Source organism: Abramis brama, assembly GCF_963993115.1.
Source record: "Abramis brama genome assembly, chromosome: 2".
NCBI lineage: Eukaryota > Metazoa > Chordata > Actinopteri > Cypriniformes > Leuciscidae > Abramis > Abramis brama.
The window spans coordinates 5135107-5206448 of record NC_139964.1 but is presented as its reverse complement, the minus strand read 5'-3'; the positions used below and the strand labels follow the sequence as shown (position 1 = coordinate 5206448).

General features: G+C 36.3%; 5 protein-coding genes across 5 annotated transcripts in view; 3 read left to right on the top strand and 2 right to left on the bottom strand.

Moving 5' to 3' along the window:
- Positions 1–5791, top strand: part of LOC311077549 (uncharacterized protein) — a 20107-nt gene extending 14316 nt beyond the window's left edge. The window contains exon 6 of the mRNA XM_084106081.1: positions 5479–5791. Coding sequence (XP_083962207.1) covers positions 5479–5510 — 32 coding nt within the window. The 3' untranslated portion in view covers positions 5511–5791. The remainder of the gene's footprint in view (positions 1–5478) is intronic.
- A 31597-nt stretch (positions 5792–37388) lies between these two features.
- Positions 37389–41115, bottom strand: LOC311077555 (GTPase IMAP family member 7-like). Its single transcript, XM_084106089.1, has 2 exons — positions 41050–41115; positions 37389–39431 (listed from the first exon to the last, which is right to left on the bottom strand). Exons 1-2 carry the CDS (start codon positions 41066–41068, stop codon positions 38293–38295), a joined length of 1158 nt encoding a protein of 385 aa, XP_083962215.1. The 5' UTR covers positions 41069–41115; the 3' UTR covers positions 37389–38292.
- A 3211-nt stretch (positions 41116–44326) lies between these two features.
- LOC311077422 (uncharacterized protein) lies at positions 44327–53733 on the top strand. Its single transcript, XM_084105879.1, has 4 exons — positions 44327–44348; positions 44881–45048; positions 45254–45641; positions 52014–53733. The coding sequence occupies exons 2-4, from the start codon at positions 44881–44883 to the stop codon at positions 53006–53008; spliced, it is 1551 nt and encodes a 516-aa protein (XP_083962005.1). The 5' UTR covers positions 44327–44348; the 3' UTR covers positions 53009–53733.
- Positions 53734–54467: 734 nt separating this feature from the next.
- On the top strand, positions 54468–55757 carry LOC311069798 (GTPase IMAP family member 2; the record flags this gene model as incomplete). The annotated part of the gene is made up of 2 exons (XM_084093264.1): positions 54468–54486; positions 55057–55757. 2 exons carry the CDS (start codon positions 54468–54470, stop codon positions 55755–55757), a joined length of 720 nt encoding a protein of 239 aa, XP_083949390.1.
- A 4115-nt stretch (positions 55758–59872) lies between these two features.
- Positions 59873–70830, bottom strand: LOC311069794 (GTPase IMAP family member 2; the record flags this gene model as incomplete). Its single annotated transcript, XM_084093235.1, has 2 exons — positions 59873–60648; positions 70761–70830. The coding sequence occupies 2 exons, from the start codon at positions 70828–70830 to the stop codon at positions 59873–59875; spliced, it is 846 nt and encodes a 281-aa protein (XP_083949361.1).
- Positions 70831–71342: the final 512 nt, after the last annotated feature.

The following is a 71342-nucleotide window of genomic DNA, read 5'->3' as shown; positions in this document are numbered from 1 at the left end:
AATGGCACCACCAATTACAGGTCAGTAAATCACCTGATTAATCTGATGCAGTTAATCAAGAAGAAAATTAATCTTATTCTGGACATTCTAACAAAATTTTATTTATTTCTAAACAAAGCTATTGAATTTCTAAAAATTAAAATAATGAAAAAAGACAAACAAAATGGTATATTGAATTGGAAAATCATTCGAGAAATTGATAAAACTGATACAGCTATACCAAATTTAAGAAGCAAATGAGATTTTAAAATCTCTGAGAATATGAAATATCAGAAAAATAAATGCAATAAAAAACCAAGTTAGAAAAAAGCACTGATGTAAAATTTAATAGAGGCGAGCAATCAGTTTATTACTTGACCTGATAAAGGAATAATTCATAAATTAATCTATTATGTTGTGTAAGCATGTGGAAAATAGTCAAAAGAGAGAAATCATGAAATCAATGAAAATAGTACTAAACATAACTAACGTTTTTTTCCCAGAGAGAGAATATACAGTTTGTACAGTATAAAAAACCATTACATCTATGGAGGTTCTCACAAGTATTTCTAAACAAACGTGTGTGTGTTATTTTGAAAACAATTCGTCTTTCTATCTTCAGGAGATCTGAGGATTGTTATGTTGGGTGTGACTGGAGCTGGAAAGAGTGCAACAGGAAACACAATCCTGGGCAGAGATGTGTTCTTAGTGGATTTAAATCCAGACTCGGTTACAAAATATTCTGAGAGAAAAATGACAAGAAAGGGTAAAAGGAGTATCTCAATAATCGACACTCCAGGCCTGCAAGATACATCGACAGAAAATTATAGTGAAAACAAAACTAGGGCAGAAATTAAGAAATGTATGGAAATGTCTGCTCCTGGCCCTCATGTGTTCCTGCTGGTCATCAGACTGGATGAGAGATTCACAGATGAAAAGAAGAACGCTGTGAAATGGATTCAGGAGAACTTTGGAGAAGAAGCTGCACGTCACACCATCATCCTGTTCACTCACGCTGATTCACTGCGTGAACCACTGAAAGAACGTATAGAAGACAGTCCTGATCTACGGCGGTTTGTTATGAGCTGTGGTGGCAGATATCATGCATTCAACAATGAAGACAGAAAGAATCAGGATCAAGTCAATGAGCTGCTGGAGAAGATGGATGAAATGGTGCTGAAAAATGGAGGAAAGCACTACACTAATGAGATGTTTAATGGTGTCCAGCGAAGGCTTAGCTGGGGGAAAACTGGAATTACTTTAGGAGTAGTCTGTGTGGTAGCAGTGGGAGTAGCAGTAGTAGCAGTGAAGAAAAGCAAAAAGTAAAGTGAAAATATGCGAAGATTAGTCTTGAAATAGAATGAAAAGCTGTTACAGGTTTTAAGTGTATTTCACTCATTGTCATTTTGGAACTTTGTTTTTTAAAGTCTTTTTATAAAAATGTTTAACAAACATTTATCAGCACAGCATTAAACCACTGCAAAATTAAAAAAGGCAAGGCAAGTTTATTTATATAGCACATTTAATACTCTATGGTAATTCAAAGTGCTTTACACATAAAGTAATTAAAATTCAAACAAAAAGTTGATTCGATGCCACAAAAGTATGTTTTTATTTTATAGAACTTAAAAACTGATTAAATAGGTATTCAAAACATGTATAAAGATATAAAGATACGATATAGATATAGATATAGATATAGATGCAAAAATAACATACATAAACATAAAGGGGTGGTTGTACTAGGGTTACAGCACAAAACTCTGAGAAGATTATGTCGGCTCCTGTTTGGACCAGGTTCTTATGAAGACTTCGGATGCTCAACACGTGAAGAGACGGCGCCAACTCCTGCGAAGACTTCAGATGATGCAAACTCTGAATCAACATGCACTAATGCTACAATTTTCTATTTATTGTAATCATGAGCTCCTTGTTTCTGCCTAAATGAATACATGATATTTTGAAATATGGACATTATTTGGACACAGTCACCTCTGATAACAGATCACTGTAAATTGTAATGTGGACTCATGCATTTTCTGTAAAACTGCTTTGAAATTATATGTATTGTGAAAAGCGCAGTACAAATAAACGTGAATTGAATTGAATTGAATTGAATAGATGAGATGAGATGATAAAACAAATCACTTCTGGGTAATAATTGATTTGCGACCAGGTTAATAGATGTTAAATTACTGCACTGGATCAACTTAATAAGATTATTTTGTTGTGTATATTTTATATTTATTTTTTAAAAATTGCTTAAATGTAAAATAAAACCTAGAAGTACACATTTACTTCTATTGGAGGCTAAAAGATTCAACAAAATGGGACAGTGTATAACCCAATGACAGTTGTGAGACTGATTAACAAACACACACACTGACTGTTGTATTTTTTAGCCCATGTTTTACGTATTTGTTAATATTTTTCAACTTGCTTACTGTTTTGAATAAAATGGGGGTTGGTATAAATACATTTTAAAGAAGTTCATGTAACAAAATAAATGGTAACTGGCTTTACTCTCTTGCACAATGGTGACCCACAAAATTCAACAATTTTTTTTTAATCCCAACAGATCATTACACACTAACAGATGTGTAAAACACATAAAATAACACTTCATTTCAACATTTACTCTCATGAGCAGTCATTGAGTTCACATAAATACATTCTCAGAAATTAACTTATTTTGTTTAGTAAATTTGACTTAGATTTTACAGTAAACAAATGACTTCAGACACAGCCTCAGATGAAATCAACTGAAGAGAAAAGAAGACATTAAATCTCTGAAGATCTCAGCAGAGGAGGATTAAACAACTCCACATATTAGTTATTTTAGTTTTTAAGTTTTAAATATGGATATTTTTCTTACACAAACGCATGGCTTTTAAATTTTGTCATGCTGCAATGTATGCTGGGAGCCATGAGTTTTATACTATGGTGACTCCCAGCCGTCACCATTGTTAAGATTCATATTCTGATTCTTGATCCCTTTAAGTTTCGTTTGGCTGCTGTACATGAGTTATAACAGCCAGATGAGCAAAAAGAAAAGGTGATCTGATGGTGTTGGTTGTGTTTTAACATAATCATTATTTCACAATCATTTGACCTGAATCACTGAACTCATATAGAGTCCAATTCATGAGTTAGGTGAACTATATTAATTATAGCAGCATTATATTTATAGTCTGTTCAATGAAATCCATAAATCAATTAAATAAAAAAATTATATATATATACACTTTTTATAGGCACACACACACACACATCAAGATTTTGCGTATGAATCTCATCAATGGTGACAAACAGATCACCTCTGATCATAAGCTCATTATTTATTCATGCAGCAATGCATGATGGGAGCCATGAATGAGTTTTGATTGGTGGCACCCAGAATGCACTGCAACATGCTTTATAAATGTCACCATTGTTGAGATTCACAGGCTGATTATTGATGTCTGTGTGTCTCTTTTTTGTAAAAGAGAAACTTTTTGGAATTTATTTTTGTTTACATTGTAAAAGTTACAAATATTCTCCCGTACAAGGACAGTGCTGCTATAATTAATATAACTAAATTGGACTCTATATGAGAAATAATGATTATGTTAAAACACAACCAACACCATCAGATCACCTTTTCTATTTGTTCATCTGGCTGTTATAACTCAGGTACAGCAGTCAAACGAAACTTAAAGTTAATAATTTAAGGGTCAAGAGCCCAACTAAAACACACACTTATCTCCACAATGGTGACTTTAATTATGGTTTTCTCCTTCAGTGATTCTGCTTGTTAACACCAGGTGTCTTCAATGTTGGCAATAAAAGATATTTTGTAAATTTTACTCATTTTAAATGGTTAACTTTTAAGGAATTAATTTGATTAATTATTACTCAATTATAATTTGTTCAATTTAATTACTTTTACAATTAATTACTAATTGAAATAGCCCGAGTAAAGATTACAAGCACTTTCTGTGTGGAAAAAGTTGCCTAGCTTTTTTTAAGTAAATGTCACTCCACATTTTTTTCAGTGCACTTTTGGTCAGGAAAAATATTAGTAAATATCCTACCTTACGATGCTGAAAACTATATCACTTGATCATAGATTTTTTGGCTTTCTTTTTAACAAGTTATGGTTTTGGTAAACAGTTACAAAGCCCACAAACTCACATAAAAAGATTCAAACCGCCCAACTAAAGCCAACACAATTTCCAAAATTCCTATAAAACATCAACATCTAAACTGTCATTTCTCAATAAGAACTTCTGTAGACGTCTGCCAGAAATAAAGTCAGTCTGGTTAGTAATAAGTGAAGCTGGTAATGCTGTTTGTGGAGTTGTTTAATCCTCCTCTGCTGAGATCTTCACAGATTTAACGTCTTCTTTTGACTGTGTCTGAAGTCAGTTGTAGTTCTTGTGTTTCTCTTTCCTTTAGTGATTCTGCTTGTTCACAGCAGGTGTTCATCACTAATGCTCAATTATCACTTAATTAATCACTGAATTATCTCATTAACTTTAACTCAGATTCAGAGTTACTATAACTCTCTTTAGAGTGGGACCACATGTTCTCTGAGCGGAGTTAATTCAACCCTGGGGATTTTGCTGTGGCTGTTGAAAGCTGAAATAGGTGGAGAGACATTTAGGAAACCCAAGTCAAGTGTATAAGTGAAATTGGTCAAGTCTTTGGGATTTTGGTGAATTCAGAAGGGGGTGAATGTAACGAGTATTGATTTGTAACTAGTTTTATTTATTTTTATTCACACAAAATCTGAATGGTTTCTGTTGGAAATTAATATGGATATGTAAGAATAGAAAAAAAATTTAAAAAATTACTTCTTAATGAGTTTTGCGTTCGTCGCTGTTGTGATGTCATTGGCGCGTGGCACGCTCTTGCTTCAGTCCACGGTAGGTCTGAGCAGAGATTATATGCAATGATTTAACTACATTTTCCCAATTCATGCAGATAAAAGAACCACTGAACCAGCAATTCGACTCCAGTCTCTATTCAGCATCGCACCACCACACAACACAACACAGAGGGGTTGATGAGACATGACGAGAGACACATGCGCGCGTCCAGACTGACTACACTATAGGCTATTGTTATTATTATTTTATGCAGCCCTACATGTATGCCTAGCCTGGAAATCCAGACCTAAATCTGAAAGATTAATGGTCTGTCATCGACTAATGAAAATCGGCCAGCTCGAGGGGTGGCACCTAGCATGCATTTGAAAATCTCACTGCACGCAATTTGTATAACACTACGACCAATCACAACAAGCCCCATAAGCTAACTGGGTAGTATATGCCTACAAAGCGCAACAAATCTGGTGTTCATTTTATATACAGTATATATATATATCTATAGTCATTTTTAAAGTGCAATTTTAACCAGAAAAATCTATGATTTATTTTTTAAAATGTATTCCCAAAACCGTGCAGCCCTATAGTTTCTCTTGATATCAGCATTTTTACAGGTTTTTTTTTTTTTCAGGGATCAGATGCCCCACTGATGAGTCCTGCTGACTTCCACATTTACATGAGTCTCTGTACATGAACATGGTAAAGTGAAAAATCAAACACCTTGGAAATGACAGGTATGTACTATGTTTCAGGAATGGCACAAAGGTGTGTGACTGTTCAAGTCTCTGTCTTTAGATCAGTGTGTTAAATAATGTGTTTTTTTGTCATTTGTTGTGTATCTTTGGATTATGTTGTGTTGTAAATAAATCCAAACAATCAAAAAGCCATTCTTTCTTAAATCTCCTCATTCTTTGTGCAAGGTTGCTCAGAATGACAGGGCCTGATAGCTCCTAATAGGGCCATTAGGGGGAGGGTCTTTGTCTTTCTCAGGTGTGAAACCACATCAATATTCATGTGTTCACGCCTCCTTGCATAAAGCTTTCTTACACATAACATGTCTTACAAATTTTAAATCAATATATTGTCTTATCTGAATGAGTATGCAGGATGATTTTCACATAATTTTGGAGCAAATATTCTAGTCTATGTGATACAATTTTCAAATGTTGTGTGAAGAAATAATCAGTATGGGTTTCATGACATTATTTCAGTGACAATTTTTCTTCTTTTTTTTTTTCACAAACCACGCATAAATGTCATTATCTCAAAACTTCAAACTTTTATATACATGCTGCTGACATATCATTGTAGCAGAGTTTGTGCTAAATACAGTTTAATCAGACTTTAGCCATGAAAATGTCACAAGTAACAGAAATAAGCACAAATGTCAGAGCATGTCAGAACCAGGGCCAGAAAACACCTCAGATCCCAGAGGGTTAACAGACGGTGACTGTGTAGTTGCTAGTCCAGTGGAAATCTCTTTATTTACAATATAATTTGAGTGGTCTCAAATGAAATAAGTTCACAGTAATACTTTGCTCACATTATTAGTACATTATACATATTAGTTAATACATTTAAACAACATTTGGTCAATTTAAGGCAGTCAGTTTCTGCAAATGAATCAAGTTAACGTGTTAAGTTTAAATTTAGTGAATAATATTACAGTAGAACTGTACAATTAACAGTAAATTACTGGCAACAGTGTTAAAAAAGCCTGGTAAGGTCTAACAGTGTACTTAGGAAGTAAAAAGAACAATAAAAAGTAAGAAATATTTTTTTTATAAATTATTTCAAATAAAAGTAAAATAAATATGATCACTTGACTGGACAATATATATCTTTTTCAATAAACTTTTTTTAAAAAATTTTTTATATCCATCGCCATCACTAATAATGTCATAATCTGATCTGTTAAAGTTATTTAAGTTTTTCAGTGCCTTAAAATGTTTGTGAGTATATGGTTTACTTTTATTTTGACAGGATTTTTGCCATCTATAATGTAAAAAGACTTTGCAGGTAAGTAAATGTTTAGTCTTCACTTAGGTCCTGTAGCTGCAACAGAGCTTGATGCTGCACAAGGTCATGGGTTTGATGCTCAAGGAATGAATGAACTGATGAAATGTTGAATGCAATCAATAAAAGCATCTACCAAATACGTAAATGTATTGTATTCAAGTATTTAAAAAGTTTCCTGCACACAATTTCAGGCTGCAGTTGTTCAGTTGGTGGGAACTTGCCATTGAATATTTTAATTTGTCATGACAAAACAGGCAAATGAAAGTTGATGCTCTTAGGATTTTTATTTTTTCAGACAAATACAAAATAAAAAAGAATAACTGGAATGAAGAACAAACTTTTATTTACTTTACTTCATTGTCATTAATTTTACAGATAATATGAAATAAACAAAAATGAATAGAGTGAGAATAAACAATATGAATTTTTTTTTAGAAAAAGTTGTTAAATTGGTTTCCCATTCAATGTGACTTACACTAGTCAATATGTTTTCATAACATTAAGACTCAATTCAAATGGAAAGTAAAATGTATATAGCAATAGAATGCTATGTTTTATTTTCCATGATAATATGTGGAATGTATTAGTTGTGTTTAAAATTCATTGAAATACTCTGATTGGTCGGCAGGAAATAATTAAACTGTCATTTTGTATCCCTTAAAATAGCTTATATGTATATTTATATTGATGATAAAAGGCCATCCCAAAGAGCTATAGAGTCTCACAAAGCTATTCTACACTGCTGAATAGCACTGAAAAGTTTCTAGTTCTCTAAATACTTCTTTGCTGCTTCCGCTGCTGCTTCTGCTGCTGCTTCCATTGCAGAAAACGCAGCTGCTCCTCCTTTGGCCCCTGCAGCTACAGCTCCTGCCACTGCTTCTCCTGCTACTGCTAGTCCTCTCTTTCCCACTTCTGTTAGCATCTGCTCCTTCCTAATCTTCTCTTGAGCTGCTTTATACATGTCATTAGTGTAGTGCTTCCCTCCATTAAAACTGACCATTGTTTCTATCTTTTGCAGAAGTTCTGTGACCTGATCTTGATTATCTCTGTTCTCATTGTTGAATGTGTGATATCTGCCATAGCATGCCTGAATTAGTTGCTGTAGATCTTTGCTTTTGCTGATGTATTGCTCTACAGGTTTACCCTTCAGGACATCAGCGTGAGTGAACAGCACAATGGTGTACTTTAAAGCATCTTTTCCAAAGTTCTCCTCAATCCATTTCACAGCATTTTTCTCCTCCTCTGTGAATTTCACACCCAGTCTCAAAACCAGCAGGAACACATGAGGACCAGGAGCAGACCAGTAGATACACTCCTCTATTAAAATCTTAAGGGTTTTATGATTGACTAAAGTGTCAAACAGACCAGGACAGTCAGTAACTGATATGGTTTGTCCATTCACAATTACTTCTTGTTTCTCACAGGTCATTGAAGCCGACATCAGAGAGTCTTTCACCGTAAACGCTTCTCTGTTCAGGATGGTGTTTCCTGCTGCGCTCTTTCCTGATCCAGTTTTACCCAGCAACACAATCCTCAGATCTGTTACAATGTAAAATGTTTTTTGTTGGATTAATATGAATTTTGTTGGATAATATAAATATGAATACACTGTAAAAAAAATAATAAAAAAATCTGAATTTTAATGGTAAAAAACTCTAAAAAAGCAACAGAAAAGACATGTTAATTGCTTAACAGTATGTACCCTTACTATATACAGTGAAAAACTGTAATAGCTCTCATGGGGCATTTCATGTAATTTTACAGTAAAATACTGTTAAATGTGTGGATTTTCACTGTAAAAAACAAACAAACAAAAAAAACATACCCTTGCATTTACTGTACTGTACCATAAAAAATAAGGTAGAAATTTTTATGTTTTACATGAATGAACTAAAAATTACAGTAAAAAATTGGCAGCTGTGGTTGCCAGTACTTTACCGTAAAAAATACGGCAGAAATATTTATGTTTTACGGCATTGAACTAAAGTTTACGGTAAAAAACTGGCAGCTGGTTCCAAGCGATTTACTGTAAAAAAATATGGTAGTAATATTTTAGGTTTTATGGCATTGAACTAAAGTTTTTGGTTAAAAAAAAAAGAAAAAGAAAAGAAAACCTGCCAGCTGGGGATGCCTGTAATTTAAAAATGTTGTATTACAAACCAATTTGTCATAAAAGTATTTTTTGAGAATTACCAGAGGTTTAGACGTTGATGTTTTATTGAAAATAATAAAGGTCTCACCATTATGGAGATCAGTGTTTGCTGTAGTTGGGCTCTTGATCCTTAACTTTCTCTGACTGTTTAAACTGTGTGTTTATAAAACACGTTCATTATGGCACACAGTATGTTATATATTAAATATATATATTTAATATAATATATATATTATTTTATTTATTATTATTTTATATATATACTTTATTATTTTAAATATATTACTTCTTAATGAGTTAGATAGGTCTGAGCAGAGCGAGGAGCAGGCTTGATTACTCAACCTTGATTATATGCAACGATTTAACTGCATTTTCAGTGTTGTGTTTCAGTTCTGCAGTGTTAAAGTTAATGAGATAATTAAGTGAGTAATTGAGTGATGATTAAGCATTATTGAGGACATCTGATGTTAACAAGCAGAATCACTGAAGGAGAAAATCACAAATTGTAAGCCACCGTTATGGCGATGGGTGTTTGCTTTAGTTGGGCTCTTGACCCTTACTGTATATCAGAGTCCTGCACGGGTCCATTTTTGGAGACCCGTCCCCGCCCGTACCCGCAAAGTTCAGCACCAGATCCGACCCGTCACCCGTGATAATATCAAAATTAAATCCGCACCCGCCCAGACCCGTTAATATTCGGCCCGTTACCCGACCCGTGCCCGCGATAAATCACACACAAGCTAAAATCTATTGAGCGGTGGGGACGCGTTCATAGGGTGCGCTGCCAATAACGCACCTAAAAGCTGTCACAAAGAACTGGGAAAAGTAATGATTATTAATATGTCAAATATATCAAGGATACATTTCAATTGTTTATTAATAAACAAGTGTTTTCTGTGTCAAAGTTGAAGTTGACGATGCTGACTGACTCGCGATCTTCGCAGTAGTGAGCGCGCCAGAGAGAAAATCACATTACGGATTGCATAAGCAGAGAGCAGTCTGCTTTCTTTTTCTTTTCTTTTTTTTTATTGTTTTGTTTAAAAGTAGACATTTCATGATTTCTATTTCTCAGGTCTGTGAGGCAAGTAGCTTATACGCTGAGTTTCGGTTTATTTAAGAGACGAGCCTCAAGTTCACGCGCCCGCGCCACCGTGTCGTGATTATTGCCTGCTATAGCCTATTTACCTCCTATTTATTGAATCCAATAAATTGGTTGATGAAACATTGATTCAAATTAAGATACAATTAATACGAAACGAAATTCACTTTAAAGAAAGGTTTTCTACATAAACTTAATGAAATGTTCAAAATCATGTCTGCCCACTGCATTTGTCTCCCGATATTCGGGATCATCTTATCTTATTCATGCTTTTCACTTTTCATATAATCAACATGAAATTTAAAAAAATATATTATTTTATTTAAACATGAATATGAAACTAAATCGTTTTTAATGACAGGGCTACAACACATACAGTACAGAGAAATTTAATGTCGGAGCATTGCCGGTGAGCATTGTGGAGGGGGAGATAGGCTACGATTTTCGATCATTTATCAATATTATTTTGCTTGATATGCCAATTCTTAATATTTGGTGTTTTTAATGTTTGTTTGAGATCTCTGTGAAAGTTTTAATTGTAGGTTCGTGGCCCTGAGTGTCGCGATTTCGGTTTCATTTCGCATATAGCCTACAGCCCTTATAATCATAGATGACGCCACCGGTTTTTATTTAAAAGAAAGACATATGTATATATGTTTGTATGTAGGCCTATATATGGGCAATTTATATACACAATACTTACTAAAATATAATTAATATCATTTTATTGCATTTGTATTAGTTGTTTGAAGAGTAAAAAAAAAATCGGTAGGTCTTAACACAAGTTCACTACCGGCAAGTCGGTCGGACTAAAAAGGGGGAAAAAAAATAATTGGGTTGGTCCTAAATTGACAGGGTCGGTCGGGTTACTGCAAACAAGAATATTTTTAAGGACGGCCTGACTAAAACACATATTTGCGTATGTGTAATGGTAATTTAGACATACAAATATTGCACATATTTTTCATCCGTTACCCGCCCGCAAGGAGTTCATTATCCGCCCGCATCCCCGCCCGTGAATTTTAGGAATGTCACAATCCACCCGTTTTAGCCACTTTTATGCGGGTACCCGCGGGTACCCGCGGGTACCCGACCCGTTGCAGGACTCTGCTGTATATTATTAACTTTAGACTTTGTTTGACTGCTGTTATTGATTTATAATAGTCAAATGAACAAAGAAAAAGTGTGATCTGATAAAGACATTAAAAATCTCACCGATCTAAAACTTTTGACCGGTAGTGTATATATATATATATATATATATATATATATATATATATATACACTACCGGTGTATATATATACATGTATATATATATATATACACTACCGGTCAAAAGTTTTAGATCGGTAAGATTTTTTGTAAAAAAATGTATCTTAAGATTTTTTTTTTTTTTTTTTAATCTTAAGATTTTATATATATAATATATATATATTTTTTTATTTATTTTTTTTATACTGTATGTTGGTTACACTTGTGTCATAAACACCTAATGAATCTTTTAATTTGGTTGATATAATCCCTCTATGTTTGTGACAATATCTTGCAGTTGACAATGCTTTAGTCACACACTGACTTCAACATTCAGTATATGCAACAATGGTAACAATTACATTTTATATTAAGTGAATTATCAAGTACTCTCAGTTACTAAAACTCTTGTGTAAGTGAACTATTCTAACTAGCATTTGTCAGTACGACATACTATTCCAATGTCACTTTACCTGTTTTTTAAGGCAATCGGTTTGCATGTTTTTTTATGTCTAACTTATTAGATTTTTTTATAGTGTTTTAGAGTGTAAATGCATTATGAAAATAATTGTGACTGTTATTGTTTTTATATATATACACTACCGGTCAAAAGTTTTAGATCGGTAAGATTTTTTGTAAAAAAATGTATCTTAAGATTTATTTATTTTATTTTTTTATCTTAAGATTTTTAAGAAAAAAAAAAAAAAAAATATATATATATATACACTACCGGTCAAAAGTTTTAGATCGGTAAGATTTTTTGTAAAAAAATGTATCTTAAGATTTATTTATTTATTTTTTTATCTTAAGATTTTTAAGATAAAAAAAAAATATATATATATATATATATTATTGTTTTTTTTTATATATATATATATATACTGTATGTTGGTTACACTTGTGTCATAAACACCTAATGAATCTTTTAATTTGGTTGATATAATCCCTCTATGTTTCCCTCGATCTTACCGACTGTTATTGTTTTTATACTTTATCATTTCAAATGTGATTTTTATATTTTTTGGTTGGAATAAATGCATTACATTTCTACTTTATTATAGATAATTGTAGAAGAATTACAATTCTTCTTCAAGAAAAATAAGATATCAGACCTACTGTTTATTACCAATGATTATAACAAAATATTTTTAATCTTATTAGAAAACCAAACATTCTCTAGCATGAATGTCATTTGCATGAATGTTAAGAGTAAATTGTATTATGGAGGAAGCTCACCTGGACATGTATCTGCCATTTCTCAATCTTTCCTTTATTTCAGTCTCCACCAGAAAAACACCTGAATGATGTGAGAAGAACTGTTAACGAATGCTCTTATTAAGGTTTAATGTAATGTTAAAGGCTTGGCAGCCATTTGCATGATCAATAATAATGTTCTTAATAATATTTGTCATTGTTTATTGGTGTAATTAGTATGCTTTACCTGTGTTGTGCAAATGTGAAATCGAGTCTGTGGACAAGCCAAATGACGAAAAACACAAAGCAGAGTTGTGCTAATGAAGCAAAGTGAAACTATCTCATCTCGTTTTGGCCATCCAGAGTCCGGCTGTTCAGCTGACTTGGCAAACAAGGTTTGTGATTGGACTACTTAACATGGTGCCACAGCAGAATGAAAGATAATATGAAATTTAACAAATGTAATATTTACTCCAAAGTACAATAGATTGCATGCTAAGATTCAAAAGTACAGGAAAGTAGACTTTTTTATTATTTATTATTTTGCAATATGTCTGCAGAGTCTGACCTAATAATGACACATGCTTGTCAATTAAAGGAGTAATCAAGACAATATAACTTTGTATAAATTCATGTTTAAACATGTAATGATACATTTAGGTTTTGTAAAATTCTTTGCATTCATTTAAAAAATGTTTATATTTGTTTTAATATTTAAAAAAAAAACAGTCCTTTTTAATAATTGTTATAAAATGTATTTATTAACAGGGAACTATATAATAATCTAAAAGAAAAATATAAATATGTGCTTTATGTGCTAAACTGTAGACATGGCAAAGTTGCATATTGTTTGTTGTTTGTTTTTTGTTTTTTTTAGAAAAGAGTTCCTGAATTTGTTCATATTTAATAGAGACAAAGAGTAGTAATTATTAATAACAATTAATCTGAAAATAAAAGTATTTGCTATGTACATTTGGTGTGTCAAACCAAAAGATTGACTTGAGAGGCTTAAGAGGATCTGAGTTAAATAAAAAGAAAGACTTATTTAGAAACTGAAATTAAAACTGGTTTGAACGTGAACAGCTCAACTGCATTTCTTTTTCTCATCCAATTCTCAGAAAGAATCAAATCTAACAATGACTCTATATCCATAAACCCTTTCTCAACATCCTGAAATTTTAAAAGCTTTGCTGTAAAATGTAAATGAAATATATCTCCACCCACAAGACCAAATATTTCTTACGTTAGTGGATAGAAACCCATTTTGCTATAGGATTTACTCCAGATTATTATTAACAAAAGAACAAATGTACTTGAATGAAAACCAAATGCATATAAATAGAGTTATAGAAAACCAAGAGAACAAAACGACAGCTGAGATAACATTACACATATACAAAGCGTGTACAAAACAGAATGCAAAATTACATCAGTGGATACAACAACAAAATTATCTGATGTTTGCATTGCAATGACTTCTGTTTTGAATGTATTTAACTGAAGAAAATTACTTATTTGTTAATTTAATGAATACACTGACATATGTGGCTATGCAGCTGTAGTTTCTTAACAATAGACCTAGATAGACGCAAAGCTAACAGACTTTTGTTATAAGAACGTTCTCCAAATATTCAGTGTTCTGGAAACGTGAAAAATGTCCAGTTTTCTTGACGTTAGAGGAACATGTTTTAAAAAGGTATAATGTTCCTCAAACTTTCTTTCAACTTAATTTTGATTTAAAATTCAACATTATTGGAACGTTGATTTCTAACATTCCAAGAACATAAAAATGTCCAGTTTCCTTAATGTTACTAGAATGTTATTTAAAGATTAGTGTGATGTCACTGAAACATTCTTTCAATCATCTTTCAAAAGAGTAATAAGAACAGAAACTACAACTTTATTCAGACACAGCCTTAGATGAAGATAAAAGACATTAACTCTCTGAAGATCTGATTAAACAACTCCACAAACAGCATTACCAGCTTCACTATTACTAACCAGACTGACTTTATTTCTGTCACACGTCTACAGAAGTTTTTATTGAGAATTAACAGAGGATTAGATGTTGATGTCTTATTGAAAATGTTTCGTTTGAGGTCACCATTATGGAGATTAGTGTTTGCTTTAGTTGGGCTCTTGACCCTTGACTTTTATTAAGTTGGTGCTTTATCAGTTATTGCAGGTGTTTATGGAGAACATTTCTGCATTGATAAAGCAGAACAACATGGATGTTGATGTACAGAAGTTTAACTTTAATGTGTTTCATTTGAAGTCATCATAACAGTGATTAGTGTTTCCATTAGTTGGGCTCTTAACTCTTATTATATCTTTTGTCTTTGTTTGGCCGCTATGACAGTGTGTTTGTTAAACACATTTGCAGCAGCAAAGAAAGCTAAAGTGAAATTAGATCAGGTGATGAAGGTTACATGTTGATGGTTTTATAATCATCACTGGTTCACTGAGTTTTTTTTTTTATCTAACAATTACAGTTTTGTTTTTTGTTTTTTTCGCTTTGGTACTATTTTCACAAGTTAGTTGTACACTTTCAAAACTCTTAGTGCTAATATCACAACAGATCTTCAAAAGTGCACTTTTTTCAAACATTTCGTTATGTTTTCAATTGTGTTAGCGCAAAACACAAAAAAAATTCACAACACAAAAGTATCCTTTTCACAACACAAAATAAGTGTTTCGTCTACATAAATGTTTCATTCACAGTCACTGCCTTTCATAAAGCTCTTACTATCAAACTTTTGATTTGCATCTCTTCTTATTCAGTTTAATACATTTGTCTATTATTTAATCCAACTGATCTTAATGGTTAATCAATTAATCATTTGGTAATTTCCAATATGGATAATCAAATGTAATGAATTCTTTTTACATAAGTGATTTATAGATAATAACCACCACTATGTTCAAAGTGTGTGCACACGCATGTGTGTGTGTGTGTGTGTGTGTGTGTGTGAGAGAGAGAGGGAGAGAGAGAGAGAGAGAGAGAGAGAGAAAGAAAGAAAGAAAGAAAGAAAGAAAGAAAGAAAGAAAGAAAGAAAGAAAGAAAGAAAGAGAGAGAGAAAGAAAGAAACAGAGAAAAAGATACAGAGAAATTTGCCATTCGTGCGAAACAGTATAACATCAGATTGATCAGAGATGCATCAGTAGAAGAAGGAAGACAAGATGGCATCAAATACAGCATTTTACATTGCAGTATGTATGCAATACTGTAAACAGATTACCATGGTAGAGACTGCAACATTACTGTAACTCAACCTTCATCTGTAAAGGTCCACTATACACAAATCCGCCGCGATCTCTATGGGCGCCGCCATCTTGCCTGCCGCCATTACTGCGTGCCTGCGAAGTGACGGCGGTGTGACACTTGCTGGTGCCCTCTAATGACATTTCAATGAAAGCGGATCCTGGGGCTTAAATATTGTGATTGTCAAAACATTTTAGTAACTAAACTTAATTTTATTAGGTTTAGTGACAACATGTTGCAATGTTTATATTATATGGTACAATTTCTGGTAAGCTACGATTTTTTATAATTGCTTGAAACAAATTTCAGGATTTCAATTCAGTTCAATTCTTGTGATTTGATTTAATACTGACTAATTTGGATAAATATTAGGTACACAAGATGGGCGTTAATTTTTCTCAAGAAAAAAAAAAAACTCACCTAATGCTGTAAGTTAAACATACAGAGAGCCCTATCAGTATTATTTAAGGTTAAAAATAATTCAAATATAATATATAATTCAAATATAATGCGTTTTTTTATTATTATAATAACAACTTTATTTAATGATATGAGTAAAAATATAATAAATATGTAATATAGTACACATATTTAGCAAAATACTCTCTATAGCTCTTTTTTTTCTAGCCAACTAACCTGCTATCTAGCCTATATTATGGTCATCAAATGGCTTTCCTGAGGTAAATGTTATATGACATAATTGTTCTCCAGCTGTTTTATTGACCCTTTCCGCGGTTTTATGTAATCGATATTATGTATGATGAATATACATTTCGGTAAGTTGTACTGTTTCTTTTAACATTGTTCATTCGTGTTTATTTACTATTAAGTTGAGATGATCGGTTCACGTGCCGCTAGGGATCCGTCACGTCACATTTACAAACACCAAAACGGTATTTATTGTTTGAATTTCGTAATAAAATTGACAGAATCTGAGAGCTGAGATTTTTTTTATATCATAACTAACCTGCTCTGTCTAGTCTGTTGGTCTCCGTGTCCTCTTTGCCTCGCGATTTTTCTGTGCGTGAGAAAATGGATGTGTGGCGTGAGAGCGTGTGAAAAGTTGCGTGTGTCTCACGGTGAAAGCATGAGAGTTGGCATCTTACAGGTATTCAAGATTATTTTATTAATCATCTGGCATGCGATGAGCTTCAGAACCTAAACTACAGGGCATTGATTGAAGGTCAGAATTACATGAGCTCCGGATGGATTGGCCAGATACTGCATACCTTCGCAGATGAGCTCATCACATTAAAAGGTGTTGTGAGGTTTTCACAGGCAGTGAACTCGTAGGCCTACCATAATGTGTCAGTAACAATACAGAGAGAAAACTACAAAGTTCTCAAAGTAGTGTGTGACTGCATGGCCGGCCGAGGGAAGCAGCAAGGCACGCAGTAATGGCGGCGCTGCTTTACTTCCGTGTTTCGCCGGATTTGTGTATATTCAGTCAAATAGTCAAAATCATTTACTGTATTCATTGCCAGCAAACTCTGTTCTAGCACATAACCTCATGGCTGTGCTTCATCACACCTTTTGATAACACACTGGATAGATACTATTACAAACATTATGGATTCAATTACATAAGTTAGGTAATGCACGTGTATTTTCTAATGTGGCAACTGTAGCCTCTATTACTGTAATTAATTCAGCAACAACGGTGATTTGAAACATGTATCTTGCATTGTTTGCTGTTGAATGAACTGGTTGTTAAAAGTACTAAATTGAAAGATCACTATAAAGAGGTTGCTGTAAATTTTACAGTAACTTACCGGCAGCTGGATGCCAGTAATTTACTGTAAAATGTTTAAAGTATTATTACTGCATTTTAAATTACAGTATACTGTACCATTTACTGTACTTGCATTTACAGTATTATTACTGCATTTTCAATTACAGTATTAGTATTTTAATTTTTTTATTTTTTTATTTTCATCATTTTATTATTATTTTTTTTTAAATGTATGTTTACCCCACCCCCAAAAATCACAATAACTCATGAACATTTGTCCTTATAATATTCTTTTTAATTGCTGAACATTTTGTTTTAGAAGTACAAATTACAAATCTTGGCCTTTAGGAGCCACTAGCTGAAGAAAAAAAAAAACTCCATAGAATTAATCTCCTGAGGACCATTTGTATCTGTAGCATGGCAAAAACGTACACACACTGAAAAGCAAAACAGGCCTTAAAATAATAAAATATAGTCAAAGTCAGTTTGTGTTGTTACATTTCAGTAATTTTGCCAGTCAAAGTTGACAAGCTCTCTGATGAGAAACACTGAGGGTTTCAGGCTGATGCTTTTCTTTGGACCTTTCCAGATTTCCATCTGATCTGTGCCTTTGGTGTTTGGTGCCATCAGGGTTGATTCTCAGAATGAACCTGCAAGCACAAGCAGGGAAAAATATATTATTTTTTCAGACCGGTGTTGGCAGAATTTTCCCTAACTCTCAAACTTGATGCTGCATGTACTTTGACGTTAATAAAATCACTGCATCTGATTCTGAATGCAACTACAGGGATGGTATTACCTCATAATCCATTAACCCTTGTGTGGTGTTCATATTTTTGTTACTCAGCCAGTGTTCGTGGGTCTGGTGGACCCGCTGCATTTTTGGGTTTTTAATTCAACACAATCAAAAATGTTATGTTAAAATACTCAACAGATGTTTACTTCATCCCAATTACAAGCAATATAAACAGCATTTATGGTTAATATTTTATCTTTACCTTTGTTAGATCACATTTAAGAATTGCAACCTCATGTGGAAATGGCAGGGGTAGAAACAAAACTCACTTTTGCACTCTTTCACACTTACACACAATCTCTCTCTCACACGCACGCATACACACACTCATGCACACACATACACACACCCACAACACACACACATACATCACACACACAGACACACACAAAACACCCCCCCCCCCCCCACACACACACACACACACACACATACACTCACTTGGATATGTGGTGTACGGTCACTCTCCATAGGCATAATGTTTTTTCTAATGTACAAACTGTATAATCTATCCCCCTACACTAACCCTACCCCTAAACCTACCAATCACAGACAACTTTTGGCATTTTTTGAATTTCAAAAAACACCATTTAGTATGTTTTAGTATGAGGACACAGATGTCGTCATAAACCATGTTTACGTTGTAATACCCATGTCATTATACAAATTTGTGTCCTCATAAACCATATACAAGAACATACACACACTAACAGCAGGCCCTGACAGGAGGAGGACAGAGTAAAGGTACACAGGACCTACAATTTCCACACTTTTAATAGCCCCGGGTCCAGTGGACCCGAACATCCTGTGTGTAATATAAATGTGTAGGGGGGGTGTACAGTGTGTTTTCATTGAAAATGTGTTCTGATATATATTCTTCACAGAAAATGAGCCAAGGCCAATGAGTCTCAGTTTGAAAAAATAATTAATTGTATCATTTTTCTTTTGATAAAAAATGAAAACGGGTCCAACAGACCCGAACACCATACAAGGGTTAAATTAAAATCATTAAAGCTTTCATTCTTTTTCAATACATTCCTGTAAAAATAGAAAAAATACCCCCAGGGGTGCCCGAGAGGGGGGGAGGATGAGCACCCCAATCGGACGGATTCAACGGTACTAGACCAAGGCAATGGACAAACGACTACGAGTAAGCAGTGTACATGTGGCAAAATCTGTAAGAACGAGCGAGGCCTAAAGATCCACCAAGGGAAGATGAAGTGTCTGGTGGGGACAGGACCAACACAACGCACAGGTGTTCAACCTGGTGAGACGCAGGAGGAGCCAGGCCCAGAGTCACCCCACAGAGCCCGGAACCTCCAAGTGTTGCAAATGACTCCCCCCAGCATCAAGTCTGAGAGGAGGCGGATCAAGTGGCCAGCAGCAAACATGACCTCACTGTGGAACCAGTTTGACATCGATGTCGACCAGATTCTGGAGGCCACCATGAGGGGAGATGCCGACAGGAAACTGCAAGCTATGATAACAATCATCGTCAGCATCACATCCGAACGGTTCGGTGAAGAGGTGAAGGAAGGGAGCTCCAAAGTATCTTACTCAAAGAACCAACGTGAGGTGAAGATTCATAACATCAGGCAGGAGATGAAGTCCCTGAAGCAACAGTACAAGCAGGCAGGAGAGGAGGAACGCACTGGCCTGGCACAGCTGATGTGCATCCTACGGAAAAAGATCAGGATCCTCCGCCGGGCAGAGTGGCACCGGAGGCGATGCCGCGAAAGAGCCCGAAAGCGAGCTGCATTCATTGCCAACCCCTTTAAGTTCACTAAGGATCTGCTGGGTCAGAAGTGTAGTGGCCAGCTGGTCTGCTCTCAGGAGGAGATCGATCACCACCTGAAGGAAACATACAGTGACCCAGTGAGAGAACAGGAGTTGGGCGAGTGCAGCACACTAATAGATCCTCCAGGGCCAAGTGTGCAGTTCAACATGGCAGAACTGCAGCTGAACGAGGTACGAGAGGTTGCCAGAAAAGCGTGAGCAAGCTCTGTTCCAGGACCAAGCGGCACTTCGTACAAAGTGTACAAGAACTGCCCTAAACTCCTGCTGCGCCTGTGGAAGATCCTGCGTGTTATCTGGAGGAGGGGCAGGATTCCTGAACAGTGGAGAGTCGCTGAAGGGGTCTGGATTCCAAAAGAGGAGCAATCCAGGAAGATAGACCAGTTCCACATTATCTCACTGTTGTGTGTTGAAGCCAAGATCTTCTTTAGTGCTGTTTCCAACCGGCTGTGCACCTTCCTCTCAAAGAACAGGTTTATCGATACATCAGTTCAAAAGGGGGGAATTGCAGGAATGCCTGGATGCTTGGAACATACAGGTGTGGTGACGCAGCTCATCAGAGAGGCCAGAGAGAACAAGGGCAATCCGTCAGTGCTGTGGCTTGATCTCGCAAATGCATATGGCTCAATACCACACAAGCTTGTGCAGCTCATGCTGACAAAACATCACGTCCCCAGCAGAGTCAGAGACCTCATCGCTGACTATTACAGCAACTTCAGGATGAGAACCTCTTCAGGAGCAGTGACATCAGGCTGACACAAGATTGAGATCGGAATCATCACGGGCTGTACTATCTCCGTAATTCTGTTCTCCCTGGCCATGGCTCACAAAGTCTGCTGAACCAGAGTGCAGAGGGCCCAAGATGAAGTCAGCTCAACGCCAGCCACCGATAAGAGCATTTATGGATGACCTCACAGTCACCACTGAGTCTGTCCCAGGCTGCCGGTGGATTCTAAAGGGTCTTGAAAAGCTAATGGAGTGGGCACGGATGCGTTTCAAACCAGCCAAGTCAAGATCAATGGTGCTGAAAAGAGGAAAGGTGGATGACAGTTTCCGGTTTAGCATTGCAGGGGCAACAATACCAACCGTCACTGAGAAGCCTGTAAAGAGCTTAGGCAAGGTGTTTGACAGCACCCTGAGGGACGCAGCATCCATCCAGTCAACCTGCACTGAGCTGGACAGATGGCTGAAGTCACTGGACCGGTCTGGATTGCCAGGGAAGTTCAAAGCTTGGCTATACCAGCATGGCATTCTTCCCAGGATCCTGTGGCCGCTCCTCATCTATGAAGTGCCAATCTCGACTGTGGAAACCTTAGAGAGGAAGGTCAGCAGCCACCTTAGAAAATGGCTGGGGCTTCCTAAAAGCCTAAGCAGCATCGCACTCTATGGGCACCGCAACAAACTGCAACTGCCACTCAAGTCCTTGGAAGAGGAATTCAAGGTAACAAGAGACAGGGAAGTGTTGCAATATAGAGACTCAAGTGATCCAAAGGTGGCAAAGGCTGGGATCGAAGTGAGGACTGGTCGTAAGTGGAAGGCTGAGGGGGCTGTTCAACAAGCAGAGGCAAGATTGCATCACAACAGGCTGGTGGGAGTGGTAACAAGAGGCAGGGCTGGACTGGGTTCCTTTTCAACTCCCCACATTGACACCACCAAAGGTAAGGAAAGGCGCCGCCTAGTCCAGGAGGAGGTGAGAGCAGTGGTTGAGGAGGAGAGAACCTGCAGGACAGTGGGAATGAGGCAACAGGGTGCCTGGATACGATGGGAGAACGCGATCGAGAGGAAGGTGACATGGGTGGAACTGTGGAAGGCAGAGCCGCAGCGGATCAAGTTTCTTATCCAGGCAGTATATGATGTGCTTCCCAGCCATTCAAACCTTCACATATGGGGCAAAGTGGAGTCACCAACATGTCCACTGTGCTCCAGGCGTGCTGTGCTGGATCTCTTGCTGAAGAATCACAACAATAAAACAAAGTGAATAACATACTACCTGTATAAACCTCACACATAATATCAGTGAGTTAAGCCACTACATGATGATGATTATATTCTTATCATCAATCAGCTTACAGCATCTGACTACATTTTCTCTTGCTGTTCTCGCCATAACAAACAGACACAGCTGCCAGAGAAAAACTAATGTTAAAAAGTCAAGAGCCCGACTAAAGCACACACGGATCGCCATAATGGTAACATCAAACCAAACTATAACTTTCAAATAAATAATCAACATCTTAACCTCTGTTAATTCTCAATAAGAATTTCTGAAGACGTCTGACAGAAATAAAGTCAGTCTGGTTTGTAATAAGTGAAGCTGGTAATGCTGTTTGTGGAGTTGTTTAATCAGATCTTGAGAGATTTGATGTATTTTATCTTCAATTGATTTCATCCAAGGTTGTGGCTGGAAGTAGTTCTTGTGTTTCTCTTTCCTTCAGTGATTATGCTTGTTAACAGCAGGTGTTCTAATGCACAATCATTATTCAATCACTTAATTATCTTATTACCTCCAACACTGATTAAGTGTTACATTAAACAGCCTGTAGTGTCCACACTAAGCAGTGTTCATTTAATCTGGGCAAACCCATGTGGGGCCTACATGGAAACTGGGGGCAAAACTGGCTGGGCCCCAGTTAGATAGCCCAGGTCAAACCCATTTGGGCCCCACATGGCTGTGCTGGCTGGGTATATATATATATATATATATTGGTTTACCTACAGTAATTCTGCATTCTACAAAATAGACAGCTAATGCTGAAGAGTCGTCTGTTAGCAGTTGTAACTGGATGATGATTCTGCCCTTCATTGTCAGCATCCATGTTTTTGCTTAGAGAACAGACTCTCCTGAAACAGACAAAGTCACAGACTTTTAGTGTTATAGTTTACAGAAAAAACTAAAATACAATAACAGAACTTATTACTAACAACAGTAACATGTGGGGTGAAGATGAGGTAAGATATGATGTTGTATGGTGTTTATAGTTTTTAATCAATTAAACAACATTAAAAATATTAGTTAGCAAAACTTTGCTATATTGATAATGGTATATTGCTAATCCTCCTCCTCCTCCTCCTCCAACATCAACCCGCTCTGTGTATTGGTGGAGAGCGTCAGCAGTGATGTACAGTCCGGAGGGAATGGCTGCTGCAAATTCAAAATAAAGAACAGAAACTGAGGGATGATTGTTTAAAAGCACTTTAACTCTGCTGCCTGGTTAACCACTGTTTTCTCCACTTCCGTTGGTTTCATCGGCAGTTATATTATGTTTGCCTGCTTAACTAAGGCATACTTCAGCTAATTTAGTTGATGTCATCTTACTCACCTGTAGAAGTTATCACTGTTACGAAGGCAATCACAAAAAAAGACTCAAAAAAGACTCCGACATTGCAGACGACATAATTCAGACCACAAACTTGAAAATAAAACAAAAGATGAAATTAAAGGGACACTCCACCTCTGGAAAGATGAATGTGTATTTAAATTGGGTCATTTATGTAGAAGAAATGTGAAATTATTTTTGAATTTGGAGCTTTCTAGACTGAGAAAAGCCAGAAAATGTATTTTTGGCTCATGTGGATGAAAGACAACAACTCCCAGAATGCACTTGCTTCGCTGCTCTACGAGGCCACTCCCAAGCCACGCCTACCGGTTAGAGAGCAGTTGTAAACAATAAAGCTAAGCTAAGTTACTAGTCTCCGTGAGTCTGCCCGGGTTTTTGAGATCACATATCGCACAAAATGTTCGGGATTCGGCTTTTGCGTTCTACAGTCGCCATTCATTGTGTTTACTGTGGCGAGCAGGACGAGACTAGGGCCGCGGGAGAACGACGCGAGGCCGGTGGCGTGATTACTGATGACCGACACCTGTGAGACGCACTGGTCTCGTATCTCTCACGGAGGAGCAGGTATTTTCTTAGTAATGGTAAAACGCACATCAACCGATCACGCCACCGGCCTCGCGTCTTTCTCCCGCGGCCCTAGCCTCGTCCTGCTCGCCACAGTAAACATGATGAATGGCGACTGTAGAACGCAAAAGCCGGTGGCGTGATTACTGATGAGCGGCGCCTGTGAGACGCACCGGTCTCGTGGGCTATCTCTCATTGAGGAGCGGGTATTTTCTTAGCAATGGTAAAACGCACATCAACCGATCACTTGTTTAGCGTTCATGTAAACACTACATTCAGATTCACCAATCGGAATGAATTCAGTTAGATTGAAACAAAAGGTGTGCATGTAAACAATGAATGGCGACCGTAGAAAGCAAAGCCGAATCCCGGACATTTTGGACGATCTCGACGGCCGGACATGCAGGTTTCTGCCGGTGAAATCGAACGCACTGGCACTGATCTGTGATAGGTCTGTTAGCGCATTAGGTCCAACCCCCTATGGGCGGGTTTGAAAGGGTGGGAACTAGTGCTTGTAGTCTTAACAGAAATCCCCCCCTCTTACACTTCCTCCGACAATGACGCAAAATGACGATTTTTGCGTCATTGTAGGAGGAAGTGTAAAGAGGTAAATACAGATTTCTCTCGTCTCAGGGGAAAATGAGAAAATGTTGCACGACCATTCAATAGTATGGGTTTCTAACATTGCAAAGCTTAATGCAAATGGGTGGAGTGTTCCTTTAACAATGATGTTGAATAAAGGGTTAGTTTACTCAAAATTGTAAATTCTGTCACCATTTACTCACCCTCAACTTGTTCATAACTTCTATTAAATTATTTAATGTTCTGTATACAAAAGAAGATATTTTAAAGAACATGAGCAACCAAACAGTTTCTGGTCCCCATTGACATCCATAGTATTTTTATTTTCTATTATAGAAGTCCATGGGGACAAGCAACTATTTACCAACATTCTTCAAAATATCTTATTTTATGTTCAGAAGAAAGAACTTCATGCAGGTTTAGAACACATTGTGGGCGAGTAAATGATGACAGCCTACATAATTTTCTGTTTTAGGTGTACTATCCCTTTAACTTAGTTTTACTCAGTATTTATGTTGTACATCTGCCAGACTAGTTAAGTTGTGAAAGAGGAGACAGAACATACCAAAGTTATTATGCTTCTCTGTTTAATAAGTTTACTTAGGCTAATTTAGGTGAAGTTAACCTAACGTTATATACCAGTTGATGTTATCACTATTATTCATAATGACGGCAATGAAAATGCTCCAACACACACCTCCATCGTTGCAGATAGCAGATGACATTATCCAGATCACAAACCTGAAAATAAATCAAAGCATATACGTGAAAATATTGTTTGAAAACCGCACTTAAACAAGGGTTTCGTCTATCTCACTTTACCTCAGTATTTCACGTTAGTTCGCTGTTAGTTCGGTTAACGTTAAGTTACCGACGACTCCGCCCGCCTGATGAGCTAACTTGCGTTAAAGAGGCAGAGGAACACACAAACATTATTTTTTATCGTTTTAACTAAAGAATATTTCGGCTAATATAGGTGAACTTAACTTACTTACCAGTTAATATTATCACTGTGACAGCGACCCGGCTGACAGTCAGGAAAAAAGGCAGTAATAAGGCACCAAAACCATTCTGACGGACAGTCAGGGAAAAAAGGCACTAAAACCATTCAGACGAAAACAAAATGATAAATCATGTTAGTTTGCTGTTAACATAAGTAAAAACATTTGAAAATGTTTGTTTTACATAAAATAGAAATAATATACTAACCTTTTTGGTGAGTTACATGATATTTTGTCCGTGCATTAACTGCCACTTCACCCCTCAAAAAAACACTTGAAAAGAAATCCCTCTTGCCATTGGTCAGTTTTTCGCAGGCAAGTTCACTACTGTAAATTGATTTACAGTAGGGAAGAATTACAGTAGTGACCATATATTTTCCCATAATCCTTTGCTGTTTACAGTAACATACTGTATACATATCTTACAGTATCTTACTGTACATATTACAGCAAAATACTGTTGAAATTACAGAAACCCATTACAGTGATCATACCGTTGTGTTTCTGTGATTAAACCACATGTTCTCATTACATATTAAAATAATCTTGTGTTTGAAACAATGATTATGTGTACTGAAATGTGTATAACTGTAATGAAAGCATGGGATCAGGTTTTGAAAGAATGACTAGCTGTGTTACAGGTGTGATCAGTTTGGATTTTTGTATTAAGAGTTTTGAAAATGTACACCTTACTTGTGAAAATAGTATCAAAGCGGTAACCATCATCATCTGACCTCGTTTCACTTAAGCTTTCTTTGCTACTGCAAATGTTTTTGACAAACACACTGTCACAGTGGCCAAAAAAGACACAAGTTATAATAAGAGTCAAGAGCCCAACTAATGGAAACACTAATCACTGTTATGGTGACTTCAAATGAAACACATTAGAGTTAAGACTGTGTCTGAAGTCAGTTGTAGTTCTTGTGTTTCTGCTCGTCTCTTTTTCTGTTCTCTTCTTTCCTTCAGTGATTCTGCTTGTTAACAGGCTTATTAAGGCTGAAATTACTCCATATTTTATATACACAGATTTTTTGGCTATGATAAGGTCCAATTGTGGATTATTTATTTGCTCCTGGCTGACATGTGGCATTGCTATGCAGAGGTGTAAAGTCCAGGTTCAGAAAGTAAAAGTCCTCCTCAGTATTTTGTTCCAATCACCTGGATTTGCTAATTCAGCAGGAGAGAGAACTAATTAGAGAAATCAGCTGACTGAGTTTAATGGTGGAATAAACATATGGCAGGACTTTTACTTTCTGACCCCTGAACTATACACCTCTGCTTGCTATCTATCTGGGACCCTAATCAAACACACCTGAACCAGCTAATCAATGTCTTCAGGATTACTAGAAAGCTACAGACAGGAGAGTTTATCAGGGTTGGAGCTAAACTCTGCAGAACTGTGGCCCTCCAGGACCGAGTTTCTGAGTTTCTTTTTCTTTTTCCGAGTTTGCCCATCTCTGCTCTGAGGCCACATCCACACGAAGCCAGAGCTTTCTCGATCCAATCTTTTTTTCCCCCTCGTTCTGAAAAAAATCCATAAACATGCCGTCGTCTCAAGAAATATCTGTGCACACAGAAACCAGAAACCACTGAATCCAACTCAAACCGATAAGTATACATGTCAGACCAGCATGTGGCGCTTTAACCCTTTCACGCATAGTGGTCACTACAGTGGACAGCTATTAAAAAAGCATTTTCTTGAATTTGCACGGGTTTTTATGGCAAAGTTGCACATCAGCCTCTTCACTGGACCCTGGTGCATCATCATATAAATTGCAACCAAGTGGCAAGCCTTTGTGTTTCGATTTTTCCCCCTCCAAACCAAGATGGCCAAGGGTCATTCAGACATGCCAAGTTGCTCCGGAATATCCACCCATTCCTTCTATCCTACACTGTTAGACCTTACCGGGTTTTTTTACAGTAAAATACTGGCAACACTGTTGCCAGTAAAATACTGTTAATTGTACAGTTCTTTACTGTAATCTAGTTTGTTTCTGTAAAAATGCACTAAATTATAGTTAACTAATTACACTTGCAGAAACCGACTGCCTTAAATTGACCAACTGTCATTTAAATGTATTAACTTAAATTTATAATGCATTGATAATGTGAGCAAAGTATTACTGTGAACTTCTTTCATTTGAGACCACTAAAAAACTATTGTACATAAAGAGATTTCCACTGGATCAGCAACTACACAGTCACTGCCTGTTAAATAAAGCAACATGCAGCAAATCATCAATGTTTGTAGATCTTCTCCTGGACTGAAGCACAGGCTCTACTCTTCTGCACAATGGTGACCCAAAAAATAAATTTTACAGTAAACTACTGGCAACAGTGTTGCCAGTATAAACCTGTTTTATAACTTACAGTTTATTACTGTTAAAATACATTTTGTGGGTGTGTCTTTTTTATCTTACACAGTTAACCCTTTCAACCCCTCAGGGAAATCCACACTACGAGTAAAAAGTAACGATGCAGTGAGATAATTAAGGGAATATGTAAGTGATTGTAAGCAGAATCACTGAAGAAAAGAGAAACACAAGAACAGAAAATAGAGAAACACAATAACTACGACTGACTTCCAGCCATTACACATTATTACACTTATTATTAACCAGTATGACTTTATTTCTGTCATACAGAAGTTGTTATTGAGATGTTTAATTGAAAATGTTTGGTTTGAAGTCACCATTACAGAGATTAGTGCTTGCTTTAGTTGGGATGCTGATGCTAAAACATTAGTTTTTCTTTTGCTGCTTGAGCTGTGTTTTTGCAAGTCACACTTGCGCACACACAGTTTATGAATGACTGCAGTTATAATGATTATGATGACAAAATCATCATATTGCCTGTTCATTCACTAAGGAATTCATTCTCACTTATTCAGAGTTTAATCCTCAATCAAAAGTGTTACATTACCACCACTGTGAAAACGCAGCAATAAGATACAATGACTTTTTTTTTTTAACACATGATGCATAACCAGAGAAACAGAGCTACACTGTATTTTAGAAACACAGAGATATCACAATTTAGCACATGAATCTCAACAATGGTGGCAATATTTCTTTTTTATTATTATTATTATTCATGCAGCAGTGCATGCTGGGAGTTTTATATTATCCTGGAACCCAGCATGCATTGCGACATGAAACTTTTCACCATTGTTGAGATTCATATGCTGATTGTTGATGTCTGTGTGGGTCTCAGTCAAGCAGGAGTAAAATAAAATTGAATGCACTATATGATTACAATATTCTTCAGAAGACCTGATTACAGAAATATTGATTTCATTTAGTAGATTCACAGATATATGCTAAACATGAGATAACTATAATTTCAATGACTATATACAGGAAAAATCTGAAAATCAGGCATGTCCAGGATGATTGTGACATCATCACAAAAAAATAAAAACACCTGATCATCTTCCTCTTGACTCTTTCTTGCCATAACAAATGTGTTTTATAAACTCACTGTTATAGCAGCCAGAGAGAGATGAAAGGTAAGAAGTCCAGGGACAAGAGACCAACTAAAGCAAATACTGATCTCCATCATGGTGACAACAAACTTTATTAATAACTAAATCTCTGTTAATTCTCAACAAGAACTTTTGTACATGTATGAAAGAAATAATCGTAAACTGGTTTGTAAACTGGTTTCACACTCAGTGTGGCTGGAAGTCAGTTGTAGTTTTTGTGTTTCTCTTTTTTCTGTTCTTGTTTCTCTGTCCTTCAGTGATTCTGCTTATCAGGTGTTCATCAGTTTCTCAATTCACTCACTTCTTTTCATTCAAGTGGACTATATTAGTGAACTAGGGAATAGTGAATGAGGGTATAGGGTGTGATTTGGAAAACAGCCTCTGAGTGTCGATTTTGAGCACTGTTAATTCACAGTATATTCCTGTAGGCTAGTTTTATTTTCTACGGTATATTACTGTTTTAATGGAAAATGGTATAATATTGTCAGAATTTTACAGCAAGGGTTAACAGTGTAGGAGACTCTTGTAGGTAAAAAAAATATTGCAGCATCAAGCAATATCTAATGAGTCATATCACAGTAAAATTTTCCAAGTTTTGATTTTAGATTGAGAGAAAACTCTGATTAATCACATGTCCACTGTAGTGGACGTCATGCATCAATTGCTATATTTCAGCTACAATTCATAATTATAATGTGAATATTGTTTTTGAAATTTAAAACTTAAAAAACTTAATCTGCAGTGACTTTTTTTACTGTAAATAAATGTACTTGTATTATTATAATGTAATTTTCATTGACATCGAAAAAAGTCATGTGATTACATAATGTATGACACTTGCAATTCATTACTTGTTAGATCAAAAAGTAATCTGATTATGTAATGCATGTTACTTGTAATGCGTTTCTTTACTCATAACATCAAAAAGTAATTGATTATGTAATGCATGTTACTTGTAATGCGTTTCCTTACTCATAACATCAAAAAGTAATCTGATTACGTAATGTGCATTATTGTAATTCGTTTTTTTACTCATAACATCAAAAAGTAATCTGATTATGTAATGCATGTTACTTGTAATGCGTTTCCTTACTCATAACATCAAAAAGTAATCTGATTATGTAATGTGCATTATTGTAATTTGTTTCTTTACTCATAACATCAAAAAGTAATCTGATTAGGTAATGCATGTTACTTGTAATGCGTTTCTTTACTTGTTACATCAAAAAGTAATCTGATTAGGTAATGCACATTACTTGTAGTTAATTACTTGTTAGATCAAAAAGTAATCTGATTAGGTAATGCATGTTACTTGTAATGCGTTTCTTTACTTGTTACATCAAAAAGTAATCTGATTAGGTAATGCACATTACTTGTAGTTAATTACTTGTTAGATCAAAAAGTAATCTGATTACATAATGCATGTTACTTGTAACACATTACTTTACTCGTAACATCAAAAAAGGTAATCTGAATGCGTTATGCATGTTACTTGTAATGCATTACCCCCAACACTGATCATTTCAGATGAGATTGAAAAAACGTATCGCTAGGTTTTCTCAGAGGAGGGCTATGATAGAAATGTGCATGTCCATCTTGAACATAATCAGAATTATCAGCTAATAAGGGTAAATCTCCATACTCTGGTGCACTGGAGGGAGCATCTGAGTGGTTTACACAGTTGTACCTTGACAGGCTGTAGAAAATTCTGATGGAATCACATCCTCATGTTCTGATATCAAAGATACGCGAAGTGCAACTTGTATGAAGTTGTATGAAGCCTTTGCAATATTTTGCATTTATTTTTTGTATATATTTTATAGTTTTCACATGATTTGATATAATTGTATTGATTAGTTTGTTAAATTCACATAGTTTATCTGTTTGATTACTGTCTTATATTTACAGTATATCTTCAGTTTAAACCAACCGCATGCTGTCCACTCAAGTGGACATCTGAAGATCTCTTTGAAAAATTTAAAAAATAAATAAAATAAAAATCAATTCTTGTTTTTCATGCCCTAAGAGCAATAAAAACACATAGGAAAAAAATCCTGACTGAGGTTATCATAATTCATGCATGAAAGGGTTAATTCCGCTAGATACACTAAAAATGGAGAAGAAGAGCATAAACCTTGCACGCTGTATATAATAATAATTGGCTCAGTAGCTGCTTCTTCTTTTTTTCTATATTTACCAAGAATTTTATTGAATAATACAAACAACCATAAATGGCCTGGTACAAAATAGGAAATGTCTTAACCAGACAACAGATAAGCATCATACCATATATATATATAAAGAAGTAAAATAAAGAAATAAAATAAAAACACATTATACTACAAGTAAATAATAAATAAAGAAATAAAAGAGGCTCAGTAGCTTCTGCAGCAGGAACACAAGCATGTAGTCCGCAGTTGTTATTGCTGTTTCGTGACAGTGGTGTCTGACACGAGGGGTGATGACATCAGTGTTGACAACGCAAAGGTGTCGTTTAAGATTTATCCACTCTCCCTGTTTCAAAAAATGGCAGTTTCAGGCTCCCAATACGCCGGATCAGTTTGGATGAAACGCTAATACAATACAAAATTTGTACATATACAGTTATGAGTTCAATGATTCAGGTCAAATGATGATTATGTCAAAACATAACCAACAACACCTGATCATCTTTTTTCTTTGTTTGTCTGGCTGTTAGAGCTCAGTTACAGCAGTCAAACAATATTAAATATTCTAATATTAAAAATTCAAAGGACAACAGCCCAACTAAAGACTAACACTGATCATCATAATGGTGACTCAGAAATTATGATTTTTCTCCTTCAGTGATTCTGCTTGTTAACATCAGGTGTCTTCAATAATGCTCAATCGTCACTCAATCAATCACTTAATTATCTAATTAGCTTTTAAACTAGTTCAGTGTTCATTTAACACTTTTATTCTAACACTTTAGCACTCAAATAAACTCCCTAGAGAGTTAATTTAATACTGGAGTTTTTGTTGTGCAAATGCATATAAATGAAGGAGTTACAGAAAGCCAACAGAACAAAATGACAGCTGAGATAACATTACACATATACAAAGCATATACAAAACTGTATGCAAAATGACATCAGTGGATACAACAACAAAATTATTCGATGTTTGCATTGCATTGAGTGTTTCTTTGAAGTCAATAATATTGCAACGACTTCTGTTTTGTCTTTATTTAACTGAAGGAAATGACAAAACATCCAACTGATAATTTCATCAATACACTGACATATGTAGCTATACTGATTGTTAACAATAGAGCTAGATAGACATGGGTTATTATGTGATTTGGTTGTTTTGCTTTATTTTTCCTTGTTTTTGTACTATATGCGAATTGAACAGGGGCCTGTTTCAGAAAGGAGGTTAAGTGAAAACTTAAGTGAGTATGTTAACCCTGAAATGAGGGAAACTCTGAGTTTTCTGTTTCAGAATGGGAGGTATGTTAAACCTGAGAAAGCAGAGTAAGTCAAGCCTGTTTCAGAAAGAGAGGTAACTTATACTCCGAGTCAGTTCCCACATAGCAACATTGTGTCGGCCCAGATCCGGCCCACATCTGGCACACGTGGAAAGATGATCTGGCCCACATGCAGCATGGATCTACGGCACTTAAGTGGCCCACTCCTGTTTGCCAGATCTGGGCCACAAGCAGGCCATAGCAATGCCACATGTCAGCCAAGAGCAAAGAAATAAACCAGAACTGGACCTTATCTGAGCCACAAAGTCTGTGTATATTAAATATGAAGTCATCTCAGCCTTAATAAGTTAACAAAAAAGAATCACTGAAAGAAAGAAGAGAACAGAAAAAAGAGACGAGCAGAAACACAAGAACTACAACTGACTTCAGACACAGCCTTAGAGGAAATCAACTGAAGAGAAAAGAAGACATTAAATCTGTGAAGATCTCAGCAGAGGAGGATTAAACAACTCCACAAACAGCATTACCAGCTTCATTTATTACTAACCAGACTGACTTTATTTCTGTCAGACGTCTACAGAAGTTTTTATTGAGAATTAACAGAGGTTTAACTCTAATGTGTTTCATTTGAAGTCACCATAACAGTGATGAGTGCTTCCATTAGTTGGGCTCTTAACTCTTATTATATCTTTTGTCTTCTTTGGCCGCTGTGACAGTGTGTTTGTCAAACACATTTGCAGCAGCAAAGAAAGCTAAAGTGAAATGAGATCAGGTGATGATGGTTACCTGTTGATGGTTTTATAATCATCATGAAGTAACCTTTTTCACTGATGTCTTTGGAATCTAACAATTGTTTTGTTCCATTAATATATTCTCATCACAAACCCTGTGTTACTGCAGCGTGAGATTTAGCAATATTATAACAATCAGTTAGAAGACTTTAACAAACATGAGCACAAAAAATGAAGCAATGGTGACACACAGAGATATGAGAAATCAGCACATGAATCTCAACAATGGTGACAATATTTTTTTTTTAGATAAACAGATTAATTCAGAACATCACTGAAAAGCTACTAAATGTCACAACAAAAACAACAGCAAAAAAATAAAAGCAAATATTTAGAATCAAACAAAATTATAGGACAATTCAGCTGCATAATTTATTCATGTTGCAATGCATGCTGGGAGTTTTGTACTATGATGGTACCCAGCATGCATTGCAGCAAGGTACTTTTGATTGTCACCATTGTTGAGATTCATACGTTGATTATTGATGTCTGTGTTTGTCATCGAACAGTAATGTTTCATGCTCATGTTTGTTAAAGTCTGCTAACTGATTGTAATAATATTGCTGGACCTCACGCTGCAGATGTTACGTATGTATGCAGATGTATGTAATGTAAATATATTAGTTGAACAACAAAATTTTTAGATTTCAAAGACATCAGTGAAGCAGGTTATTTCATGATGATTATAAAACCATCAACAGGTAACCATCATCACCTAATCTCGTTTCACTTTAGCTTTCTTTGCTGCTGCAAATGTGTTTGACAAACACACTGTCACAGTGGCCAAAGAAGACAAAAGATATAATAAGAGTTAAGAGCCCAACTAATGGAAGCACTCATCACTGTTATGGTGACTTCAAATGAAACACATTAGAGTTAAACTCTGTTAATTCTCAATAAAAACTTCTGTAGACGTCTGACAGAAATAAAGTCAGTCTGGTTAGTAATAAGTGAAGCTGGTAATGCTGTTTGTGGAGTTGTTTAATCCTCCTCTGCTGAGATCTTCACAGATTTAATGTCTTCTTTTCTCTTCAGTTGATTTCATCTTAGGCTGTGTCTGAAGTCAGTTATAGATCTTGTGTTTCTGCTCGTCTCTTTTTCTGTTCTCTTCTTTCCTTCAGTGATTCTGCTTGTTAACAGGCGTATTAAGGCTGAGATGACTTCATATTTAATATACACAGACTTTGTGGCTCAGATAAGGTCCAGTTCTGGTTTATTTCTTTGCTCTTGGCTGACATGTGGCATTGCTATGGCCTGCTTGTGGCCCAGATCTGGCAAACAGGAGTGGGCCACTCAAGTGCCGTAATTCCACGCTGCATGTGGGCCAGATCATCTTTCCACGTGTGCCAGATGTGGGCCGGATCTGGGCCGACACAATGTTGCTATGTGGGTTACCATGGTAACTTACTCTGTGAACCTAACCTGGTCAGGAGCAGGTTTTCTTCGGTAAACCCAGAGTTTCTTTCGGTCTCCTCCCCTTTTTTAAAGTGGAAGTGGTGTTTCTTTCGGTACATTTTTATTAATAAAATTAATCTTTTATTAATAAATAAAATATAGATTTTTTTTTTTTTTTTTGCGTTACATATTGTAGTTCTAAACAAATTCTACAGAATTAAACTGTGGCATTTACTGAAAATCACTGAACTGTTCATCTGTACACCAGAAGTTGATGGACCGTCCTCCTGCTGTTCTTCCACACTCTGGGGGCGGAGGGAGAGATAAGAATACCCGTTTATACTTAGATTTAAACTTAGATTCTATAGGCTACTCCACATAAAAATGTGAAATGTGAATGTGTAGATTGTTTGATGTGTAGACACAATGTTAACATTACCTCTGTAGGCCTCTCTGTGGCAGCAGAAACTCTTTATCCCCATGTGATGAGCATTTGGTTGAGTACACTTTATAACACTATTTGTCATCATTTCTGGTGTATTGAGTAGGGGACTTACAACTGCCTGGAGTTCTGTTGGGACAGGAGGCTCCAAAAGACAGATATTACCATCAGAATATTGGGACCAACAAAAATCCTAACCCAAAGTAAAATAAATGGAAATATCAAAAATAGCCTATATAAAAAATAACACATATGTAAACCTACATTTTATGAAGGCCCTTGGATCTTTGGGACTGGCTCTGAAGTCCGTCCAGGAATTCCCACAGCCAAAAATGCTGCAGCACTGCTACACTGGATGCTTTAGTTATTTAATATGTCACATGTTTGTCACATGCTCAAGCCTTACTTGACTGAATTATGTTTTTATATTTAATTTTCAGCTGCTGCCATGTTCTTTTAATGCCTGCAGGATTGCACCTATAGGCCTACATGAAAATTAAAATGAGGTTGAATAGCATACTGTTCTTCCAGTTTCACCTCTGATATTATAACATTTGGGCAAGTTACTTGTATTACTAACTACAAATGACATCTTAAACAGTGTAATTAGATTAATGTAATAATGACTATCTTTAGAAATTATTGGTCTACTTATTACTAATTACTAAATCCCATGTCAACCTTAAACACTTGAACAATACAAGGGGAGACAAACAGCACTTTTAATGCTTTCAAATAAACAATATACAGTTGCATAAATTATTCTTGAATTGACCAAAGTGTGTAGAGGGAGAAGGTTACATTAAAAATATAACTTTTAAAAATGTATGTTAAATAGCCTAAAGAATTGTTCTACAGTCTAATACAATTACATCCGATTTAACTTTAAATTACAGAAGAATTAAGAGTAATCCCTTTAATTAAACTACAGTATTTAGATTACTTGGTAATTAATTACACCCATCACTGTATAACAGTAATTAAAATGTGAAGAAATATAAAGACCTCTTTTTGTCTGGCGCTGTTGCCATGGTGACTCGTAATATCTGTGCTCCATTGATAATGGCTTTTTATAGTTGTGGTGCACGCGCTTAACTCAGAGTCAGTCAACTCAGAGTTGATTGAACTAACTCATTTCAGCTGTTCTGTAACCGAAAACTCAGAGTTTCCCATCTCAGGGTAAGTCAACTCAGAGTTCAAGTTTTAACTCAGAGTTGGTTGAACCTCCTTATTGAAACAGGCCCCAGGTGCAGTGGCCGAGCCTAACGTTATTTGTCAGTAAAATGTGTTGCATTTGCTTTCAGAGAGTTCTGAGATATCACAGCAAAATCCCCAGTGTTAAATCAACACTGCTCAGAGCACATATGATCCCACTCTACAGAGTGTTAAAGTAAACGAGATAATTAAGTGATTAATTAAGTGATGATTGAGCATTAGTGATGAACACCTGCTGTTAACAAGCAGAATCACTGAAGGAAAGAGAAACACAAGAACTACAACTGACTTCAGCCACACACAGCCTTTGATGAAATCAACTGAAGAGAAAAGAAGACATTAAATCTGTGAAGATCTCAGCAGAGGAGGATTAAACAACTCCACAAACAGCATTACCAGCTTCACTTATTACTAACCAGACTGACCTTATTTCTGTCAAACGTCTACACAAGTTTTTATTGAGAATTAACAGAGGTTTAGATGTGTTTTTATTGTTTCATTTGACGTTACCACCATGGTGGTCAGTGTTTGTGATCAGTGTTAGTTGGGCTCTTGACTTTCTAATATTAGTTTTTTGGGGGGGGGTTTCTGGCTACTGTTATAGTGTTCATAAAGCATGTTTGTTATGGCAAAATAAGGCACTAGAAAACATGGTCAAGTGATTTCAGTTAATGATTAGTTGTGATGTAATATCATTATTTAGTAACCCGTTTTATACATTTAATCCAAAGTTTATCTCTGATCAAGTGAGTGTGTTGTAATTATTTTTTATTGTTAATAATAGCAGGCCTATTGTTCATCAACGGTCTGAGCTCCTGCATCATTCAGATATGAAGAATAAGTGTGTGAATCTCAACAATGGTGACAATCAAAAGCTTCATGCTGCAATGCAAGCTGGGAGTTTTGTACTATGGTGACATGCTACTCACTGAATATGAATAAAGCAATTAAAAAAGGCAAAGACATTTGCTGTTTTTATTTCATATAGATGTTTAATGACACACATTTGAACAGCATTAAATTGAACAACTATACCATTTTAATGCACAATTATTCTTGTCCTAAATCCTTCAATTACTGAATTATTGAAGCATCCTTCAAATACTTGTGCACATTTCACAAATGTGTTTGTGAAATTGATTATGTGTTGCGTGAAATTCTGAAAAAAGAAAAATGCATTGAGGATCTACAGGTGTGAAGCAGACAAGTATATAGTGTAAAGAAGGGGGAAATTGTACATTAAGTGGCAGAAAGCTGAGAGAACAAAATCAACAGCAGATTAGAGAAACGTCATGAAATTCACAAAAAGAAATAAAACAAAAAGCAGTATACAAAGCATTACTAAATAAAATATGTATCAGTGTTCAAGAGTAAAACATCAATATAGTTACATTTTAAGCAATAGAGTCCAACATTGCAACATATGAATTAATTTATCATACAGTACATCTAAATTATTTGAATTTTCTCTTTCTCTTTTCTCTCTTTTTATCTGTTCTTATTGTTTCTCTTTCCTTCAGTGGTTCATCATTAATGCCCAATTATCACTTAATGAATCACTTAAGTATCTCATTAACTTTAACTCTGATTCAGAGTTATTTTAACTCTATGTAGAGAGGGACCAAATGTTCTCTGAGCAAAGTTAATTTAACTCTGGGGATTTTGCTGTGTACCAGATGTGGCCCAGTAAAAAGTAAAAACTTAAAAAGTATATATTGCACATATATATTGCACGCTAAACACAATGCTACTATAGAGATTAATTTAATGAGAATGGATTGATAAACCATAAATGTATAACCTTGTGTTCAATGTGAAAAATCCCAGTCAAATAAGACCAAAACAAATCTAAAACGTAAGAGTTGTAAGTTCCTGATAAACACATTTACGGTTTGAGTGCTGATATTACTGTAACCGCTGCGCCTCCAAATGCTGCTGCGACTGCAGCGACTAGAGATACTCTTCCAGATGTGGCCACTTTCCCTGCCAATGCTGCCGCTCTCGCTGCTCCTGCGGATGCCGCCGCTGCCAGAGCAGACCCTGCCACCGCCACTCCTGCGCTGCCTGCTTTAGTTTGAGCTGCTTCTCCTGCAGTTCCTATTGCTTTTTCTACCGTTTCTATCGCTTTTGTTGCAGCTGCTTCTCCTGTAGTTTCTACTGCTTTTTTAACAGCTGCTACTGCTTGGTTTGTAACTGCTTCACTTGCAGTTTTTAATGCTTTTTCTATAGCAGCTATAACTTTATCTACAGCTTCTCCTGTGGCTGCTACTGCACTTTCTGCAGTTGTTTCTACAGCTGATCCTGCTGCTCTTCCTGATATTGCTGTTGCTATCACACCTGCTATTTTCACTGTTCCTAGAAATCCAATTCCCAGCACTGCAACGCCACATGCAGTCTTTACCATTTTTCTCTCTTTCTTTTTCTGAGTTGTTCTGAACATCTCAAGAGTGTAATGATTCATTTCATTTTCCTCCATCATTGCATCAATCTTGTTCATCAGTTTTGTGACCTGCTCTTGACTCTTCCTGTCCTCATTGTTGAAGGAGTGATATCTGCCACCACAGCTGTAAATGATTTTCTTTAAATTGTTGCTTTTATTGATGTACTCGTCCACAGGCTTTCCCTTCAGCTGATCAGCGTGAGTGAACAGAATGATGGTACGACACAAAGCTTCTTTACCAAAGTTCTCCTGAATACATTTCACTGCATCTCTCTCCTCTTTTGTGAATCTCACACCCAGCTTTAGCACCAGCAGAAACACATGAGGACCAGGAAAAGACATAAATATACACTTTTGGATTTCATTCTTCAGTTGCTGTTCTGTCACAGCTGTATTAAATAGTCCTGGAGTGTCAATTATAGAGACGGTCTTTCCACCCACATTTCCTTCCTGTTTCTCACACAGTTTATTGGCTGAATGTATAAAATCAACAGCTTCAAATGCTTCTCTGCCCAGGATGGTGTTTCCTGTGGCACTTTTTCCTGATCCACTTTTACCCAGAAGAACAATCCTCAGATCACACACTACAAAGAAAAAAAGAAAGTCTTAATATGTATACAAACATACATTCATGTGAATCAAATGAAAAGAAACATTACTATTCAGAAACATCTAGTTATAATTTTGATTAAAGTATATATGCTTATTTTAACAAAATTACTGGAAGTCAATTAATGTAGTTTAAAAGAAACCATTTAAACTAGTAAGGCTTCACTATAGTCTGTCCTCAGAGAATACACAAAATATAACAGAAAAGATAAGAACATATAACATGCGGAAATAGGCTCTTCTTTCAAACTTTACACTGGAAATTTTGCAGCTTTTTTAGTTTGTCCTCTTTACATTTCCTAAACTCAATATAATTGCTGTGTGAATGGCCCTTTTTTTGCTCGATTCTCTCCTTTTGCAAATCTGTGCTGTCCTATCAGGTCTCGTCAACGTATGCCATGCACAACATTATCAATGATACAAGATTCATATTGAAAAGACAAAGCGTTCAGCATTAGACTGTTGATATTTAAGGGTAAACACTGCTAAACATATTGTTTGGATTCTAGTATTATTCAAAGATTATTGTTTATTTGAGAAAATTAGACTGTAAAATCTAATTAGTTGGACTTACTTTAAAAAAAAGCATGCAATCCGATTGCCTTAAAAAACAAGTAAAGGGAAATAGGAATATTGTGTTGCACTGACAAATGCTTAGTATAGTTCACTTACACAAGAGTTCTAGTAACTAAAAAAGAACTGTAGAGAGTACTTGATAATTTACTTTAAATAAAATATAATTGTTACCATTGTTGTGTTTTGCAGGCTGAATGTTGAAGCCTGTGTGACTCAAGTATGATCAATTGCAAGATTGTCACAAATATAGAGGGATTATATAAACCCAATTAAAAAGTTTCACAAGGTGTTTAGGAGATAAATGTATTATTACATTTATAAAATATCATTAATTGACATGAAATATAGTTATGTTATACATCATTCATTCATATATATACCGACCGAATGCAACACCGATCCCCATAATGGTGACTAAACATTTGAGGAAAATCAACATCAATTTATGAAGTCATGTAATGTTCTCTCAAATTTTTCAGTTGTATTAAAATGTTGACATTCAAGATGACTTTAGGGAATGAGTGAATGCAAACAGAGAAAAATAACTGCAGAAGTGAAAAGTCCATTAAGATTTTCCTCGCCTCAAAAACCAACACTCAAACCAATAAATTCATCTTAACTTGGGGTTTCTGAGTTAACAAAGCATAGTATGTAAATAGTGCAGATTACTAGGTTTTTACAATTAAGTTAAGACATTAAGTAAAGTTAACTAAAAAGCGTTAGTTAGAATCACTGTTGGATTTTACAGTGTACAAAACAAGCAAATCTTGCTTGATAATTACTTAAAACAACATAATATTGTTTTAAAATTGAATTGAAAGGTTCAAACTGATAACTATGACTAAAATAATAAAACAGATCTCTGAAATATTTCTTTTTCTATTCTCTTTCAACAGAAAATAATACAAAATAGAAATATATTGCAAGATTATTTTTAATCGCTCCTGTTGAGGATCTCTCTGTAGATTAACAGTAAAGAAAGAGAAGTATCAGTGTTGTTAAAAGGTTTATACAGACCTTTCTGTGTTGAAGTCATAGTTACTGTGTTGTCGTCACTCGGGTTTCTCTGCTGTCTTCTCTCTGAACTGCACAGAGTGAAAGTGCTGATGGCAGTCAAAACCTTCTGTTGAAAAACTCACTATGATCATGTGACTGCAGCTTCCTGAGACTGTTTAGTTTCTCTATTGATTTGATGATTATATGCTCACATTCATTATACTTTAAATTCTCAAACACACAAAATACACAATGACACACTTCACACTGGTTTCTTTGATGTTGACACTGACTGCCATTCTCCTTTGAAACCAGCTTTCTGAACGTGTTTATACAGAACATTGTGCAGATAATATGCTGCTGTTTTATATACTGTAAACTGCAACTACTAAAATCATTTATAAATCAAAACATACTATGACAGTATTTACCTTGATGAACCATTCATTTCTACACTTAAGTTGTTAAACGGACATGACAAATTACAAAAGCCACTTGAGGGCGCTATAAACGTGCACAACTTGGAGGTCTCAGTTACTTGCACTCTCAATCTCACATGCAATTCATGACTTGCATTTACCTAAACCTTGAGACAGCTTTTACAATATTTAAAGTTCTGCATAATTAAGGGTGTGGCCAGTGGCCACTTGAGTGACAGGTGGATTGCCGCTGATGTCAATGCTAGCCGTTTGTCTGCTGTTACTAGCCGTCAGTTCACCTCAGCAAATGTTGCTGCTGAACTTGCTTTCTCTGCAGTGTTTTGTACTTTTTTTCGGGATTATTTCATACAATTTAATACACCCATTACTTCGCCCACGGCTTAGGATTCCGTCGTTGTCGTCGAGTATCGTTCGAGAGAACAACCAGCGCTGTATTTCAGTTGTTTTCCTCTGTGAACATGCACTAATGGATGTCTGACAATTTCGTTGCTTTTTGGAGTTTTCAGATTTAAAAACGTCAATAAAGGCTCGTTCGTTCTGCTCTCACAGAACAGATATAGATTATAATATGCTTATGTACCGTCAGATGAAATCATGCAGGCGTCGGCGCTTTCTCCGTCCATGCAATAAATGCACATCCTTGAATGAGCGCGGATTTTCTAGCGCATTTACTTGAACAGGCAATAACGTTATATCTATGGTTTAACCCATTTGAGAGGCGGCCAAAATCAGAATTTAAAATGGACTGAATAAGCTCTACGAACTTGACGAGCGATGCCGCGCTGACGGACCATAGACTATAAAAAAAGAGTGACTGACATGTAACGTTATGCACATAAATCACTGTCACACACACACTCTCAGAGTAATATTAAGAGTTCCTCCATTATACATTTTCAACTAGCAGAATAGTACAGAATCACATCTATGCCCAGCCTGAACTAAAAACTCGATCACGTCGAGCTAGGTGATTTCAGATAGCCAGGCTCATATCAGCTCCACTCACGCCCCGCCTCTGCCCATTTTCTGTTATCCGGGAGTGACGCGAGACCAAGATGGCGACGACCAGCTCCGCCCACTTTAGGCTTCAAAAATGCTCTTCAGAAACCTACGGGTGACGTCACGGACACTACGTCCATATTTTTTTACAGTCTATGTTTCATCTTAGGCTGTGTCTGAAGTCAGTTGTAGTTCTTGTGTTTCTGCTCGTCTCTTTTTCTGTTCTCTTCTTTCCTTCAGTGATTCTGCTTGTTAACAGGCTTATTAAGGCTGAGATGACTCCATATTTAATATACACAGATTTTGTGGCTCAGATAAGGTCCAGTTCTGGTTTATTTCTTTGCTCTTGGCTGACATGTGGCATTGCTATGGCCTGCTTGTGGCCCAGATCTGGCAAACAGGAGCGGCCCACCCAAGTGCCGTCATTCCACGCCGCATGTGGGCCAGATCATCTTTCCACATGTGCCAGATGCGGGCCGGATCTGGGCCGACACAATGTTGCTATGTGGGAAAGCACAAATTTTAACTGCTCTAATACAAGATACACACATTTGTATGGTCCTGTCAAGCAGACAAAAACATGAACATGATGAATAGGACATGTGGCTTTGCATGGTTAAATTATGTACAGCTATTATCACTTAGGGTGTACTCACTTTTGTGGCCAAACTGCTATACAAGACTATTCTAAAATATATCCAACTTTCATTTCTATAGTATTGTCCCTTGAGAAGATATACTAAAATGTTTGCTGAAATGTGAGGGATGTACTCACTATATCTATCTATATCTATCTATCTATCTATCTATCTATCTATACACTGTAAAAAATTTCTAACCCTCCCAAATCAAAAATTTCAAGTGACCGATAACATCTAAATTTTTCAATTGGCCCAAGTGAAATTCTTGTTGCAATAGTCTGTTAACATTGGCTCAATGAGAAATAATACGTCAGACTAATTGAAAAATTTAGATGTTATCGGTCACTTTAAATTTTTGACTTGGGAATGTAATTTTTTTTTTTACAGTGTATATATATATATATATATATATATATCTCCAAGTAATACTTGAGTCTTCTTTGAAACACAACATTAATCTGAAGTTAAACCTGCCTTCTGGTAGGTTTAATTTAAGCTCAATTTAGTCCTGGAGGATCTTAAACTCTGGACAAGACCAGAAGTTTAGGACTAGATAAAGCATGACAGGTAAAGCAGATTTCTGTTCATTCCTATTCCAGGAAACCACCCCATAATGTCTTTTCATCAGTAAATCTGGATAAGACTCATTGAGCTCCTCCTGAAACTGTACATTGAGCTCTTTCTGCCAGTAGGAGGCAGTGTCACAGTGAGCTTGTGGATTGAGAGAGTAGAGATGGATTGAACCAAACTCTGTAAATGAAGTTGTGTTGGACAGAATAGAACAATGATTGTATCTTAAACTTGAGAGATTGATTGAACTTGACTGATTAAAAAGCCTCAAAATAGTATCTATGAGTTCCTGGATTTCATAACGCTGATAAACATGTGTTAAGTGTTGAAAGTGGCTCAAGGATGATTGTAAGGCAATTGCACCATTTTTTCCATTGTTGGATGATTTTATTTAATCAAGAAAGAGACATGGTTTTCATTTCACACAATGTTATTAATTTTCAATTTCATATGTTTCCCAGAGCATTTGTGCCACCATGTCAGGTAAAACAATTACCGCAAAGAAATTAATCCTCTGGATTGAAAAACTTGTTTCTTCCTCTTCCTTCTGTAGACACGATATATCTACTGACTAGCGTTTCTTCCTGAAACCTGTAGGAGTCTCTGTGACGCTCTTCAGTCCGCCGGTAAAACCACTGAAGAAGAGGAAGCCTGGCGCGCTCAGACTGAGGTGTGTTGTTTTTAACTGTGTGTGTGATTGTTGATTTTCTGTCTGTAGTGTTTTAATGAGCTTTAAATTAACTACTTATTCGCATTTATCATTAAAAAAAATGAGTTAACCGTGATTTTACCACAGTAACCATAGTAAAGGGTATTGGTAATAGTAAGTATATTGTAGTTATAAACACATTTGCCGTTGCTTACTACAAAGTTAACACGTTTCATTTCCAATGCTGGACACTTAAATGACGTAGAAGTATCACATTATCATGTTTAATTTCTGAAATCTGTGTTTAAATCCAGCAGTTTTAGATAATGATAATGTATTGAAATGATATTCTTACGATAATGAATTTAAACATAAACACGCCTCAACATATGTTTATTTATATCTGAAATTAATGTCTACTGGTATATTAATATTATATTATGATATTAATATTATAATGCAATCATTTTCTTATTCTTTGTCATTTTGAGTTTTAAATCAGTGTGAGTTCATTATAAATGCCTCTTGTAATAATGATGATGTTTGTCTTCAGATGTTGACCATGAGAGCGCAGATGGATGTGATCTGCTGTAAATCAGTAGGAACGGATCTGTCCATGCTGGATATTGAGGATTTCATCACTGAAATCTGTCAGCTGAAGAAAGAGGTGGCGTCACTGGAGGCAAAGCTGAGAGAAAGAGGAGACAAACCCAACAGAGAGGTTTGAGCAGCTCATCATTTCATCCTTCAGCTCAATCAAACCAAAGTTTTGTTAGCTTCTCACTTCTTATGCACATCTCAAGTTAATCCAGCAGCAAAATATGCTAACAAATAACCAGTATAACCACTAGAGATAACTGCTGAGTAATGAGGCTAATATCAACAGGTTGTTGTTTATTTGTGTTGATCTATGATGTGTTTGTCAGGCTCTGGAGAAGGTTTCAGTGTGTGTGACTGATGGGACAGAAGCTCAGGATTCAGTCTGGAGATCCAGAGACACACAGGACTCAGAGCTCAGCCTCACTTTACTGTGTTATACTGACGCTCAGGATCATGGATCCGCTGATCAAACCTCTGACTGTAACGCTGGAGAACAGCAGATGAAGATGTGCTCCGTCAAACTGGAGGACTGCAGGAACCTGATAGAGAGACGAGGAGAAGAAACCACAGCAGAGGAACAACAACAGAGCCATGAGGAGGAGGAGGAGGAGGAAGATGTTCAGAATGAGGATGATGAAGGAAATGATGTTGAGGATGAAGCAAATGAGGATGAGGATAATCGAAATGATGATAATGATGATTTTATTCCTTCAGGTATGTATCTTCCATTTATGATCTTTTGTTATGGCTAATCATAGTCAGAATGTGTGTAAACATGTAGTTGTGCTCCTAAATCAGCAGGTGCAGACATGAGTTACTGTGAACCGATGTGTTGAAAACACTGTATCATGAGATGCATCACAATTTCACATTTTTATTGCCGTTTGATTGAAATTTAACATCTATGCAAACTAATCCTTGAAACTTTTCTCATTTAAGGCCATTCCTGTTTGGAATATGTGATTGTGTATTGTCAACAATAAGCATAAACGTTCTGCATCTCCATTTTGTAGTGTGGATCATTCATCGCAACATTTAAACTGATTCTCATGTTTAAGAATCTTGTTTTCTGCTTGATAAATAATTTATGCTACTGCCCACTGACATGATTTTAAAGCTACTTTTTTTTTTTGGCCTTCAAACACTTTAAAAGGCACATGTGCAAATCGGGAAAATCTAAATTTTCTATAGACTCTATTAACATGACTTACCATTAATAAAGCATTTAATAATATAATAATAATTTATTAATGGTAAGTCATGTTAATAAAGAGTCAAATGTACAAATGTTTGTAACATCAGTTAATGTTGAAATAGTGATTTTTAAAAAAAGAACATTTTGATTTTCCCGATCTGCACATGTGCCTTTTAAAGTGTTTAAAAAAGGATAAAAGTAGCTTTAAAAGCATGTCAATGGGCAGGTAAACAAATTAAATAACATACAATAATACATATACACAGCATAAAACATCAACATACATATGTCCAGGAATGTAAGATTTACAAAATCAGTATATAAAAACAAATTAATTACAACACAGTCATCAGTGGTTGCAGATTTGTTCTGATAGTAGCCAGTACTTAAGCTTGGTTTTAAAAATTGTGAAGCTATCAATGTTTCGGATGTTTATGGGTATGGAATTCCATACCCCTCCTTGAACTGCCACCTTACCGTGGTGGAGGGTTTTTAGTACCCGAATGACCCTAGTAGCTATGTTGTCTGGGGCTATTTGCCTCTGGTAGAGTCTCCCAAGGCAAACAGGTCCTAGGTGACAGGTCAGACTAAGAGCGGTTGAAAAACCTCTTATGATGGACTTAAAATCAAGGACCGTGACGTTGCCCGGCATGGCGCAGCAGGAGGGACTGTAAGGGGCTGGTGCTTAGTGGATCGGGCGGCAGTTGAAGGCGGGAGCCTCGACAACCCGATCCCTGGACACGGAAACTAGCTCTAGGGACGTGGAACATCACCTCGCTGGCGGGGAAGGAGCCTGAGATTGTGCGTAAGGTTGAGAGGTACCGACTAGAGATCGGGATCACCTCCACGCACTGCTTGGGCTCTGGAACCACACTCCTGGAGAGAGGATGGACTCTTCACCACTCTGGAGTTGCCCATGGTGAGAGGCGGGGCTGGTGTGGGTTTGCTTATAGCCCCCCAGCTCAGCCGCCATGTGTTGGAGTTTTCGGGTCGGGGATAGGTCTCTCACTGTCGTGTGCGCCTATGGGCCAAACGGCAGTGCAGAGTACCCGGCCTTCTTGGGATCTCTGGAAGGGGTGCTGGAAAGTGCTCTGACTGGGGACTCCGTCGTTCTACTGGGGGACTTCAACGCCCACGTGGGCAGCGACAGTGACACCTGGAGGGGCGTGATTGGGAGGAACGGCCCCCTTGATCTGAACCAGAGCAGTGTTCTGTTATTGGACTTCTGTGCTAGTTGCAGCTTGTCCATAACAAACAACATGTTCAAGCATAAGGGTGTCTATCAGTGCACGTGGCATCAGGACGCCCTAGGCCGGAGGTCGATGATCGACTTTGTGGTCGTTTCATCTAGGGCTGGGTATCGTTCAAAAAATTCCGATACTGATACCGATACCTTGATTTCGATACCGGTTCCTGAACGATACTTTTTTCGATACCAATTTTATGAAATCCATTTTAACAAGATTACATAACACATTACCTCAGAAAACTTTGGTTTTATTTTTTCAGTTTGACTCATGCTCCTTAGTCAGTGCACAAAGGAACAAAAAAAGCACAAAGGAACAAAATATTCCTTATACATATACATAAGGAACAAAATATATTTTTTATAAAGAGCTCATGCTCACCAAAGCTGAATTTGTTTGATCAAAAATACAGCAAAACTTGTAATTTTGTGGAATAGTATTACAATTTAAAATCTTATTTGAATATATTTCAAAATGTAATTTATTCCTGTGTTGTCAAAGCTGAATTTTCAAAATCATTACTTCAGTGTCACATGATCCTTCAGAAACATGAAAACAGTTTTTGGAAACTATATGATACATTTTTTCATGATACTTTGATGAATAAAAAAATCAAAAGAACAGCATTTATTTGAAACAGAAATCTTTTGTAACATTACACGTTTTAAGGTCATTTTTGATCACTTTAATGAATCCTTACTGAAAAAAAATTCTGACACATTTTTGAACGGCAGTGTACATTCAGTAGGTCAGGGATGGGCAACTTCGGTCCTGGAGCGCCACTGTCCTACAGAGTTTAGCTCCAACCCTGAAAAAAATCACCTGCCTGTAATTTTCTAGTAATCATGAGGACCTTGATTAGCTTGTTCAGGTGTGTTTGATTAGGGTTGAAGCTAAACTCTGTAGGACAGTGGCCCTCCAGGACCGAAGTTGCCCATCCCTGCAGTAGGTCATTATTGCAATATAAACACTGTCAGAGTGATCAACAAGGTATCTCTTCATTTACCAGTCGAAGACGCAGCAACTTTCTGCTCTTATGTTTACTCCGTGCACTGTCAAGAGCTTCATCATATCTGTCGCGGTACCGTCTTTGCAGCAATTATTTTACCGCAAATACTGCATAGCGCGCTGTTGGCATCGAGCCTGGAGAAATGTATCCACACTTTTGATCGACTTTTCCACAACTTTAGGGTATTGTGAGTGTGTGTGCTCATTGAGTATGTGCGCGAGTTTGTGTGTGTGTGCTCGCGTGTCATATGAGAATGTGCGGACAGTTTGTGTGCGCGCGCGTCTCATATGAATGTGCGAGGAGTTCCGCGCGTCTCGTGTGTGTAGAGTTCACGTGTATGTGCGCGAGCGACTTTAGGCGTGTCGTTGTGCATTTCATATGTAGGCCTATTTGTTTGAGCACTGACGTTGACGAGTTAACCCCTTAGGTATCGAAATCTGGTACCGAAAAACAAGTCATTTTTCGATACTCGATAGTATCGAAGCAATTCGGTCGGTACCTAAAAAGTATCGAACTCGGTACCCAGCCCTAGTTTCATCCGACCTCCGGCCGTATGTCTTGGACACTCGGGTGAAGAGAGGGGCGGAGCTGTCAACTGATCACCACCTGGTGGTGAGTTGGATCCGATGGCAGGGAAGGAAGCTGGACAGACTCGGCAGACCCAAACATATACTGTAAGGGTCTGCTGGGAACGTTTGGCCGAGTCTCCTGTCAGAGAGATATTCAACTTTCACCTCCGGCAGAGCTTCGACCGGATCCCGAGGGAGACTGGAGACATGGAGTCTGAGTGGACCATGTTCTCCACCTCCATTGTCGACGCGGCCGCTCGGTGCTGTGGCCGTAAGATCTCCGGTGCCTGTCGAGGCGGCAATCCCCGAACCCGGTGGTGGACACCGGAAGTAAGGGATGCCGTCAAGCTGAAGAAGGAGTCCTATCAGGCCTGGCTGCTTGTGGGACTCCTGAGGCAGCTGACAGGTACCAGCAGGCCAAGCGGACTGCAGCCCTGGTGGTTGTGGAGGCAAAAAAATTGGCCTGGGAGGAGTTCGGTGAGGCCATGGAGAAGGACTACCGACTGGCCTCTAGATTCTGGCAAAGCCTCCAGTGCTTCAGGAGAGGGAAGCAGTGCCCTACCAATGCTGTTTACAGTGGAGTTGGGCAGTTGTTGACCTCAACTGGGAATGTCATCGAATGGTGGAAGGAATACTTTGAGGATCTCCTCAATCACCCGGACAAGTCTTCCATTGAGGAAGCAGAGGCTGAGGGCTCAGGGGTGGACTCGTCCATCACCCAAGCTGAAGTCACAGAGGTAGTAAAAAAACTCCTCGGTGGCAAGGCACCAGGGGTGGATGAGATCCGCCCTGAGTACCTCAAGTCTCTGGATGTTGTGGGCCTGTCTTGGCTGACACACCTCTGTACAGCAAACCCCTGTACAGCAAAAGCAGTTGTTGGTGATAACTCAGTTAGCCATGATTCCGAGAGAAAATGAAAGTCAAAATTCGAATCCATCAGCAGACCCCCAATTTGCTCAGTCTTTGATACTTTAGAAGACTTTTGAAGACTTTAGCCTGGTTTACTGGCTGAAAAAGTTCAAACCTCCCTTTAGTCGTCATTCTATTTAATTGTTCTTTATGTATACAGCCATTCAGGTTAAGAATAGTGTTTTGTAGAGTTGCGATCGGACTTACAGATCATTTGTCGCTTTCTTGATGCAATTCAGTGGCATTTACAAACTGAGGTGTATCTGGCAAAAATGGCTATCGTTCAACTTTGCAGACTGGTCCCAGATTTGAATGAACGTCACCTGCCAGTAGGATCGTAATTAGCCAGTAGCTGGTTAGCCTGTAGTTTGGGCTTGGATGTTTCATCATAGAGCGCGGCCGGGTAGTAGTTGGTATATTAGCCTTTCCATTGCTCAGGATATTTCAATATACAACTTGATGACTCCACTGAGCTAAGACAACAAGGTTCCCCTGCACAACACCGCCGGCTCAGCCGGACCAGCAGCAACGTTACGAAACCAGCAGGAGAGCAAAGATGTAAATAAACATGCTGCCTCTGTATGCCATATTTCCAATAAATTGCCTTAATCCTCTTCCAGTTTGAAGTTTGATTTGCAAAAAAAACACATTCTTATTGAGATTAGTCTTGTACTTATATTTGGTTTCGACCGAGCAAACTCCTGCAGCACCTGCCGTACTCCCTGTCCGCTCCACCATTTTTACCTCCATAGGAATGGATTATTGATGGATATACACAGAGATTAAGTGGCTTTTTATGCTTCTCTCAGTGCCTGGTCACATGACTGGCAAGTTTGACGAGCCAAACACGAACACAGAGTAAGCTTCAAAGATACCCTTAATGCTACTTATTAACTCATTAACATGAGCAAACAAATTTTTATGATACAAAAACTATTAATACAACACTATAGTTAGGTAAAATGACCACTGGAGCATACTTATCTAATTTTCTTCATGTTAGAGTGAGCATACATCAAGACAAACAAAACGTCATCAACTAAAACACATTTAACACTTTACATTCACCATACTTGGTAATAGTGCAATCGCTGTTGTATAGTTAAATGTTTCTCTTTTGAATGTCCATGTTTTTACCTGTAAAACAGAATAAAGTGAAAAGTCACGTCTACTCTTTTACAGCTCCTCTGCAGATATGAGGGAGCACGCGCAGTTCACTGTTACGTTTCTCGACTCTCCAACCAGAATATCAAAATAAGAGTCCTTTTTTGTAAATATACATTTGCTAATTTACATATTAACACTGCATAAGAAAAATAATGCAGTCATTGGTCTCATAACAATATACATTCAGAGAAGGGGAAACGGGGAAAAAACACAATTGTATACATTCTGTGTGTGTATCACATGAACATAAAGCCCTAAAGCCAACTGTGATTTGATTGGTCATCTGGTCACTCTGTGTTTGAGTGCTGAAGCTGCTCAGATGAGAAGGTCAGTTATCGTTGTGCTAATCATTGACACCCACACCACAACCTATTTCACAACCTTCATTATATAGCCTACACAGAATTATTAATGGTAAGTCATGTAAATAAAGAGTCTTCAAATGTTAGTAACACATCAGTTAATGTTGAAATAGTGTACACTTCACAATAAGGTTCACAAAATCCATTAATAATACTTGTTGAATGCAAGTAATGATAGTAAAGTGCGTATAAACGAACAACATGTTTTCCCGCTAATTTCTCGCTCTAGAATTATGTTTACCAAAAGCCCAAATCAATGCCTTATTATTAAATAATGTTGATAAGGTACACAGCAGCATTTTTACCTTTAGGGTAAGATGGGGATTTAGAAATGCTCATCCTTAGTGTGTGTCAACTGCTACATAAAATAATGTAAATATGTACAGTAAGTTAACCTTACAAAACAGTAACGCTTTTCACAGGCATTGTTCAAGGTTAGTGCATGTTAACTAATTGTGCTGTTAATGTGAATAGATGCATTAGTATATGTGTGAGTTAACATAAACAAAGATTAACTAATGCTGAACAGGGGCGTTGTTCATGGTTAGTTCATGTTAACTAATACTTTAACTAATGGAACCTTATTGTATAGTGTTACCGACATTTTAATACATTTTTTTCTTTTTAGATGTGAATGGAGGTTCATCTACTGATGAAGAAACAACCTTGACATCAAAAGATCAGCTGAAGGTCAAGAGTTTCTCCTGCGTCACCTGTGGGAAAACATTGAGCTCTCAGGGAAATTTAGCGAGACATGAGAGAACACACACAGGCTTCTCCTGCAAGAGATGCAACATCAGCTTTCCTACCTTAGAAGAGAAGAGACTTCATTCAAAAGAGCACAGCGGGAAGAAGGAGTTTCACTGCGAACAGTGCGGGAAGGATTTTTTCACCACTCCATCTAATATGAAAGCTCATATAAACACACACACTGGCGAAAAGACTTTCCACTGCAGCGAGTGCGACAAGTATTTCAGGAACAAACAATCTCTTCTTGTTCACAAGCGAATCCACACGGGTGAAAGGCCGTACAAGTGTCTTCACTGTGAGAAGAGTTACAACCACAAACCCCATCTGACGATCCATTTGCGCGTTCACACCAAAGAGTGCAGCGAATGTGGGAAAACCTTCACAAACTCAAGTTCTCTAAATTCAAACCATAAAATACATTCTGAGGGGAAACCGTATCAGTGTTCACACTGCGATAGAAGATTCCGTCACAAATCTCAATTGATTTGCCATGAGAGGACTCACACCGGAGAGAAACCGTACCTGTGCTCCTACTGCGGGAAGAGCTTCTTTAGTCCGGTTAATTTTACATTTCATCAGAGAGTTCACACTGGAGAAAGACCGTATCACTGTAGCGTTTGTGGGAAGAGTTTCGCTAAACAGAGTACCTTAAAAAATCACCAGAGAATACATACAGGAGAAAGATCATTTAAGTGTTCTCAGTGTGACAAGGCGTTTGCTCGATCGGACGTCCTGAAGACTCATGAGCGAGTTCATACAGGAGAGAAGCCTTACCGCTGCTCCATCTGTGACGAGAGATTCGCTTATTTAGGTAGTTTTCAGACCCACCAGAAGAAACACGCTAAAGAACAAACTGCTCCTAAATCATCATAGTGTCTTTTCATCAGTAAATCTGGATAAAAGACTCCTTGAGCTCATCCTGAAACTGTCCATTGAGCTCTTTCAGCCAGTAGGAGGCAGTGTCACATTGAGCTTGTGGATTGAGAGAGTAGAGATGGATTGAACTAAACTCTGTATATGAAGTTGTGTTGGACAGAATAGAACAATGATTGTAACTTGAACTATTACTATTAGCTAATATGTTTGACAAACACACTGTCACAGCAGCCACAAAAAAAATCGAATTAATGTCAATTCTCAATAACAACTCCTGTAGACGTCTGACAGAAATAAAGTCAGTCTGGTTATAATTCTGATTAACTGAAGAGAAAAGAAGACATTAAATCTGTGAAGATCTGATTAAACAACTCCACAAACAGCATTACCAGCTTCACTTATTACTAACCAGACTGACTTTATTTCTGTCAGACGTCTACAGAAGTTCTTATTGAGAATTAAAAGAGGTTTAGACGTTAATGTCTTATTGAAAATGTTTGGTCATCATTATGATGATCACTGTTTCTTTTTGTTGGTCAGTTTGACTCTTGGCTCTTTATGCGATTTGGAGGTTTTTAACATACTATATATCAGAACCATTTTATATGGTTTTATGTGGTAAAAAATAGCTTAATGCTGATATGTACCACTCTATTACATGACAAACACTAATTACTGTCTCAGTGATCGGAGGTCCAGACATAAAAGTGCACTGGCATGCCAGACTTTTCTCTGTCTTGTTTTGCTAATTATTTGTTTTTAAGTCTGCTGCCTGTCAAATTTGTCATTTGGCTGTAGGTAGAGATATTTGACTTGAACACTAGGTGGGGATATTTGACAGCTTTTAGGTTGCAATATAATTACACTATGAAGGCCAAGCATTATAACATATTTAAAAATATAAATATTTACAACAAATACGTGACTATATTCTGGAAATCCATCTCCAAACACACACACACACACAAAATGACTCTACATTTGTAAGTAATTTTATAAAAATCAAAATCCCCTTAACAGCAAACTCTACAGTTGATGAGCATATTCCAGTTTAGAAACATAACCATTATCTGAGTTATGTTTAGCTTGTCCTTTTTTCAAATCCTCTACAGAAGATTTATGTACCAAATGAAACTTTAAATGTACTAAGATATTAAACAATTAAATTATTTAAGCATCCAGGTAAAATAAAACTTTCCATTTAGAGTGACAACGAGATTTTATTTAATTATTAATAACTACAATATCCCTGAAAGGTTAAAGCGAAACATTTGCACGCTGCAGTCATGTGATCATATACTCAAATACGGGGAGTTAACCTGAGCAGTTTCAGTCTGTCCTTTCCATTCATCCGTCATTGATTCATCCAGATCAAGAAAGAGAGAGAGATCAGTGATCAGTGCAAGTAAAAGTGATCATTGAGCATCTGAATCAGAAAAAGAGGATTTCTTGAGAAATGGCACCACCAATCACAGGTCAGTAAATCACCTGATTAATCTGATGCAGTTAATCAAGAAGAAAATTAATCTTATTCTGGACATTCTAACACAATTTGATTACCTAACCTTATTTATTTCTAAACAAAGCTATTTCTAAAAACTACAATAATAAAAAAAAAGGTTAATGGTTAAATGGTTAATTGAATTGGAAAATCATCTGAGAAATTGGTAAAACATACAGCTATAACAAATTTTAGAAAAAATGAGATTTTAAAATCTCAGAATATGAAAGATCAGAAAAATAAATGCAATAAAAAGAACTAAGTTAGAAAAAAGCACTGACGTAAAATGTAATAGAGGCGAGCAATCAGTTTATTACTTGACCTGATAAAGGAATAATTCATAAATTAATCTATTATGTTGTGTAAGCATGTGGAAAATAGAGAGAAATCAATGAAAATAGTACTAAACATAACTCTTTTTTTTCCAGAGAGAGAGAATATACAGTTTGTACAGTATAAAAACCAATAAGTCTATGGAGATTCTCACAAGTATTTCTAAACAAACGTGTGTTATTTTGAAAACAATTTGTCTTTCTATCTTCAGGAGATCTGAGGATTGTTATGTTGGGTGTGACTGGAGCTGGAAAGAGTGCAACAGGAAACACAATCCTGGGCAGAGATGTGTTCTTAGTGGATTTAAATCCAGACTCGGTTACAAAATATTCTGAGAGAAAAATGACAAGAAAAGGTAGCAGGAGTATCTCGATAATCGACACTCCAGGCCTGCAAGATACATCAACAGAAAATTATAGTGAAAACAAAACTAGGGCAGAAATTAAGAAATGTATGGAAATGTCTGCTCCTGGCCCTCATGTGTTCCTGCTGGTCATCAGACTGGATGAGAGATTCACAGATGAAAAGAAGAACGCTGTGAAATGGATTCAGGAGAACTTTGGAGAAGAAGCTGCACGTCACACCATCATCCTGTTCACTCATGCTGATTCACTACGTAAACCACTAAAAGACCATATAGAAGACAGTCCAGATCTACGGCGGTTTGTTATGAGCTGTGGTGGCAGATATCATGCATTCAACAATGAAGACAGAAAGAATCAGGATCAAGTCAATGAGCTGCTGGAGAAGATGGATGAAATGGTGCTGAAAAATGGAGGAAAGCACTACACTAATGAGATGTTTAATGATGTCCAGCGAAGGCTTTACTGGGTGAAAACTGGAATTACTTTAGGAGTAGTCTGTGCGGTAGCAGTGGGAGTGGGAGTAGCAGTGAAGAAAAGCAAAAAGTGAAGTGAAAATATGCGAAGATTAGTCTTGAAATAGAATGAAAAGCTGTTACAGGTTTAAGTTGATTTCACTCATTGTCATTTTGGAACTTTTTTTTTAAAGTCTTTTTATCCAAATGTTTAACAAACATTTATCAGCACAGCATTAAACCACTGCAAAATTAAAAAAGGCAAGGCAAGTTTATTTATATAGAACATTTAATACTCTATGGTAATTCAAAGTGCTTTACACATAAAGTAATTAAAATTCAAACAAAAAGTTTGATGCCACAAAAGTATGTTTTTATTTTATAGAACTTAAAAACTGATTAAATAGGTATTCAAAATATGTATAAAGATATAAAGATACGATATAGATATAGATATAGATATAGATGCAAAAATAACATGCATAAACATAAACTTGGGGGCGGTTGTACTAGGCTTACAGGACAAAACACAGAGAAGATTATGTCGGCTCCTGTTTGGACCAGGTTCTTATGAAGACTTCGGATGCTCAACACGTGAAGAGACGGCGCCAACTCCTGCGAAGACTTCAGATGACGCAAACTGAATCAACATGCACCAATGCTACAATTTTCTATTTATTGTAATCATTATGATCACAACTTGAAGTAATTGGTTTAATGAGCTCCTTGTTTCTGCCTAAACGAATACATGATATTTTGAAATATGGACATTATTTGGACACAGTCACTTTTGATAACAGATTACTGTAAATTGTAATGTGGACTCATGCATTTTCTGTAACACTGCTTTGAAATTATATGTATTGTGAAAAGCGCTATACAAATAAACTTGAATTGAATTGAATAGATGAGATGAGATGAGATGGAAAAAAAAATCACTTCTGGGTAATAATTGGTTTGAGACCAGGTTAACAGATGTTAAATTACTGCACTGGATTAACTTAATATGATTATTTTGTAGTGTATATTTTACATTTATTTGTATATTATATATAAAACAAAACCTAGAAGTACACATTTACTTATATTGGAACCACAAAGATTGAACAAAATGGGACAGTGTATAACCCAATGACAGTTGTGAGACTGATTAACAAACACACACACTGACTGTTGTATTTTTTAGCCCATGTTTTACGTATTTGTTAATATTTTTCAACTTGCTTACTGTTTTGAATAAAATGGGGGTTGGTATAAATACATTTTAAAGAAGTTCATGTAATAAAATAAATGGTAACTGGCTTTACTCCCTTGCAAAATGGTGACCCACAAAACTCAACAAAAACATTTTTAATCCCAACAGATCATTAAACACCAACAGATCTCCACTATATCATTATGTGCAAAAACACATAAAATAACACTTCATTTCAACATTTACTCTCCTGAGCAGTCACTGAGTTCACATAAATACATTCTCAGAAATGAACTTATTTTGTTTAGTAAATCTGACTTAGATTTGACTGTAAACAATTGACTTCAGACACAGAGAAAAGAAGACATTAAATATGTGACGATCTCAGCAGAAGAGGATTAAACAACTCCACAAATTAGTTATTTTAGTTTTTAAGTTTTAAATATGGATATTTTTCTTACACAAACGCATGGCTTTTAAATGTTGTCATGCTGCAATGTATGCTGGGAGACATGAGATTTATACTATGGTGACTCCCAGCCGTCACCATTGTTAAGATTCATATTCTGATTCTTGATATCTGTGGGTATCTTAAGAAATAAATTCTTACAATCTATTTACAAATCAAAATGTCTGATTTGTTGTAAGAAAATATTGTTGATGAACAAAATCTATTAATATCAAATGACCACTTTTGGTCAGGAAAAATATTAGTAAATATTCTACCTTACGATGCTGAAAACTATATAACTTGATCATAGTTTTTTTGGCTTTCTTTGTAACAAGTTATTGTAAAGCCCACAAACTCACGTAAAAAGCAAAGATTCAAACCGCCCAACTAAAGCCAACACAATTTCCAAAATTCCTATAAAACATCAACATCTAAACCTCTGTTAATTGTCAATAAAAACTTCTGTAGACGTCTGACAGAAATAAAGTCAGTCTGGTTAGTAATAAGTGAAGCTGGTAATGCTGTTTGTGGAGTTGTTTAATCCTCTTCTGCTGAGATCTTCACAGATTGAATCTCTTCTTTTTATCTTTAGTTGATTTAAGGCTGTGACTAAAAGTCAGTTGTAGTTCTTGTGTTTCTCTTTCCTTCAGTGATTCTGCTTGTTAACAGCAGGTGTTCATCACTAATGCTCAATAATCACTTAATTAATCACTGAATTATCTCATTAACTTTAACTAGGATTCAGAGTTACTATAACTCTCTTTAGAATGGGACCAAATGTTCTCTGAGCGGAGTTAATTCAACCCTAGGGATTTTACTGTGTAACTGCTGAAAGCTGAAATAGGTGGAGAGATATTTAGGAAACCCGAGTCAAGTGTTTAAATGAAATTGGTCAAGTCTTTGGGATTTTGGTGAATTCAGAAGGGGGTGAATGTAACGACTATTGATTTGTAACTAGTTTTATTTATTTTTATTCACACAAAATTTGAATGTTTTCTGTTGGAAATTAATATGGATATGTGAGAAAAGAAAAGGAAAAAAAATATATTACTTCTTAATGAGTTTTGCGTTTGTCGCTGTTGTGATGTCATTGGCACGTGGCCACAGTAGGTCTGAGCAGAGCGAGGAGCAGGCTTGATTACTCAACCTTGATTATATGCAATGATTTAACTGCATTTTCCCAATTCATAAAGATAAAATAACCACTGAACCAGCAATTCGACTCCAGTCTTTATTCAGCATCGCACCACCACACCACACCACACAACACAACACAGAGGGGTTGATGAGACGTGACGAGAGACACATGGGCGCGTCCAGACCAGCTACACTATAGGCTATTGTTATTATTATTTTATGCAGCCCTACACGTATGCCTAGCCTGGAAATCCAGACCTAAATCTGAAAGATCAATGGTCTGGCGTCGACTAATGAAAATCGGCCAGCTCGAGGGGCGGCACTAAGCATGCATGTGAAAATCTCACTGCACGCCATTAGATAACACTACGACCAATCACAACAAGCCCCATTCGCTTAGCTACCAGCGGAGCTAACTGGTAGATTAGACTCTTGCCGTATCCGGTCGGCAAAACAGCAAAAACGCCCTTCTTGCAAAGGAAGGATTCGAGGGCCGTCTTCTGTTCCTCTTTTAGAGAAAAAGCCAAGTCTAACTCGTTCATTGTAACGGCCAAAGACGCTTCAAACAACTGGTATTCATCCATAGCCATAGCAATGTTTACTAATGACTTAGACATCACAGCGTTGTCGTCATCAGTTTAGCTCGTCTCTGGCCCGCCTATATCAGATAACCTGATGTGATTGGTGCAGCTCGGATACAAGGGCATAGTTAATGAGCATCATTATTACTCAATGCTAGAGTGACTCGCTGAGCAAATTCAACTTGTGCTCTCGCGAGAACTCTGGATTTCCAGGGTATACTATAGTATATGCCTACAAAGCACAACAAATCTGGTGTTCATTATATATATATATAATATAGGCTGCAGATGTTCAGTTGGTGGGAACTTGGCGCTGAATATTTTAATTTGTCATGACAAAACAGGCAAATGAAAGTTGATGCTCTTAAGATTTTTATTTTTTCAGACAAATACAAAATAAAAAATAATAACTGGAATGAAGAAAAAACTTTTATTTACTTTACTTAATTGTCATTCATTTTACAGATAATATGAAATAAACAAAAATGAATAGAGTGAGAATAAATTTTTACTTGCAGTTGAACATTTATTAGTTATGTCTGCAGTAAAATAAATGGTTTACAAAAAGTTGTTAAATTGGTTTCCCATTCAATGTGATTTACACTAGTCAATATGTTTTCATAACATTAAGACTCAATTCAAATGGAAAGTAAAATGTATATAGCAATAGAATTCTATTTTTATGTTTATAATTCATTGAAATACTCTGATTAGTCAGCAGGAAATAATTCCCAAATCCCTTTAAATAGCCTATATGTATATTTATATTGATTATAAAAGTCCATCCCAAAGAGCTAAAGAGTCTCACAAAGCTATTCTACACTGCTGAATAGCATTGAAAAGTTTCTAGTTCTCTAAATACTTCTTTGCTGCTTCTGCTGCTGCTTCTGCTGCTGCTTCCATTGCAGAAAACGCAGCTGCTCCTCCTTTGGCCCCTGCAGATACAGCTCCTGCCACTGCTTCTCCTGCTACTGCTAGTCCTCTCTTTCCCACTTCTGTTAGCTTCTGCTCCTTCCTAATCTTCTCTTGAGCTGCTTTATACATGTCATTAGTGTAGTGCTTCCCTCCATTAAAACTGACAATTGTTTTTATCTTTTGCAGCAGCTCTGTGACCTGATCTCTATTATCTCTGTTCTCATTGTTGAATGTGTGATATCTGCCATAGCATATCTGAATTAGCTGCTGTAGATCTTTGCTTTTGCTGATGTATTGCTCTACAGGTTTACCATTCAGGACATCAGCGTGAGTGAACAGCACAATGGTGTACTTTAGAGCATCTTTTCCAAAGTTCTCCTCAATCCATTTCACAGCATTTTTCTCCTCCTCTGTGAATTTCACACCCAGTCTCAAAACCAGCAGGAACACATGAGGACCAGGAGCAGACCAGTAGATACACTCCTCTATTAAAATCTTAAGGGTTTTATGATTGACTAAAGTGTCAAACAGACCGGGACAGTCAGTAACTGATATGGTTTGTCCATTCACAATTACTTCTTGTTTCACACAGGTCATTGAAGCCGACATCAGAGAGTCTTTCACCGTAAACGCTTCTCTGTTCAGGATGGTGTTTCCTGCTGCGCTCTTTCCTGATCCAGTTTTACCCAGCAACACAATCCTCAGATCTGTTACAATGTAAAAGGGTTTTTGTTGGATTAATATGAATTTTGTTAGATAATATAAATATGATTACACTGTAAAAAAAAAAAAAAAAAAAAAAAAAAAAAATCATGATTTTAATGGTAAAAAAAAATAAAATAAATAAATAAAATAAAGAAAAGTCGTTACTTGCTTAACAGTATGTACCCTTACTATATATAGTGAACAACTGTAATAGCTGTAATAGGCATTTCATGTAATTGTACAGTAAAATACTGTTAAATGTACGGATTTTGGAAGTACACTGTAAAAAAAACCTTACCGTTGCATTTACCGTACCTTACCGTAAAAAATAGGGTAGTAATATTTTAGGTTTTACGGCAGTGATCTAAATATTATGGTAAAAAACTGGCAGCTGTGGTTGCCAGTACTTTCCTGTAAAAAATATGGTAGAAATATTTTAGTTTTTACGGCACTGAACTAAAGTTTACAGTAAAAAAATGTCTGCTGGTTGCTAGTGCTTTACCGTAAAAAAACACGGTAGTAATATTTTAGGTTTTATGGCATTGAACTTCAGTTTATGGTAAAAAAGAAAAAGAAAAGAAAACCTGACACCTATGGTTGCCTGTAATTTAAAAATATTGTATTACAAACCAATTTGTCATAAAAGTTATTTTTGAGAATTACCAGAGGTTTAGATGTTGATGTTTGATTGAAAATAATAAAGTTTGAAGTCACCATTATTGGAGATCAGTGCTTCCTTTAGTTGGGCTCTTGACCCTTGAGAAATGTTTAATACTAATATATTTCATGTTTTTGAGTATAATAGCTCTGAGACCCTACAATATGATAGCAGTGACAAACAGATAATCTGAAGATCCTTAAAAACACATGATGTACAAAAATGTTTTGAACTACTGTACAATTAAGACCAACACAGACATCAAGAATCAGCGTATGAATCTCAACAACGGTGACAATCAACAAAATAATCAGATAAAACTCTGAACATCACAAAACAAGTTACTAAAAAGTTGCAATAAAAACTTCAGCAAAAATAAAAGCAGAAATTCCAGTGTTTTTCCTGGGTCACAGCTGGTTATCGGTGATGGCCGACAGACACAATCATTTATTAATATCCTTTTTTTTATTTTTGAAGCTGTGATTTACCTTTTGATTTCATAGCTTTGTAAGATAAAGTTCTTCTTTGCTAGACCTGATAATTATTTTGGTATATGATCACATCAATATGAAAAAGTAGAATAAAAAATTAACAGTAAAAGTTTTATTTTAACTAATAATCTAATTTTCTACCATATACTGGACAATTTAATAAAATTAGCTGCAAGATAACAATTTGCTTTTTTGGTAATGTTTCCTTACATTCTCATTTGATTCAGGTGTTCTGAATATATGATTTGTTTGTAAAATACAGCTATTACATACATGAATTGTTTGTTCATGTTACTTCACAGTGCATTAACTATACAATATTAACTATTACATAACTATTACATACAACTAATATAATATTAACTAAATACAACTTTTGATTTCAATATTGTAGGTTACTAGTAAATGGTGAAATTAACATTAATAAAGATTAATAAATGCTGTAGAAGTGCAGTTTATTAATAATTAATGTAGTTAACTAGAGTTTAATAAATGGTGCCATACTGTAAAGTGTTACCGATTTGTTATACATCGATTCAGTGTTGGACAGATCAGTTGTTTTAACCATTCATTAAAGTGAATCGGTTCAAAGGAGTCATTAGTTCGCAAATCGGACACGTTCACGTTGTGGGATTATCCCGGCAGTATGATCACACAGAATTTGTGTCAACACAGAAAAAATTTCATCACAGATCTCTCCTATATCATCACATAAAATACTTCAGTTTATTATTTACTCTCCTTCTCAGTTATTGACTTAGCATACCTTTTTTCTATAAACGTTTACTAATATTTCAGTGAAATTAACTTCTTTCATATAATAAATCTGACTGTTACATTTTACAGTATATAACTGTTTTTCCTTGATTTTACAGTAATCTACTGGCAGCTGTGGTTGCCAGTAAATTGCTTTTTTTCTACAGTTTTATGCCCTAAATTAATTTACAGTTGATTACTGTTAAATTACGCTTCACTCTGTTTTTTATTTTTATTTAACACATTTAACCCTTTTAACCCCACTGTAAAATCTTCACTTGTGTGTCCACACTACAGAGTGTAGGAGTAACACTGAAGCAGTGTTGAAGTTAATGATATAATTCAGTGATTAATTAACTGATGATTGAGCATTAGTGATGAACACCTGATGTTAACAAGCAGAATCACTGAGGGACAGAGGAAAAACAAGAAGATAAAAAAAGTGAAACACAAGACCTACAACTGACTTCAGCCACAGAAGACATTAAATCTGTGAAGATCTCAGCAAAGGAGGTTTAAACAACTCAAAAAATAGAAATACCAGCTTCACTATTACTAACCAGATTGATGTTGCCATTATGGAGATCAGTGTGTGCTTTAGTTGGGCTCTTGACCCTTGACTTGGGCTCTTGACCCTTGACCCTTTTCTTTGGTTGCTGTAACTGTATGTTTCTAAGACACGTTTATTGTAGCAGTAGCAAGGTAAAAAAAAAAATGAGATCTGTTGTTACTGATTACGATCTCATCACATAATGTTTGGATCACTGATCTCATCCTGTATCTAATCCCTTAGCAAAAATCAGAACATCATACTATCTGAACATCATAATATATGCTACTAAAAGTCAACACAAACCCAACAGCAAAAATAAAAGCAAAAAAAAAAGAAGAAAATAACCAGACAATTCAGCTGCATAATTTATTAATGCTGCAATGCATGCTGGGAGTCATAGATGATTGTTTTGTACTATGGTGGTACCCAACATGCATTGTAGCATGACACTTTTGATTGTCACCATTGATGAGATTCATACGCTGATTCTTGATGTATGTGTGTGTCTGGCTGATCTAGAAGTTCAAAATGTTCAGAGCATAAACTCTTTAATATTTTCTGGATGTCAAATCACAGTGATACAAAAATCAAAAATAACAAAACATCATCCAAATAAGAACATTAGACAATAAATGAGATTAGTGAATCAGACCACTAGATGATGATGATAGTGACCATTAACAAACAGTCATTGTCATCTGATCCTTCAGATTTTTTGCCAAAGCAAATCTATTTTTAAGACACAGATATGGCAATCAAAGAAAAACTAATGTTCAAAAGTCAAGGGTCAAGAGCCCAACTAAAGAAAACACTGATCACCATAATTGTGACATCAAATGAAAATAAAATGACATCTAAAGCTCTTTCACCTTTTAATAAGAGCTTCTGTAGACGTCTGACAGAAATAAAGTCAGTCTGGTTAGTAATAAGTGAAGCTGGTAATGCTGTTTGTGGAGTTGTTTAATCCTCCTCTGCTGAGATCTTCACAGATTTAATGTCTTTAATCTTGATTTCAGATTCTTTTTTTGTTCTTCTTGTTCCTCTTTCCTTCAGTGATTCTGATTGTTTACTGCAGGTGTTCATCAGCATCTGAATTAACTATGAAATTATTCACTCTGTCAAGGGGACTATATTAGTGAACTAATGTAGGGAATAGTGAATGAGGGTATAGGGTGTGATTGGGAAAACAGCCTCTGAGTGTCGATTTTAAGCACTGTTAATTCACAGTATATTCCTGTAGGCTACTTTCTCGAAAACAACTAATATCACCCAGAATGCATTTTTTCTACCGTATATTACTGTTTTAATGGAAAAGTAACTGTTTTCATTTGTATTAAAAGTAGCATATAACTACACTGTAAAATCCAACAGTGATTCTAAGACTTTTAGTTAACTTAATGTTTTAACTTAATTGTAAAAATCATATCTGTACAATTCACATACTATGCCTTTTTTACTCAGAAACCCCAAATTAAGATTAACTGATTGGTTTGAGTGCCATTTTGTCAAGCAAAAAAAAAAAGTTTTTTGAGGCGAGGCAATTCTTCATAGACTTTTCACTAATTTCCTTCACTTCTGCGGTTCTCTTTCTCTAGTTGCATTCACTCATTTCCCAAAGTCATCTTAAATGTTATTGTCAATACAACTGAAAAATTTGAGAGAACATCACATAAGCTGACTTCATAATTTGATGTTGATTTTCCTAAAATGTTTTAGTTTGAACTCACCCTTGTGGTGATCAGTGTCCCCTTCATATTCACACACAGACTTCAACATTCAGTATATGCAACAATGGTAACAATGACATTGAATTATCAAGTACTTTCAGGTTTTTTTAGTTACTAAAACTCTTGTGTAAGTGAGCTATTCTAACTAGCATTTGTCAATACGAAATACTTTTCCAATGTCACTTTACCTGTTTTTTTTAAGGCAATCAGTTTGCATGCTTTTTTTAAGTAAGTCTAACTAATTAGATTTTACAGTATATATACATTATGAAAATAATTGTGACAGTTGTTGTTTTTATACATTATACTTTCAAATGTGATTTTTATACTTTGTGGTGGGAATAAATGCATTAAATTTCTACTTTATTATAGATAATTGTAGAAGAATTACAATCCTTCTTCAAGAAAAATAAGAAAAAAGTTCATCACACACATATCAGACCTACTGTTTATTACCAATGATTATAACAAAATATTTTTAATCTTATTAGAAAACCAAATATTTTCTATCATGAATGTCATTTGCATGAATGTTAAGAGTAAAATGTATTATGGAGGAAGCTCACCTGGACATGTATCTGCCATTTCTCAATCTTTCCTTTATTTCAGTCTCCACCAGAAAACCCCTGAATGGCGTGAGAAGAACTGTTAATGAATGCTCTTGTTGAGGTTTGATGTAATGTTAAAGGCTTGGCAGCCTAATTCATGATCAATAATAATGTTCTTAATAATATTTGTCATTGTTTATTGGTGTAATTAGTATGCCTTACCTGTGTTGTGCAAATGTCTGTGGACAAGCCAAATGACGAAAAACACAAAGCAGAGTTGTGCTAATGAAGCAAAGTGAAACTATCTCATCTCGTTTTGGCCATCCAGAGTCCGGCTGTTCAGCTGACTTGGCAAACAAGGTTTGTGATTGGACTACTTAACATGGTGCCACAGCAGAATGAAAGATAATATGAAATTTAACAAATGTAATATTTACTCCAAAGTACAATAGATTGCATGCTAAGATTCAAAAGTACAGGAAAGTAGACTTTTTTATTATTTATTATTTTGCAATATGTCTGCAGAGTCTGACCTAATAATGACACATGCTTGTCAATTAAAGGAGTAATCAAGCCAATATAACTTTGCATAAATTCATGTTTAAACATGTAATGATACATTTAGGTTTTGTAAAATTCTTTGCATTCATTTGAAATTTGTTTATATAGATGTTCTGACAAAATAATTGGGTAACACTTTATTTTACGGTGCCCTTGATACAGAGTAATTACTTAATTAGGTACTTAGTAATAGACGTTGTAATAACATGTAACAAAATGTACTTAACATGTAACTAAGTTATGGAACAGCCTGTACTTACAGATTGTAATTACACACATGTAATAGGCAGCTACTGTTACACATGTGTAACAAGCCGAGTTGGATAAGGTTTATAGATACACATGAAGTACACTTAAGTACATTCTTGATACACTTTATTTTACGTAGCTTATACCTGTGTAATATTATGTAATTACAATGTAATTATGAAACTACTGCATGCATTTAAGCTGTGAACTAGTGAGTAAAATCAAACTAAGGCAGAGATGGATAAGGTATGTATACACAAAGTACACTTAAGTACATTCTTGATACACTTTATTTTACGTAGCTTATACCTGTGTAAGGACCATCCATTGGCCCAACGACGGAATCCAACGGCCTGGCGAAGGTTTAAAGCGTGTATGCCTTTTCAGCGCTCCAGTGAAGTTCACTTAATTTATTGGAACTTAGTTTTAGTATTACTTTAGCTCTATGCGTAATCTGACTCCAATTTCAAATGATAATCAAATTTAGATCGTATTTCTGATTAGAAAATAATCCTAAACATTGATTATGAATTAATTTAGATCTTTGATAATTCTGATTATCCCATACTTTCAATTATTCGTTCATTACGGACCTAGTGTCGCTTTGAGACGTCACGTCGCGACTGCGCGCTCACGATCACAAACTAGCCAGTCCTGAAATAGTCAGAGGGTGCAGTGCAAGTATTTTACCCTATGCAGTCGCGCACTACAGACCCATAGGCGTAATTTTTTATAATATTTGCAGCGTACAACATGCTAAGTCAGGGAACAGTCAGAAATCAGGAGGTTTTCCTAAGATGTGCCCCATGGTCCATTCAAAGTGCCTCCAGTTTGATCTATTCTGGACAAAGTTTTGCGGAAACACCAGACTACACATTAATCTACTGGAAATAATGATTTTAGAAGAATTCAGAATAAATCAAGGTTATCATTTATTTGTCCGGTAAAAATATATCATGCCAATTACAGAAGTAAATTATTAAAAGCCAATTCAAAAAATATATGACATCATTTACTCAAAGATGACTCTAAAAGTAAGTAATGTTTTCCTGACAGAGACACACAGTAATGTGTCAGGGCTTTCCAACAGGAAAATACTGACATGCATTACTGTGTGGGAGATTCTCCTGGTAAAAGATTCCCAAAGGTTTCTCTGTTCCCTCACCTTAAATACCAGATCAGAACAGAAGGGGGTTAAACAAATGTTGTTTAGAGTTGTTTGGGCCAATCCATGTACCCCAGGGGGGTAGCACCTGGTTTCAGGAGATGTAAAGAGATATCAGCCAGAAAGGAGATACAGGATTCTCCAAGTTCCCAATCTTTTTCATTAAACCAATGACTGCAATGAAATTAAGACCATTTTACCAATCGCACTGTGCCCTTTAAAATGACACCAAACATGAAAAGGAAAACCAACATATTCACAAGATACATCATATGTGATATATAGACATTCTTAATGTACTTTCAGTGCCTTGAGGAGGGAGAGGGGGAGGGAGAAGAGGAGGGAGAGGGGGAGGGAGAGGGGGATGCAGAGATAAGGAAGAAGGACAGTTTGGACAGGCGATGGCCTGTGCTCTGTCTTTGCTATCTTCTGTCCAGGGTGCATTTTACTGCTTTATTGCAGTATTTTGTTTTAACAGGAAAATCAGTTCTTACAGACGGCCCCTGGCCCCTTGGGACAGATTTAGATCAGGCCAAAGGGGACATTTTTGGACATTTTCCTGTTTCCACATTTTCAGTGTTCATAGGGCTGACCACTGTGGTTTGCAGTGTTAGTCGATTGGTGCAGGAATCCAGTCGTCACCTGAAATAACAGCATTAAGACAGGTTGAACATTAAAATGAAAGCATGGCAGAATGCGTCGATGCTGCAGCAGCTGGACTGGGTGTCACATGACCCTCTTGGCCGGGTTTGCTTCCACCTGCACTTGGCTGCGTTGGTATTCAGTCTGTAGAATGATCTCATTGTATCAAGTCTGTTTGCGTTGGTCAGCATAATCAGAAAGTGTCAGTGGAAAGTGTCATTATAACGCTTTGCGGAAACATCTTTGTCCTCCCTAGGATGTTTTAACTGACCATTTGAGAAGTCCTCGGTCACCTTCAAGCAGAAGGTTTCATTTGCCGGGTAGATCAGAACTCCATAGTTGAAGGAATCATTTACTGATGACGCTCCATTGCGTGTGAGACACCTGAACAACTTCTGAATGACCATGCAATAATTGAACACTGATGTATTTGTGGTTATTGTAAGATGATGAAAAAGTTATTGGATAAACACAAGAACACAGATAACAAAACATGATGTACTCAAAAATGTGAAACCCAAAAGACAAAGGTGCGAGTGGTAAATATGGTCTCTTTTTCAGAATCATATATTTAATGAACAGGTGTAATTTGATCACCAAATTCTTCACTACCGCAGTGATCTGGTAGTGGAATTTAGACTTGGTCTGGATAATCAAGGGAGGGTAACAGAAAGTCACCATAACTAGTATATTTAGCAGTATGCATCATTAGAGTATATCACATAATTAAACATGGAAATACACAATTTCATAATTATAAAATTGTCTACATTAGTTGTTATAAGTGCAAATCATTAATGAAACCTAAGGTTTTAATATATTCAATTAGAAAATGAAATGTATAGAAACAGAGATTTAAATTCTCTGGTTTATCTTTGTAATTATCCTCTGTGCATTTGATGTACAGGCTAGGTCACACTCAATAATGCAGGTCTGACTGGGAATCGTTTAGTTGACAGATAGAAATGCCTGCATTTTAGATTTAGCTGTTTTGATATTGTCATTAGTCATTTGTTGGAAACTAGGGGGCCCTCCTGGTTTTCAACAATTGCCAACGACTGGACATAATAAATATTTTGTCCAAAGACCAGTTGTATTAATGGGTCTCAATTAGATGTTTTATGTGGGTTTAAATCAATTGATGTGTGACCACAGCCATGCATGTCCTATGCACAGCACAGTATTTACATACAGGAAGTTGACAAGACTGTAATGCTGAAAAGAAATTATTAAAATAATTTCCCTTGTCCTATATGTATGAAGGTGAATGATGTATTGCATGATGTGAATAATTTTGGCCTGGATAGTCTTATGATCTATGCCAGGTAGAGACGTTCTAAGATTGTCGTATAGTGATGGTGTGTATTGTGTATGTTTGTGTATAGGAGATGGGTGGTGTTTTATCCTACCATAATTTGTGTTGCATAATTTAGTTCCGGTGCTACACCGGGAGGCCACATACAGGAGCTGCTTCTGTAGTGTTATGAGGTGTGAGCGGCCCCTTGAAGTTTTTCCACCCCCATCTCCTAATGTAAAGCTGTGTGTCCTGCTTAAGGCAGGCAGAACCAGACCCTTGCGGAGTCTGGTTCTGAAGAAAGTCATTTGTCAGCCTGTAAGGAAATAGACCTAGAGAGGAAAACACAGTTTAATCTTGAGCCTTTATACAAATTGCATTAAGATAGATGGTCGATCTCAATATTTATTTGATTGCCTTTGCCAGACAGTTGTTACTGATGGCTTTGATCTGTTAAGATTTTACGCCATTAGAAGATCATTTGTTTTTGTTTACAAAGACATGTATCATTATCATGATCATGTTTTTGCAAAGAAAAGGTCAATTAAACAGTGATAATGGTCAGATCTGACTGCTATTGCAGTTAAACTCATACAGTCTGCTGTGTTGTGGGCATTAGGACCCTCAGGTCTGCTGGGGAAATCTCTTTTCATGATGCTGTTTATTTACACTAGCCAGATCTGTGTTCAGAGCAATTAGATCACCAGGTGTGGTGCTGTGCTTGTTTGTTTAGCATTTGGAATTTATGGTGTTATTCAACTCTTGACCATTTGGATCTCTGTGGTCTATAAAGACTTTAGATTTTCTGCCTGATATTTACATTTCACACAACTGTACATGTCCAGCAAAATACCTTCCCTGATCAGATTCCATGTGAGCTGAAGCTCCCAGAGAGGAGTTTTTTTTAACTCTTGCACCCCTTTGTTTGTGGTTTTGTTGCAAGAGAAAATTAAAATTTGTACCTCCCCTTGTTACTGGGTTAAAGATCTGTTAGATCAAAATAAAATCATCCTGTGGATTTGGATGGATATTTAAGACATGGCAATCAGGTTGATCATTTTAGTTGGTATATACTGAGCATTGTAATTTCTCTCATTAAAGATTCTTGCCCAAATAGAAGGTAAAGAAATTATTTCTGATTCATTCTTCCTTTCAGTTTCCTTTCTTATCCAATACTTTCTCTAACCATCTATTATCTCCTTCCTCCCAACACTAGTAGTGTTCCTCTTGTTCCCTACAAACACGTACCATCTTTCTACATTCTGATTCTTTCCATTCTCATTAAACATCCTTTCCTCTTCTAACCCATTGCTGAATCATCACGAGATTAAAGCCATTCTTGGCCATTACAATATAATATATATTACAACCTGGTCATAATATAAATTATATTTTATAAAATTGTATAAATCAAACCAATTTCATTTACTGGTCTCAGGGTTTTTTACTGAGTAATTTGTCTAAACTGACTTGTTATCTTCTCACTGATCTTTTTAGAAGGCATTTGGCCCTGCAGCTCCAGCTGTGCTGGCATGAGCATTGTGTACACAGCAACAACCAAACTGGAAACCAGTTACAGCTGCTTTGATGCTGTGAACATTCAATGGACTGCAGGCATTGAGAAACATGGGTCAAATCATTGCTCAATTTAAAGATTTTTGTGACTACAATTTAGAATTGGTCACAATTACCTTGTTTTAGACTGAGATGTTATCAGTTGCATTCTTTTAAGAATCTTCTTTGAATATGAAAGAAAGGTTGGACAAACAGGTCTCATGGAGGGCGCCGAGATTGTTTTATGGTTTGTTACTTTTGTCAGTCTCTTTTGAGACCTCGAAAACATACAAGAATGCAGTGATTGCAAATTCTGATATAAGCTATGCTTTATAAGACTGAGCCTTAAATGGTGTTGTTTAACCCATATATGGGACATCAGTCATGAACTTTTTGACACTATTAAAAGATTTTCAAAGAACAATGATTACTTTGATGTAATTCATATTGGTCTTTGACTAAATTATCTCATCAGATAAGGACAAGCTGTGCATGTCC

Excerpts from the sequence above, each read along its gene's own strand:
- LOC311077422 (XM_084105879.1), top strand. The coding sequence starts at position 44,881 with ATGTTGACCATGAGAGCGCAGATGGATGTGATCTGCTGTAAATCAGTA. Across the intron at positions 45,049-45,253 it reads GAGACAAACCCAACAGAGAG|GCTCTGGAGAAGGTTTCAGT; the intron begins GTTTGAGCAGCT and ends TGTGTTTGTCAG. Across the intron at positions 45,642-52,013 it reads TGATGATTTTATTCCTTCAG|ATGTGAATGGAGGTTCATCT; the intron begins GTATGTATCTTC and ends TTTTCTTTTTAG.